Genomic DNA, 71,256 nt, shown 5'->3' with positions numbered 1-71,256 from the left:
TTGCAAGTATTATTATGGTACATATTGGTAGAGACTATAATATGAAACTTTTGTACTACTACCATATTTTAAAATCAAGAGTAAAGGTCAATTTTAGCCCTAAACATATAGCCGAAATACCAATTTGGTTCAAAACATTCACTTTTTAAAAAACGGGTCCATAACAAATGAAATTCGCATCGATCCGGTCCTTTTCTGACGGTGCCGTCAATTTCCCACGGTCAACCGTTAATTAGTGTCTTATTGACCGGATTAGCCATTTTATATTACTGTAGCTAATTTTTTATTTTTTATTTTTTTTTGAAATATTTGTAAAATAGAAAACCTCAAATAAAAACATGAAAAAAACATGAATCAAAAATTAAAAATTTTTATTCTCCCTCTCTTTCATTCCTTCTTCCCCACACCACCAAGAACCTAATTTTCTTTATCTGCAACTTGGTCCAAATTTTGAATCTTGAATATATGTAAGTCCCTGGAATTCCGACAATGTTGAAATACATATTAAGGTTCTGAAACTGAATTTGAAACTTCCACATAGCATTATGGACTGCTATTTCGTCGAAGATGAAGCAGGTTAATAGAATAAAATACCATCAAACTAGTCCAACATATCCATTATCAATATCAAATACGTCCTGAACATTGCAATTCTAAGCATGGCCAGTGCCGATTAAAGTAAAAAAACCTATGGCAAACAAGTATCCACGTACAAAAAACAGGTACCCACCATCAAAAATCCAGTACCCAACAACAAAAATAAGTATACATGAACTAGGGTTCGTCGTCCTCCTCCTTGCTTCATCTCCATCGTGCGGGATTTCACCGCCGGCAACTGTCATCGCTGCATCCGCTTCCGTGGCGTCGAAAGTAGGGTTCGACGACTTCTGGTGACGAGTCTTCTTCCATTTGCTTCAGAGGAAGAGAAACCAAGCCGTCAGAGTCAGGCTCCGACAAGTCCGCCGCTGGACCGGAAGTAAGGATTCAGTGAGTTCTAACTCATCTCCAACAACAGTTACTCGATTTTGGTCGGAATCGAACGGCAAATTTAGGGTTTTTTTGTCGAGAACGACGTGAGAGAAGAGAGAAATGGTTTAATTTGATGGAGACCAAAAGTCGCGATTTGTTCTTCTTTTTTCTTACAGATTTTAATGAAATTTGAAATAAGAAAAAATAATTTTTTTAACAAAATAATTAGGCCTAATCCAGTCAACAAATCACTAATTGGCGGTTGACCGTCTGAAATTGACGGCACTGTCAAAAAAGGACCGGGTCGACACGAATTAAATTTTTTATGGACCCGTTTTTTAAAAAGTGAATGTTTTGAACCAAATTGGTATTTCGGCCAAATGTTTAGGACCAAAATTGACCTTTACTCTAAAATCAACAAGAAAATATTGGTTGCATAATGGAGGCTGGATGGGCAACCCCCTTCGTCTCTCAACAGTGTGACACACGGGAGATAGGACACTTGCGTATTGCCCCTGCCTTGTCTCTAGGAACGGGGCACTCCTTCCATTACTTATGCCTGAGCCCAAATTGAACTCGTGTATGAAAAAATTACTACTCTCTTTAAATCAATGTTAATTATAAAGTCTTGAGTTCTTCATAAAATCAATTGAACTACTTAATATGAAATGAGATTAAATAATGTAATGGAATTAATGCTTTCATCATATTTCTGCCATTTTTTTCCTACATTTATCAATTCAATTTTTAGGTAAAAGATGAAAAACACACTCCATTAACAAAATTAACTAATAAAAGGATGGGATATATATTCTACTATCATTCATACTCACAATATACTAAAACAATTGATCAAGAATATGCATTTTTAGTGGGCATAAGTTTTAATGCAAAATTGTAAAATAAGGGATAAGTAGAAAGAATAAAGTAATTAGAGTATTGTTAATGGAAAATGAGTCCCACCTTATTAGAGAGAAAATAGTTTCTAAATTTAGAAAGTGCATATTCTTATGATCAGACTAAAAAGGAAAAAGTGCATATTCTTATGGGACGGAGGGAGTATATACCTAATGTAGTAATGTATTTTAGTTGATGGTGATGAATGTGTACCTCTCTCGTAGATAGCATTTTGCCAGCGATAACCCTCCGTATTTCTTTTGAGATAAGACTTTAGGTTGTCCCTGATGGTGCTGGCAGCGGAAGCGGGCGCATAATAAATCACATAATAATCAGATCTATTTAGCAGATTATTTAGACAAAAGCTATTCGCGTAATTATCACATGTATCATGCTCATAACTTGAATCAATCATGCTTTAAGAATATTGAAACCTAAAACATGCTTTTCTACGGAGCAGAAAAATACCTAATTAATTCTCCAAAGAATTGAAGATGGCTAGCGACTTCTCCACGTGATGCTTTGAGTACTAAACCACAAATCTTCTCTCTGGTTCCCGAACTGTATCCCAATATCAGTGTGGGCTGATCTTACTAGAATACTAGGACTTAAATAAAGAAGACAGAAGAAATCCTTTTTGGAATAGGAGAGGAATTCGAAAATTCCTATAGCTGGGGAGCTCTATGATTTTCGAAAATTTGAGCAAAATAAATTGTGTTATTTCTGTCTCCTTTATTCTCCTATTTATATTAAGTTCCTTTTGGGCCCAGACAGGGATCTATGGAAGGTTTTGGATATGGGCTCATCCAATTTACTTTTTACTAATTAAATTGAACCCACAATTTAATATAAGTTATAATTGGAATATTACGAGCAGCCACTACAGAAGTAATATTGAACTCTCCCCATCCAAATCCGAAATTACAAGTAATCCGGGTTTCCGTTTAACTTTCATTTCCCGTGCTTAAGATTAAAATGTGCATTAATTAATTAATGTCTGCTATTGACTTAATTAATTAACTTCTTATTAATTCCAAGAGTGGACTTAGCATGAAACGCTTATTTATTATTCATAGAGTAATCACACTCCAACTAGCTAGGTTCCGAATAATAAAACCTCGTTTCACGCTCCTCTTGAGGACATTATCAAACGAGACTCAGCTCGTGCACGATTCAATATAATAGCAATCCTAGCATCGCTAGGTATCGATCACCACTACCCAATATATCAGGATAATTGGGTTACGAAAAACCCGCACCATTTGATAAGTCAAAGTAGTGCATAATCAATACCGTATGCTCAATGCTAACCTACATTGATTAAGAAACAAATATTTATCAAGACCTCGCCTTTCAGTAGATAGCCTAAGGCAAGTCTTGCTGTTAGATCCGTTCAGTGCTATACCACACCAATGTCATCTTATTTCAGTAAGGCTTAGAAATATGCGGACTGACATTGCAACCTTTCTCGATGGATAGTCAAATTCCATCTAGGTTGTGAAATTCATCTTTTTCTTTGTTTAGAACTGACCGTGTTACCTTAAAGTGGACGACGCCCACAACCGGTCTACTAAAACAAAGACTTAGACTTTGTTAAGTTAACTTATACATTTAAACATGCATTAACATCCATTAAATGTAAAACATAACAACATTATGACAAAAATAATCTGTTTTATTTATTGGAAAATAAAATAAGAGTTTTACAGTATTCAATCACTCGAAACGTGATTTCTAGTATACAAACTCTAACAATCTCCCACTTATACTCAAAACACTTTCGAGTATACAAAAAAATGTGCTAACGTCTAAAATCTCCCACTTATACTGAAAGCGGATTGAGGTCTTGAATTAGTCGAACTCTCATTCCTTCAACATGGCTTTCATACGGCTTTACCGCTAATGCCTTCGTGAAAGGATCTGCCAGGTTGTTCTCTGACTCAATCTTGACCACTTGTATGTCTCCTCTCTGCACTATATCTCGAATGATATGATACTTCCTCTCTATGTGCTTGCTCGCTTTATGAGCACGTGGTTCCCTCGAATTTGCCACAGCACCAGAATTATCACAATAAATGGTGATGCTCTTGGGCATATTCATAACCACACCTAAGTCCAGAAGGAAGTTCTTAAGCCATACAGCCTCTTTTGCAGCCTCCGAAGCGGCCACATATTCGGCTTCCATGGTAGAGTCTGCAATGCATTTCTGCTTTACACTCTTCCAAATTACGGCTCCACCTCCTAAGGTAAACACATATCCGGAAGTTGATTTTCTCGAATCTACATCAGATTGAAAGTCTGAATCTGTATATCCTAAAGGACAGAGCTCGGCTGCATTGTAAACTAGAACATAGTCCTTAGTCCGATTAAGGTACTTGAGTATGTTCTTTACGGCAGTCCAATGTCCTTGGCCGGGATTTGATTGATATCTTGCTACCATGCCAACAGCAAAGCAGATATCGGGTCTAGTACAAAGCATAGCATACATGAGACTACCAACTGCCGAGGCATATGGTATCCTTCTCATCTCTGCTATCTCAGATGCTGTCTTAGGACACATCTCTTGAGATAAATGGATGCCATGTCTAAAAGGTAGGAAACCTTTCTTGGAATCTTGCATGCTAAATCGTCTAAGTACTGTTTCGATGTAAGATTCTTGGGATAAGCACAACATTCTCTTACCTCGGTTCCTAAGAACCTTGATGCCGAGAATGTGTCCCGCATCTCCCATATCTTTCATCTCGAACTGGCTGGACAACCAAGTTCGCACCGATGACAACATCTTTTTATTGTTTCCAATTAGAAGAATGTCATCTACATACAAAACTAAGAACACAACATTTCCTTTTTCAATCTTCTTATACACACAGCTTTCATTAGGGCATTTTTCGAATCCAAACTTTTGAACGGTTTGATCGAAACACTGGTTCCATGATCTAGACGCTTGCTTGAGGCCATAAATGGCCTTCTTAAGCTTCCAAACCATATGTTCCTTGCCCTTTATCACATAGCCTTCGGGTTGTTCCATGTAGATGGTCTCCTCAAGACTCCCGTTTAAAAACGCAGTCTTAACGTCCATCTGCCATACTTCCCAATCCATGTAAGCTGCTATAGACAAAAGTATACGGATCGATTTGAGCATGGCCACTGGGGAGAAGGTCTCATCGTAATCGATTCCTTCCTTTTGGGTATACCCCTTAGCCACTAGTCTTGCCTTGAAGACTTTAACTCGTCCATCGGGTCCACGTTTACGTTTATATATCCACTTGCTCCCAATGGCAGTACAGCCTTCGGGTAGGACAGACAAATCGTAGACGTCTTTGTCTACCATTGATTGTAGTTCCGAATCCATTGCTTTCACCCATTCGCAATGATCGACATCTGCCTGCGCCTCTGCAAAATTCCAGGGATCAAGTACATTGCTGTCCGAGGAGTGATCCATGCACTCACCCAAACCAATGTATCTATCGGGCTCATGAGAGACCCTCCCACTGCGGCGCGGCACTACAATATCTGGAGTATTAGTTGAAATTTCTGGAATTGTTGTTACACTAGGTGATTGTTCTTGGTTAATGGAAGTTGTGACTTGAGTTAGCTCTTCAAGAGCTATCTCACTGCTGGACTTATGATTCATTACATAGTCTTCCTCTAAGAATGTGGCATGAGTGCTCACAATCACTTTCTGATCTCTGAGACTATAGAATTCATAAGCTTTCGTTCCTCTAGGGTATCCTATAAACACACAAACCTCAGTCCTAGACTCCAGCTTAGTTGGATCCTTTTCCAATACATGAGCCGGACAACCCCATACTCTGAGATGTTCTAGATTGGGTTTTCGCCCATTCCACAACTCATATGGGGTAGTAGGAACTGATTTAGAAGGTAAGTGGTCTAAGAGATAAGTTGCAGAAAGCAACGCATGCCCCCAAAACGAAACAGGTAACCGTGCATAACTCATCATCGAGCGGACCATATTTAATAAGGTCCTATTCCTTCTTTCAGCTACGCCATTCTGCTGGGGTGTGCCCGGCGCAGTCGTTTGGGATTGAATTCCCGCCACTGATAAGTAGTCCAAAAACTCGGCACTTAGGTACTCGCCTCCGCGATCAGATCGCAGCCATTTGATAGTCTTGCCATGACGCGTCTCTACTTTAGCCTTAAACTCCTTGAACTTGTCAAAAGTTTCAGACTTGTAGCGCATCAAATAGACATATCCAACTTTCGAGAAGTCATCTATAAAGTGACAAAGTATCGAAAGCCGCCCCTTGCCTCGGTTGACATTGGTCCACACACATCAGTATGAATGAGCTCAAGTACTTCCTTGGCCCTATTCCCCTTTGACCTAAAAGGTCTCTTAGTCATCTTGCCTTCGAGACAGGATTCACACTTCGAAAATGGTTCCTTCTCAAGACCTTTGATGAGATCTTGATCAACCATCGCATGAATCCTTCTTTCGTTGGCATGACCAAGTCTAAGGTGCCATAAGTACGTGTCATTCATTGAACTTGAAGGTTCTTTTCTTTTCTTAGAAATTTTCGATGTATTATTGAGTTCAGATTTGCGTTGATTAAATTGTGTAGAAGTGATCGTGTACAGATTATTTTCCATGATACCACGACAGATATAAGAACCATCTTTCTTAATAACGCAATTGTCATTAAAAGAAATCGAATATCCATCAAAAGACAATTTAGAAACTGAAATTAAATTTCTTCTAAAAGAGGGTATCAACAAAACATTCTTCAAAATCAAAAATCTATCACTAGAAAAACGTAAATAAACGTCTCCCACTGCAACTGCCGCCACTTTCGTAGCGTCGCCCAGCTGGACTTCGATCTCACGATCATGTAACCGTCTTGTCACCTGCATTAAGTCAGGATCAAAACATATATGATCAGTTGCTCCAGTATCAATAACCCAAGTATGAGTAGATGTCGAAGCCAAACATGACTCGACTACTAGAGCATGGTGCATACCTGTAGCCTTGCCCTTTTTAGGACAGTCTGGCTTCCAATGACCTTTCTCTCCACATTTGAAGCACTTTCCAGTTTGCTTCTTGTCACCCCGATGTTTCTTCTTTCCCTTAGCATTCTTAGCTGCCACTGGGTTCGGTGCCTTTTTCTTTCCTTTTCTAGGCTTAGAGCCAGAGGAATTAGGCGCCAAACTCAACATGGCCACCTTAGCTTGAACCATAAGGTCCTCCGCCGACTGAAGTTCAGTCAGCAGCTCTGCCAAAGTGTAATTCTGCTTGTTCATCTCGAAGTTGAGCTTGAACTGTTGGAAGCTAGGGGGAAGACTCTGAAGGATGATAGTAACCTGGGACTCGGGATCGATCGTCCCTCCCAATACCTCAATTTGGTTGAGGTGACTCATCATCTCGAGGACGTGTTGCCTCACAGACGAGCCTTCCTTCATAGACTTCGTCATGATACTCCGAAAAGCTTGAGACTTAGCCGTTCGATTCTGAGTACCAAAAAGATTGCGAGATTTGTCATGATCTCGGCGGCAGTTTCCATGGCAGAATGTTGATGCTTGAGTACTGATGACATAGAAGCCAACATATAGCACTTAGCCATCTCATTCGCCTTATGCCACCGTCTATGCGCATCTCGCAATGCTTGCGCGGCATTAGCTGCCGGCACAGCTGGGCGTGGAGTAGTGAGCACGAACTTGTACTCTTCGGCTGTGAGAACGATATCCAAGTTTTGTTTCCATTCGATGTAATTTTGGCCTTCGAGTTTGTTTTCTTTGAGAATGGCAGAAAGAGGATTAAAAGACATCTTGACGGATTTTATTGCACTGCAAAACAGAAGATTTTACTATTTGTCATAAACTTATGTAAGGAAATTGAGTAGATTAACCATAGAACTTTTCAAAATCTTACAACAGCAAAATTAATAAATTGTATCCTCCTTTGGAGGTTAGTACGCATCAAAAACTTTACAATATTACTGGTCACAACACCGACGCATCAATATCTTCCTCCTTTGGAGGTCAACACGCCAAATGCTGCCTAAGCATGACCATCAGATTTAGCATTACAGAATTTTATTTCTACAACACACTCCCATAACAATGTTCGTGCGCTGATAACAAAACCAAGCTATCTCATAAATTCTGATTGAACCCTGAAAATTGCAGTTCCTTAGGATTATTGTCCCCACTTTGCAGGTGGCAATAATATTGGGAACCACTTTCTAGTTCATTCTATTTATTATGTGAGAAGTCCGCCCTTATGAACTTACCGTTTTCGTAGGATTATTGTCCCTACTTTGTAGGTGGCGATAATATTAGAAAATCAGCTTCACAAAATTTGGCAGTCCAACCGATGGAGACCATATATAAACCTTAAGTTCATAATTATCGCTTAGACATTTTAGTTATGGTTTTTCATTAATTATCCTTTAGCCTTAAGGCAGATTAAGACTAATTAAATTCTGTTGGTATTTAATTGACTGGATAATTAAATCTTTTAATATCTTTAGTATCTTAGTTTAGGAATCATTAAACTAGAATTTAATTCTTATTCATGTCTTACTATAAGATATACCTAAAATAAAGTACATTATTTATAATCTTAATTAGACATGAAAAATTAAATTCATATAATTTCCAAGTTCAAGATTAGGAAGATAATTAATTATATTATTTAATGTAATCTTATATATATATCTTATTGATTCTAGATATATATTATAATTAGAAAACCATTTAATTATTCTTATCTATATCATCTAGGATATAAAATATTCATAGATATAGAAAATAATCAAAATATTCCTAAAATCTAGGGAAATCTTCCCAAAATATTTTATTTTATTAAATAATATTATTTTTAATGATATCTATTAATTAATGAATTAAATAATCATTAAAATAATCTTTCGTCAATATCTAGTGATTCGAGGTTCGCACGAATCATCAATGACGAAGATTTGAAGACGCCGCCCGGAGACTCTCGCCGGAGCGGCGTGTTCGCCGCCCGACAGCCGCCGGCGGTTCGCGCCGAACGGCGCGTCGCTTCCTCCCTCCTTCGCGGCTTCGCCGCGACTCCCTTCTTCCCGGCGGTAAAACCGCCAAGTCACCATCCATCGTCGATCACCAACCGCGCGGCTAAAGCCGCGAAGCTGCGGCGTTCTCCCACTGCTCCGGCGGTCTCACGCGAGCCAGCAACCGCCGCGCTAGGTGCGGCTGCTCTCGGTCGCGTACCACCGGCGCGGTCGACTAGGGTTCTGGTCTTTAGGGTTAGGGTTAGGGTTAGGGTTCCGGCGATGTAGGACAGCGCCTCGGCGGCTCTCGGACGAGCCACCGTGCTGTCTGCTCCGCCCGACGCAGCAGATTGCCGGCCAGAGCATGCGGTCTCGACCGGCGGCGCGCGCGAGCCCTTGCTCGCATGCGCGTCGCTGCGCGATCGCAATTCCTCGGCACATGTTGCGTCACTTCGCGTCGAACATGGATCGGTGCCGGCTAGGGTTTGGCGGGCACGGCTGGTGGCGCGCGCGAGCCCTCGCTCGCCGGCGCGTCGCCCCTTGCCCGTCGCCCTCGGCTCCCACTCAGTTCGACAACCCTATCTCCGATCGCACGTAGCGCGATTCGTCCCGGCGCTAGCGCCGACGAATCGCACATCTTGTTCGTTCGAATAATTCAAGTTCTATGATTCGAATGTTCTAATGTTCAACATGCATAAACATAAACAATAAAACAAGAACATGCTTCGTAATCAAATAAGACATGCATACATGAAATTCGCGAAATTTAAATCCAAATAATCAGAGGAAACCTAAAACATGCTGGCAGCGGAAGCGGGCGCATAATAAATCACATAATAATCAGATCTATTTAGCAGATTATTTAGACAAAAGCTATTCGCGTAATTATCACATGTATCATGCTCATAACTTGAATCAATCATGCTTTAAGAATATTGAAACCTAAAACATGCTTTTCTACGGAGCAGAAAAATACCTAATTAATTCTCCAAAGAATTGAAGATGGCTAGCGACTTCTCCACGTGATGCTTTGAGTACTAAACCACAAATCTTCTCTCTGGTTCCCGAACTATATCCCAATATCAGTGTGGGCTGATCTTACTAGAATACTAGCACTTAAATAAAGAAGACAGAAGAAATCCTTTTTGGAATAGGAGAGGAATTCGAAAATTCCTACAGCTGGGGAGCTCTATGATTTTCGAAAATTTGAGCAAAATAAATTGTGTTATTTCTGTCTCCTTTATTCTCCTATTTATATTAAGTTCCTTTTGGGCCCAGACAGGGATCTATGGAAGGTTTTGGATATGGGCTCATCCAATTTACTTTTTACTAATTAAATTGAACCCACAATTTAATATAAGTTATAATTGGAATATTACGAGCAGCCACTACAGAAGTAATATTGAACTCTCCCCATCCAAATCCGAAATTACAAGTAATCCGGGTTTCCGTTTAACTTTCATTTCCCGTGCTTAAGATTAAAATGTCCATTAATTAATTAATGTCTGCTATTGACTTAATTAATTAACTTCTTATTAATTCCAAGAGTGGACTTAGCATGAAACGCTTATTTATTATTCATAGAGTAATCACACTCCAACTAGCTAGGTTTCGAATAATAAAACCTCGTTTCACGCTCCTCTTGAGGACATTATCAAACGAGACTCAGCTCGTGCACGATTCAATATAATAGCAATCCTAGCATCGCTAGGTATCGATCACCACTACCCAATATATCAGGATAATTGGGTTACGAAAAACCCGCACCATTTGATAAGTCAAAGTAGTGCATAATCAATACCGTATGCTCAATGCTAACCTACATTGATTAAGAAACAAATATTTATCAAGACCTCGCCTTTCAGTAGATAGCCTAAGGCAAGTCTTGCTGTTAGATCCGTTCAGTGCTATACCACACCAATGTCATCTTATTTCAGTAAGGCTTAGAAATATGCGGACTGACATTGCAACCTTTCTCGATGGATAGTCAAATTCCATCTAGGTTGTGAAATTCATCTTTTTCTTTGTTTAGAACTGACCGTGTTACCTTAAAGTGGACGACGCCCACAACCGGTCTACTAAAACAAAGACTTAGACTTTGTTAAGTTAACTTATACATTTAAACATGCATTAACATCCATTAAATGTAAAACATAACAACATTATGACAAAAATAATCTGTTTTATTTATTGGAAAATAAAATAAGAGTTTTACAGTATTCAATCACTCGAAACGTGATTTCTAGTATACAAACTCTAACAGTCCCATCCCGGGGGACGAGATGAGGACATTACATGTTGCTATTGTCCCGTCCCCTGCAGGTCACGAAGGCAAGGGACGGTGGGGGGCTGTCCCTTGACACCCTCGGCTGGCCAATTAGAAGTCGCATATCAAAACACACAAAACACAACCAGGTATGCTAATATTCAACTAATAGCGATGACTAATCCTTTCATGCGAGTGGAGGGGTGATGAGACGAGATCCGCGTCGCCACCCAATTGGAGTGAAGGCAACAAAGGATAAATGCTAACGACGAGGCATCAGTTTAACTTGTGTGGCCCGTCCCCTCAAGAAATTGGTGAAATGAATAGAACATTTTTGTTCAAGATATTGGAAAGCATATTAGATAGAAGCCCTAACTTAACCCAATACCATAGTCAAAGGTAGATAGAAGCCCTAATTTTCTGGAACCGACTTATTACTCTCTCCGTTCTGCAAGAATATGCATTTTTATTGGGCACGAGTTTTAATGCACAGTTGGTAAAATAAGAGATAAGTAGAAAGAAAAAAGTAATTAAAGTATTATTAGTGGAAAATGGGTCCCACCTCATTAGAGAGAAAATAGTTTCAAAATTTAGAAAGTGTATATTCTTGTGGACATACTAAAAATGAAAGAGTGCATATTCTTATGGGACGGATGGAATATGTACCTAACGCAGGTAGATGTAATGTAATTTAGTTGATGATGATGAATGTGTATCTCTCTCATAGATAGCATATTGTCAGCGATAACCCTTCGTATTCCTTTTGAGATAGGACTTTAGGTTGTCCCATTCTAGGGGGCGAGATGGGGACATTACACGTTGTTGTTGTCCCGTCCTCGCGGTGGGGGTTGTCCCTCCACACCTTCGGCTGGCCAATTAGAAGTCGCATTTCAAAACTCACAAAGTACAACCAGGTATGCTAATATTCAACAGCGATGACTAATCCTTTTTCTGCGAGTGGAAGGGTGATGAGACGAGATCCGCGTCGCCACCCAATTGAAGTGAAGGCAATAAAGGATATACGCCAGCAACGAGGCATTAGTTTAACTAGTGTGGTCCCGTTCCCTCAAGAAATTGGTCAAATGAATAGAACATTTTTGTTCAACATACTAGTGTATGATAAGCATATTAGATAGAAGCCCTAACTTAACCCTAAACCCTAAAACCATAGTCAAAGGTAAATGATTGGTTTCCTCTTATATGTTATTCCACACTTTCGTGTGAAAGTGATGTGGGATTGTTTCAATCCATCCTTTCAAGCCATGGGCCCACTATCCCTTTTGTTTTCCTTTTCCTTTCAGGCCCAATTTGATAAGCATATAAGATAGGAAACGCTAACTTAATCCAAAACCATGGTCCAAGGTAAAGGATTGACTCCCTCTTATATGTTATTCCATACTTTCGTGTGAAACCGATGTGGGATCGTATCAGAGTACTTACTTTTCCTTAGCTAGCTTGTCAGCATACTGTTGGACGGTCACATGACTCACTTTAATGTTGATGCCGCCAAAAGCCTCGGCAACTCTATCTAGAGACGGGTTGTGTAGGAGCGGCACATCACTCACTGTCACAGTAGCTTTTTCATTCACTTTTCTCTTTTCTGTTTTACCCCCCATCAGACGACTTTGAGTGTTGAGTATTGGGAGATGACATGAAGTTGTCGGGATCCTACTCCACAATGTGACATAGCTCCGATCCAAGACTTTGTTCTCTTGAGAGCAACACTTAAAAAGCCTTGGAGAAGTTCTCAGAATTCGAAGAATTTAAAGCGCTTCTTCTCATCCATGAAGAAGACTTTAATTGTCTTATTGAGCAATGTTGTAACCGCTCAGCCACATCTTCTGGGTGTTGGCAAAGATGTTGCTCCACTTCACGACATCGTTCTAGACTCATGCCAAATGTCGAGTCCTTCGGCCATTGCATGTTGTACTTCTAGGTAGCCCGGTCCCAGAACAACTAGAACTTCTTGTTATTGGTGATTACAACGTCCTCAAAAATATCGATGTAGATATTTTCCAAAGTCAATGCCTCCCGGGGGTTTACTTCCTCAGTCCTAACTCAGTCACCAACTTTTTGCCCTTGCCCCTTCCCTGATTTGTAGCCGTTTTCATTTCACTGATTTCATAGTCATCAATGTTCACGCCTCTATTTTAAAAAGACTATGGATGTGGTACAATCAAATCGCATATTAATAAAACCATCAAATTAATTTAATTGTCCTTCATATAATTTACATATTTTTTAAATCACATATTAGCCACGTATATAGTTCTATGAAGAATCAGGATTTGATTTATTGAAATTTGATGGCAATGTATGGTGATAGAATCGAATACACTGGTCACTGCTCACCAGATTCATCTACAACATTAAAGTTGCGTTTATGTCAACATTATGGACTATGGTATTAGTTTAGGTCATTTGATTGACCAATTATTATTATTATATTTCCTTTATAAGCGTTGTTTAATTATAATTTTATTTGAACTTCACTTGGTGTGTGATAAAATATGCAAAAATTTAGTTTGAAATTTAGACAAGTAAGCATTTTTATATTGCTCTCTGCTTGATCATCGTCCCTATATATTAACCTTGACTTTTTAGATGTGGCTCTTGTTATTCATTTTATGGAATTTGTGGAAGACACTATTCAAATATTGTATTTTATGTATGAAATGTATTCGATATGATTGTCACGACGACGTTTCTATTACGAATTAGTCTATGTATAATGTACATAAAATTATCATTGATTAATCTATTGTTTACAAAATTGATTAGAAATTTGGGATATATATGCAATCATATTATGCATGCCCAGCCGCTTGATGAATTCTATAATTTGAGCTAATAGTTTTGGTTTATATTCAATTGAAAGTAGTAGGACTAGAGAAATTCTAATAACGAAGATAAAAAATTATTCAATCATGGAAAATATTTTTTTATCATTAATACTAAGATTTCTCCAATATGTAGCGAGTTCACTGTGATATGAACCAAACAAGATAGTTCAATTAAAACTATCAATAGATTTTAGAGATCCTAAATTAATTTCAATTCATCTATACATTTTGATTTGTTTAAAATTTTATACTCCACTATATATATTGAGCGTTACATATTAATTTTTTTAATAAGCACAGTTAGAAAATATTGTTTTGGAGGTCAATTAGCAATGGGTTTCTAGAAACTTAATGAAGTTATATATATTTGTTGAAATAGAAACAATACATTAGAATGGAGTCAAAGTGAAGAATAAAAAGATAAGGTTTGAAAACGGAACAAAAGTAGTGTAAATATTTCTTAAAACGATTCATATAGTATTCTCCTTTCCATTTCTTTGAATCTTTGACTTCTTGGTTTTTTTTTCATTAATTGAGTATTTCTCGTTGGTGGTCCAATCCAACAACTATCTCTACTAAGAATATGATAACATTAACAATGATACCCCGAAGCTTAAAATAATAAAATCCTGCTTATTTAATTAAGAATACACTAATTAAAAAATTGTATGGTTTTAATGGTTATAGCTTAGTGTTGCTAATATTCTTTGCATGTTACTATATTGGCATTAATCATATTCGATTGGTCTTCTTAAAGATTTGGTGTACTAAATAAAGGTATGAGTTATTTGTCCGTCGATCTTCTTCTACTTCTCTATCAAAAAAATTCTTCTTCTACTTCTCCACTCTCTATGTAGATTTTGAGAAACCCACTCATAATAATTTTTTTAGAAAATTATTGTGAAACACACTCATAATAAAATTTTGAGAAAATTATTGCTAAACAGTAATATACGTTATAGACATCATACTTTTATGCGTGTAAATTTGGTTGTTTTGTCACCACAAAAGTGTCTGTTACCGCGAATTAAGAGTGTAGAGTGCAGTTATGGAAGCATGATAGTATTAGTTAAGGTTAATAGCTATTTATCGAAGTTTGGTGAAATATTAGATTGTCTTATAAACTTTTAAAATTAGAATATTAAATTATGAAGTTTCAACTTTTTTATATCCAGACACAAAATATCATTGTTTAACTATATTTAAAAAGACGTGATTCATTAATATAAGTTTTTTTTCTATTACAATTTTTTTTTCATTTTTCTCTTATTTTATTGAAATATTATCGTTTTTAACATTACAAAAAACATCGATTTATGCATAGAGAAGACAATTGAGAAAATATAAAATTTCATAATTTAATATTTTAATTTGAAATGTCATGATATAAACCAGAATTTAACTAAATATCATGATTTAAATAGATATTATCCCTAGTAATTGTTGATTTGAATCACGCCTATTCTTCTTACTCCTTTAATTCTAATAATTGCTATACCTTGCATTTAATTTTTAGAGTTGTGGACCAATCTCATAATTCAAAAATTATTTTATGGCTTCTTTTATGAGATTCGACATTGAGTGTATCTAGTAAAAGTGTCACAGTTGGTTTTGCTCAAATCAATAATAATTTAATTATCAAATTATGTAGTCCACTGATTAAGTCCTGTAGATATGACAAGATATTACCGTATCACCTAATGTATTCCGTGGAAAAAATCAAAATAAACAAATGCAATAAATTATTAGGTATTATTGTTAAACATCCAATCCAATATTCAAAATCTTCTAAGCACTTCTATTATTAATGTATTGAACGCTTCAAGTTTTATTTTTAGTTTTTGGGATATGCCCTGCAATCATTTATAATTACTCTAATCGTGATACAACACGATCATACATATTTCTTATTTGTGATTATCTTGACCATATCTATCGTTAATTTGATCATCCTTAAAATTAACTATTACTGAATCTCATGAAAAGAAAACTTCATTGCGTTAAAATCCACAAACCCAAACCAACTTTATAACTATAGTATAACAATAATAAGACTTTTAGATATATAATATATTCTTTGTTTATTTATTCACTATTCCTACTATATAACACAGCATTTGTAGGTGCATATGAATTATGATCATGATTTCATTGACTTTGATCAACTGTTTTATACCTCTAATAATTGACATAAATTATAATTTAGAGAGTAATAGAATACTTATAATACCTAAAATTAGGAAACATAATCTATTAATTCTTTTTATATCATTCAAAAGGTAATCGAATACTTATTATACCAAGGAAACATAATGTATTACTCCAATCGGTTTCCTTCCATGTCTACATAAAACATAAATAGAATATTCATAATAGTATTTATTATAGTAAAAATAATACCATATTACCAATATAAATCTCCAATAAATTTTCCAAAAATATTACAAATACTCATCATATTCGACCTCCAAATCGTAACCAAGAGCAGGTTTTAAATTTCCCAAAATACCCCTATACATTGATTTAATTACTGAACTGCCACCGGCTGATTTCCTATATAAACATTGCATCACATTTCATTAGGTTTGCCGAATTGGAGAGCAAATCGGCCCTTGTAAACTCACTTTCCCAATCTTTTCTACTTTTTCCAGAATTTAGAAAACACTCTCTCCACACCAAAGTACAACCAATGGAAGCGTCTTCGAGAAACAGATCCTCGCACGGTACAACCTTCCACAGCCACAGCCACTTCCCGCGCTCGCTCTCGCCGTCCGGCCGCTTCTGCGCCTCCTCCATCTCATCGTCGGCCGCGACACTCTCCGCCCGCTCTGATCCCCGGCTACGATCCAGCAGCCCTACGCGCGTCAGCCTCGGCAGATCCGTTTCGCCGTCGTCATCGGTCCGATTCTCCGCATCTCAGAGGCATCCGATCGCTTCTCATCGCCAGAAGCATAGCCAACGCTCGCTGCCGAAGAAGACGTGTATGTGCTCCCCTACGACGCACCCAGGCTCCTTCCGGTGCAGCCTGCACAAAAGCAGCATTGTCCCCGGCTACGGCGGGAACCAGGCGTCGCCGTCCTCGTCGTATCGGTCCAGCCATCAATTGAATATGCGCCGATCCGCGATGACGAATTCGCTGGTGCGAATTGGCACGGTGGAGGGGGATTTGGTGAGGAGAGCATTGGCGGCGCTGATTCGGCCGTCGTCGCACAGCTTGCGCCGCCGGCACGACTTCCAGCCGCGGCCGAGCCGGCTCTCCGTCATGTCGAAAGCCGATGGCTTATAATAGGGGAAAATTTGTATCTGGCGGGTTTTTTTTGGTGTACACAACAGACGCGCTAAGTGAACTCGGTCGGTTTAGCCGTTTTTTCGTGGCTCTGAAATTTTTGAATTTGAAAACAACTCGGAGCGGTCTTCGAATTTTTTTCTCTTAAAAAAAAACTTTATTGAAGTAGCAATCACGCAGTTGGACAAGATTTGCAGCGATTTTTGGAAAACTTATTAATATAGAAATATGTTACTTTTTCATATTCCGCTTAAAAAGGATTATTTTTATTATGGTAATGGTTTTGTGAATTTATGGTTTTTTATTTTTCGTAAATTAGGAAGTTTTGATTTCTCTTCAGTAGTCAAGTAGTCTAGGCTGAACTCTGAATAGGTGGAGGAATGAATTGAGATTTAGAATTGGCATAAATCTGTGATCCAGATTTACTAACGAAAAACTGAATAAAACCAAAGGAAAAACAACATTCAAACCAAAAGGTATAAATTACATTTATTTTAATGGCTTAAATTCTCATTAATGACAGTCGAATTTATGGTAATCTGATAATTTACGGGTTCTGAAAAATGAAAATGAATTTTGCGATCTAAGTTAAGGTCAAACTAATCTTTATTGTAATTATGCATTTAATTAGTTTACTTTCGAGCATTAATGATTAATGACTAATTCCTTATTATTTTGAAAAATTGGGATTTAGCTCCTTATTTAAAATAGGAAAGTAAACGCCCCCGAATCAATATTGCGTCGCGAATGGTTGTGACTGCGATAAATGACAAAAATAGTTTAATGGAATACTTGAAAAACAAATTGAATTGACATAAAAATTTTAAAATTGATTGCAGCTTCACTGTACTTATTTTGTTTGTTGAATTCTAAATTTGTTGAAAGGTTGGTTCCAACATTTTTTTTTCTTTATTGCTATTGTTGACAAAGTAGAGAAACACGAGATGTTGTTATTGTTGATTATATACTCCGTATGAATTAATCAACTATATACAGGTATGTGACTTTTCTTGGATGAATAATAGTAGTATCATTCATGTGTGAACGAGTGCGCACACCCTTTTCAAAATTTCAACTCAAATGTTAGATTTATTCTTGTGTCATGTACTTGAAATAGTAATTTTATATCTGGTGAATTAGAATACTCCTTAATCAAGATATTGAAATTTTAGTTGAGGTAATTAAGTGTTAGATTTATTCTTTTTTGATAAATTGATAAAATTTTAAAGGCCTGATAAATTTGAATTCGAGCCCTTTTGACTCCGGCATTATGTGGTACTCTACCATTAGGCCAATTCACAACGACAGACAAGTAAACAACTCTTTGCTCATTCACAGTTTTTTTTCTTCAATATTATTGTCTTTTACTTAAACTTCTTTTACACACATAAAAACTAAACAAGAATCATGCACATTTCTAAAGATAATCACTAACTTATTTCAAACATGGATTTCACAACTACATTTGGCATCACTAACTTAGAAGCATGAAAATTCATGTTTCTCAATTCGAGTAATAGAGCGAATCGCCTTCGAGACTAATATTCTGACAAATGCTGAATTTATTGCTATATTATATTTGCTCAAGAATACCAATTTGTTCATCTACAGGATTAGTAGTGGAATGGATAACGTAAAAGGCTGAAGGTCTCAGAATCGAATACACTATGATGCAACCTTTAAAACACTATTCATTTGACTATATAAAAAATATAATGCAAATTTTAAACTACTTTGTAATCTTTTTTGCACAGTTTTCATGTGCGATAAATTTTTTATCTTCAAGTATTTGTCGATCCTGCTATAACAAGCCTTTGATGCTTACTTTAGCCTGTATAAATCTTTCTTCAACTTCAAAAATTATTCTTCTTGCGCGTTCAACATGTACCGCCAGACTACTTGGTGGAAACCTAATTCTTTACCAAAAAATATATTCAAGAAGGTTAACTTCTCATCCATCCAATAAATCTTCCATCTATTCCGGGCTACAAGAGAGAGTATTAGTCTAATAGAGAATGGTTGTGCAAATACCGCAACATAGTTGATTTCGACTTTTTAACTATATCGTTTCACAACAAGTCATACTTTATATCTGTCAATTTCTTCGTTAAAATTCTTCTTAAGTGTATACACCACTTGATCCCTTCAGTAGTATCACGAACTTCCATATCATTATTCTCTAGGGCTTTGATCGATCTCTTACGCCTACGATTCTAGCTCAATGCATCATTCTTCTTAACTTTACACACCCACTTGACTCCAAATATCTTTGCTGGTGGTAAGCCCCATGACCACGATCATCGTGCCTTCTGAGCGGGACAATTGGGTCCACGTTGCTAAGAGCCGGTGTTGACAACGTCATGCCACAAAATTCGGATTCATTCTCATCTCTGTTGAATTTGGGAGGGGCACAATATGTGGATGGATCGCTTATGTGCCGGTGAGGATGGTTTCGAGAACACAACAAAATGCCATAACGCATATGTGAGTAAAAAAGGTGACACTTGTTTCCAAAGTTGATTACATCAACTGGGAGACATAATATCAAGAAAGATTATCTGTAATTACTATTAATTTAATATCCGAATTAATCATTATATTTTTAAGTTGTTGATTTGGAACATCACTGAATTATGTGGTGGACCAAATGTATCAGCTTACCTAATCGATAAATTCTTCTTAGGTTAAAAGAATCCTTCGAATTCAGTAGGAACAGATCTGGATTTCTCTCTAACTAATTTTTTAGTTTGTGTCCATGGATTGTTGTCTTTTTTCTTTTTCTTTTTTTATAATTTGCAAAATGGTTGATTCTTAATTTCCTCTTATGGTTCTTTTTCGAAATTTTGATTTGAAAAATGTGGGAAGTCTAAGACGTTTCAAACTTTTATACTTTCAAATTGTGGGCACAAAAGTAGAAGAGAAGGAATGACCAAAGAGTGATTGAAAATAGGTGGTGGAGAGAAACACAAAGGGAAAAAGTGGGCATACCCCCTTGTTTAGGTGATGTTCCTATAAAAATTGGCCAACATATTCGAACTTTTTCCATAGGAGTGAAACCAAAGGGATTGTGTTGATGAATTCTTTGCACACTCTTGGCTTGTAAAAAAGTTGTAGTGTGGGTCATTCATAATTTCCACCCACTCCCATTTCTACCTATCAACAACCTAAATGTGGATTCAATCATACTAGTGTTACCTTTGACTTTTTTGGGCATAAACATAGTTGGCCTAATTTCTAACGAATTTGATGTCAACATTCGGCAAAATATGCAGTGTTAAAGTTTGCAACTCTTTTGTTACTATAGTCTATAGTTAGTAACATAGGGCGGCACTCCATCCACAATGTACTAATTTTTATTACGAATAATTATCATTTTTTCAAATATGTACTTTGTTTTGCCTTTATAATAGAAAGTGAACATGCAATGTATTGTTTTTATCCATGTTCTAGGACCATCTATAAAATAGACGACGTGTCATGATATACTTTAGTCTAAAATTTGTTAAATTGAAGGAAATTCGGTAATAAAATTATACTATTACTTGCTCCACATTTTATCTATACATATAAAATCGAATGAAACTCGATAACAAAATAACTCCCAAATAAAGTAAAACAAACACATCATATGCAAAACATCTTTATGAGAACATGTCATGTTCGAGTAAATTAAAGACACAATTGAAATTAGTAAAGATACTAAGTAGACCCATAACCACTTTACCGAATTTCAGTTGGTGGATGGGACTGTTGATAGTCCATTCTACGCCTAGCAAAATACAATACATACTAAAATAACCAAGATGCCTAAACCAATTAAGCTCTAATGGTGGAAAGAGCCCCAAAAACCAATTTCTCACCACTCAATTGAACTCAAAATTAACAAAAGATTAAAATATATCACGAAATTGCCACCAACCGTTAATTTCAAGTAGGTTTCAAGTTCTGAAACATGGCATCCCACTTGATATCTTCAACTGCAGGGGACCAATACTCATCACAATCCTCTCCCTCCTCCTCCTTCCGATCTCCCTCCTCGGTCTCAGGGGGGAGATCGCTCGTCCACGGGCTCGAGAAGCTATCGATTCTCGAGCTGTGGAACAACATGGGGCTCCCATTGGTCAGCAGGAGCGGCGCCCTGCCACCAACCTGCAGGTTCCCGCTCCTGCTGGCCAGTGCCATCCTCTTGTTCCTCCTCAGCAGCGCACCGCCCTTCCATCGGGCGCTGTAGCTGCTGCGCAGGGGAACAAGCGCCAGGGCAGAGTCGTCGCGGGCCCGGGCCCACGGCGGGCGGAGGTACTTGGAGAAGCACCTCTTGGTCCTCTTGATGGCGATGAGGATCCGGGATACCGGCCTCCCGCTTTCCTTCCTCGCGAGCTTGAGGATCTCGAGGCGGTGTTTGGCTATCGAGATCCCCATGCTCTGGAGGAACTCGTGGTTGAGATAGGAGATGTCGCCTTCCTCGAGCTCGTTTCGAGCGAACGAGAGGCCGTACTCGTAGACGAGGGTGGGCTCGAGCCCTGTTTTTGAGAGCCATGAGAACCAATCCATTGGAGCAAGTGTGTGTGGAGAAAAATGAGTATGTTTCAAACTTTGGTTAAAGGCAGCCTATTTATGAAAAGACTATAATGAACTTTGCTTAAGTTGATTCTTGAAATAATGTTTGTTTTTTTGGGTTGGTAGTTGAATGTTAAAGAAAAGTGAAGTTGGGGTTGGGCGTGTTGAGTGAGTCGAATTGGAAATTTGTATACAATTATTTTTACTTTACCTATATAATACAGTACTAGTAATATAAATTGTGAATTTTAAAAATAAATATGTACTCCCTCCATCCCATAAAAGTTGAGACAAAACTTTTGGGCACGGAGATTAAGAATTTATATTAAATAAATAGGAGAGATGAAAAAAGTAGGAAAGATAAGAGAGAGTAAAGTAAATAATGGAATAAAGTAAGAGTGATTAGATGTTTTGTATTTTGTTAAAAAAGAAAATGACTCAACTTTATTGGGACGGATTAAAAAGGAATACGACTCAACTTTTATGGGACGGAGAGAGTACTGCATAAAAAAGAAAGATATATCTTGTGAGGCTTGCTTAAGGTAGGAGTATGGGACGAAAAGTGTGGGCTTCAATGCTATTTATTGTTCCCTCTCCCGAAAAATAAATTAATAAATATGTTTATTATTACTTTTATTCATATGGGATATTATTTCCAAAAAATACAGTTAATATATGAGAAATGTATTTGCCATCAATCACGGCCTGAGTAAAGGCGGTCCAAAGCGGCAGTGCTTGCTTTTTCAATTTCTATTTTAATTGAGTCTGATAAATTACAAGAGAATTAAACCCTTTGGATCTGATATATGAAAGGAACTATAGTTTAATTCATTGAATTCGTCGAATATGTCACAAATCTCAACAAATTAACGGCATTTACTTCAACTGACAGCAAACGAATTATTGTCATTAATGTCACGTAGTGAAGTAATTAGGTAAGTAAAGTAAGTAAATTAAATAACAAGACAAGAAGTAATGAATAAAAAAAGTAATTTGTTCATGTGACATGTCTGTGTGTACCAAAATGTATAATAAGTGGTTAATGTTGAATTATTGCTATTGTGAAAAAGGAAGAAGCACTAAATAAAAGCATTTATTTGTTGTCAACTTTCAAAGTAAATATTTCTGGTTTATATAGTCGCTTTATATAACCCAGGGATTTGGCTGGAAAAGCAAATCCTAACTATTGACCAAGAATCAGCTTTTCTATGAGCAATACAAAGTAGGGAAGCAATACAAATTTTTATTATTTTCATATTATTTATAAATCATGCCTTGACTTTCTATTTTAATTTGAAGTAGGTTTTTTCCTGATATCATCCGTAACTAATACCCTATTAATTAGTTCATTATTTGTAACAATCATGCATGTATCACGATAAGAAAGCAACTACACATTTCAATTTCAGTAAAAATAAAATTATGTAAAATTATGCAATGGTGTTTATGTGTTTAAAGATTAGTTCATACTTCATACTTATTAGTAGCTTACATATGTTGTTGGTACTTGGTTGGATCATAGATAATGTTATTATAGGATGTCTCTAATATTCTCTCCAAACATCATTCTTGATTTATTTCCAAAAATCATGATTTCAAATCCTCAACTAACCAATTTTATGAGGCATGCGAAACTAGAAAAAGCCATCATTGAAATAAGGAGATTGAGTTCACGAGCTCCAAAACGACATCGAATAGAGTCGTATTGTCAACCATGTGAAAAGCTATGGTTATGATTCTTATGAATAGTCGTATAATTTGGAGTTTATCCAACAAATAAAATGATGTGCTTTCTAATCCAAGGGTCTAGTTGAGTGGTAGAGACTCACACATTCTTAATCAAAGATTAGGGGATCGATTTTTCACTTTTGAGTATAGGGCAATATTAAATCTATGGGTTAATTGTCCCACTTCTACAAGCCTAAAAACTAGCAAAGAAACTAGTCATTGGTGACCGTTGATAGATATCTTGTTCATAAACAAAAAATGGTTTGTTTTCTAGCTTGACTTGTCATACAAATTCTTCACAAATATGCATGTGTGCCCATTCCCTTCTGCAATTTGTTCAAAACTATACGCATTAATTCGATGTATGTGTATATGATTGAGACAGTAAATATCATTTTTAGATCTATTTTTATGAGAATTTTTTATATATATATTCGACATTGCTTTTTATATATATAATGCAATGATATAAATTTTTAATGGCAATATATAGTAAATCATACAAAGATTGAATTGAACCATGGTTCAGATTAATTTGCAATCTCAATTATATACGGAATTGTAGAGAATTAAGATAGACAACCCACTCAAAACTCAGAAGATATGAGATATCCTCAATTAATTTGGTTTTGACGTTCATATATGTCTAAATCTCAATTTCAAACTCATGCAAATAAAATGATGATCGAATTTGTAAGAAATCGAAAGATTGAGACATTGTAACAACCTTTAAAATGATAACCATGTCTTTTTTTCCTGAATGTCTGTTATTCCGATCCGAATGGTAATATATGTAAATTTATTAATCGTTATAGTATAAAAGTATAAATTTTAATAAGTAAAAAAGCTTAAAATATTAATTTATAATATGGGAGTGTTATATTGCTAACTCATTACTTAATTGCTAACTATAATTAAATAATACTAGTTATTAGATATTCAAATTAAGGGCTTAGATCATTAATCCCTAAATGTCAATACGATCAACGAAAAACGTCAATAAGGCCATAGGATTAATTTCAAAAAATATCAATATGGGTATTAATGTCAATTAACTACATGTTTAGTTATAACTAATTTTTAAAATAAATCCCAAAACTTTAAATTCATATAACATATATCAAATTAAAGATAATTTCATAAGGATTCCAACGATATCCTACATGCATATGTTCCGACGTCAAAATTTAAAATAAAAATTTGAAATTTTTTAATTTTTTCGTACAAGCAGAAATGTCAACATACTATATATTATAATACATGTCATTTGTCAATATAAGCAATGGGTTAACATTCTTAAAGCATTGTGTTGACATTCTCAAAGCATTGTGTTGATATTTTCGAAACACTATATTGACATTTTCATCCAAAATCCTAATTTGGAGTTTTTTTTTTTATCTTTTTTTATTTTATTAATAAAAACGAAAATTACACGTGGAAAATTGTAGACCACACGTTTTCTAAAATCCTATGGCCTTATATTAGTTGAAGTTAGCAATTAGTAAATGATGAGTTAGCAATTGATCACTCCCCTATTTCAATATATTTAAATATGGGTAATTAATTAATTATATGTTCTATTGACAAATTGGAAAAAAATACTAAAGAATATAATGGTAAAAGGAACTTCTGCAATCCAATGTATTAGCTGATAATTATATTAGTTTATTGCATGCTTATGCGCATGCAGATGCATATATATAAGTTGTGTGTAAACTTGTACAACTAACCTGAATTTAGTTTAATGAAGATGTCCGTGACAAATGATACTACCAAATAAAAAATTAATTCTGATTTTGAATCACAAGATGAGATAGAGACTTCATCAATATTAGTTTATCATTTAACATTTCACGGTATTACAACTACTCATATAGTGCTGTCTTTATAAATAAAACATAACTACAAACGGGTCACAACGTAGTTAGCAGCGCGGAGCAGTGGTAACCTTAAGGTCACGGATTTAAACTCTGTCACCCGTTCCAAAGACGTGTTCGGTATACATGTGATTTAAAAAATATATAAAAAGAAAATACATTACTATAGTACTTTTTAAGCGGTTTTGGTAGTTATGTTTAATCCAAAATTAGCTTTTTCCACTTTTAACATAGTACTAGTATGCACATAGTGGATGGTAGGTGCCCGCGCTTATATCTCATCAACCGTCTAACAACCTGCGGAACTACTACTATTTCTCTACAATCTTCAATATGATGATAATTGATGAATATAAAGAGCAAAAAAATTAAAGAAGCGATCCTTTGATGCTCAATGGGAAACGATAAACACATAAATAAAGATGAGTTGATTTGTGTGAATTACAAAAGGATAATACAATAAAGAAAGAATCACATTTATTATGGTAATCAGGGACGGATCCAGAAATTCTCTATAGGTGGGGCAAAATTCTATATAAAGAGATTTTAAGGTTTTGAGAAGGGGCATTTATAAAGGTATTTAAAAAAAAAAATTAAAAATAGTAATCAAAATAGCACAAATAAATTTTTTTGAAGTGGGGCATTTGCCCCTTGTTGAGAGCATATAGATCTGTCCCTGATGTAATCATATAAAGTAAAAGGTGTAAGAAATTTTAGATTACATCTGAAAAACATGGAATATTACATTGTTATCATCTTGCTTTTAAAGTGTCTATATATTACTCCTATTAGATCTTCAAATCCAATAATCAATCTAATAAGTATTTAGTTTGAATCTGACTTATTGAACCATGACCCAATATCATTGTCGATTTTACTTATCTGTCTGGTTTTTAAAATATTATTAAAAATTCAACAAAACATTTATTTGTGACACTAGCAAAATTAAAATTTACATGTCCAAATCAAATTTACTGGTCGAGATTTAGTGAACGTGTATACAGAAAATGTAAACTTTAAAGTTTGAGTTAATATGGGATATTCTCACTTAACTATATTCGAATTTAATTCCTTTCTTGATTTTGTCCATGTCTTACCATTTCCACGTACGTTGTTGTATTGGGCTTTTGGGCCCTAAAATATCAAATCAGCAATATGCTTCGTTTCCTCAAAAATAAATAGTAATGTCTTATTAACTTCACCGTGGCCAAGAATGTTCATGCATTAAAAAAATACTACTAACAATGAGTAGCTGATCCGAAATTCATTGGTCTGATTAACACATAAAATAACATAAAATATATACTCCCTTCGTCCCATAATAATTTGCATTATTTCCTTTTTATTCCATCCCACAAAAATATACACTTTCAATTTTGAAAACTCTTTCATCTCTAATAAGATAAGACCCATTCTTCACTAACAATACTTTAATTACTTTTTCTCTCTACATCTCTCTTACTCTATCAATTTTGTATTAAAATCTGAGTAATCTCAAAGTATATATTCTTTAGGGACGGAGAGAGTATTATCTTACCACTTAATCCTAAACACACAAAACAACAACTCTTAAAACCCGTACCATTATCCAAATGTAACATTCACCTAGGAACGAAGGGAATACTTATTAAGCTGGTATGTTTATGCAATATTTAAGAAGGAATCTATTAGTTGGCAATTTGATTAATTAGTTTAATTAAAGAATATTTCGTCCGTATCCGTCCATTTTTTAAAGACTCATTTTGACTCGTTAGGAGTTTTACAAAATTGTTTAACTTTATAAAAAAAATGATAGAAAATATTAAATGGAATACAACTCTCATTTTTAATATTAATTTAATAGTTGAATATGAATGTAATTAGTCAATGGTGTGATTGGAGTATGTGACGTCCACTTATTAAATAAAATAAATACTCCCTCCGTCCCATTAAATATGCAATATTTGTTTTTTGGCACCGGATTTTATATAGTGTTGTTTTGTGAGTTAATAAAGAGAGGGTAAAGTAAGAGAGAAGAAAAAATAAAGAAAGTATTGTTTCCATTTTTAAAAATGTTTTATTTTTAATGGGACAGATAAAAAGGAAAACGTTTCATTTCTAATGGAACATAGTATATTTTTAGTAGTGAATAACCAAAATTAAAAAAAAATGCGTCTAATTTTAATGGACAATAGAGTATAAAAAAAAAGAGAAAATTAAAAAGAATAGCACGTGACGCAGAAGCGGGTGTTGATTGTTGGGTGAATGGGAATTGTGGGGACCACTCGATGCATTAATGGCGTAATCGAAATGCCACTTTCCCCAAATCCCTCGCTTTTCATTTCTTTAGTTTCAATAATCGAAAGCGCTAACTCTGACACTGACAACTTTTTTATTTGGCTCCTCATTAAATCATCGCGCGCAATCTCTCTTTCTCTCTCAACGATAACTCGCCCCACGATCTCATCTCTTAAACGATAACTCGCCCCACGATCTCATCTTTCTCTCTCACATCCATATGTGCGGACGCAACTGCATCTATTAAGCAGGCAAAATTGACCAAAATTCTATTATCCTCTCATATCATTTGATTTCGACTTATTATGTCCACTAAATAATTAATATAATATGTTATGACTGCCATTTATAACTCCTGGTATTATTTTCTCTTTTAGTTTATTGTCTTTTTTATCATGATCATATTATGGTTATGGTAACATAATAATATGATAACTACTCTCTCTATCTGTTATTAGAAGTCCCAATTTTTTGCTGACATGAGGTTTTTAAAAATGTTAAAAAAAGGTGGATGAAAAAATATTAGTTAAATAGGAGTCTCATTTCTATATATTAGTTTTAAATGAAATATGAGTGAAATGAGTTAATAGAAGATGGGATCATATTACCATTTATGGTAAAAGTGAACCGGGATTCTTATTCGCGGACAGACTAAAATGGAAAAAGAGACTCCTATTCGCGGACGGATGGAGTATAATATAAGAAAAATATACTAATAGCAGCTAAGGCTCTAAGCCTTTGAAATTACTAATACAAACATTTTCCAATAATATTATTCATACGATGATTGAGATTTACTCCATCTCTTTAAGCTTGAAATCTCGAAGATATCTTAATGATTAGAAGGATATATATGTGTTTTTCTCGTTTGATATTGTTCATGAACTCTAGCATTACTATTTTTCAAATAGAAACATGAATAAGAGTGAGCACAAATATGCATTAAGCAAGTTAAACTTTACTTTTTTCGTAACCGAACTCTACACAAAAAATCAGACGGTTGAACAATAAAATGCATATATTAGACAATAAACTTTAAAGTATTAGTAGAAATTTTTAAATACAAGATCAATGAATTAGATACTAATGTAAATATTCTATATACCTAGAAAACATGGATACAATTGATCGAACCAATGACGTGGTACTTATAATCTCAATTATCTAATTAAAAAATGGGACAATTGACCGAACCAATGACCCAATAAGTAATAGGAGTAAGTAGGAGTAAATCATAAGGAGACTGATGTGATACTTTTACTAGTTTTTCAAGAGAGAAAAATGGATTGAAAATTTTGATGGACGATATACTTTTACTAGAGTGGCTATTTTTCCATTAAACTTCATCATATATGGTCGCTGGTGAAATTTTGGCAGTTTGTAAAAGTCAATGTGATTTAACATAATTAGTTTGTCCAGACCCTCTTTATGGGCTGGAAAGATATAAACATCATCGTCAATTGCGTTACGAATATATTAGTAGTATATAGAGCTTCATGTTGAAAAAGGTTTCACCTCTTTCACTTTATAAAAGTTGAATGTATCAAATACAAATTATTTTTTGATGATATGTGTATTAAATATATTATGTTTGTGTCTATATGTAGCTTGTAACATTTAGGAATCAGATACCCACCTACATGGAAAAGCTTGGCCTCCATGTGTCACACTATAAGCTTATATTGAATTCATAAAACCATTGTTCAAGTTTAGTATATGTACACATATTTTAAAAGTTTGAATTAAAGTGGAAGCAAATTCTCTTGCTTTTTATCAACTGCTTTATAAGCCAGACTTTAATATAGGATAGTTAGTGTTCCCCTAAAGAAAGAAGAAAGAGAATTGTCTAGTCAATTTGTTATTCAAGAGTATTTTGTTAGGATTCATAGAATTAGAGGATGAGAGGCATAATTAGGGTTTGAAATTAATAACTCCATCTTCACCAACTTGTGTACTTTATTAAATTAACAAATTTAATTAAGCTACCAAATAGGAGTAACTATGTAACCTAGATAATTCTTTTATATCAAACTCCTCTCTTTTCTATAAAACAGATCTTTAGTATAGATAACAGTACCATACGCTTATATACCACATAATCATATTCCTTGCCTTATCGGATCCTAATTGGGAGGAATGGAATAAAATTTATCAGAAGCTAACGGAGGGGGGAGGGGGGAGGGGAGACACTGGAAGCTATCGGAGAGGGTGGCAATGAAAAGTTCACGTCTGGGTCCATGATAGCGAATCTCGCCCTCCCGTCCCTTGGATCCGCCACAGCCTCATACATCTCCTAACTTGCACAATAATACAAATCAAATTATTAAAAGAGGGACTAAGAATGTAATTTTTTTAAGACAGGATCCAAAAACAATATAAATAAATAGTTTATAGTTGGAGACATAAATTATTAAATAACCCAAAACACCAACCACCTCTCCCACTTAGTTAGAATAATCAAATCAATTGATAATAGCCTTTGAATCAGGTTTGGCAAAAGTGTATCCAACTCAACACCAATTAATCTCTATTTAACTCAATTTCTCATTTATCGCTTACCAATAAATTGGCAGTGGCAGTGCATGGTAATTTTTGCGAAAATCTGGCCTAATCTTGAGTTGAGATGCAAGTTCAGGAAATGGTTTTAATATCGCATGAGATATTAAGAGATCTCATTTCCTCAAATCGAAACGTTTAAACTCTCTTTCAAAGGATAATTAAGCCGTCAGATTAGCTCAATCCCATGCGACCCCACTGCCAAACCCTAATAAATCCGACGGCTGATGTTAAAATTCTAAGGCCATCCGCAACGCTATCTCTTATCCGTCTCTTAACCGTCTCATCTCTTCACTATTTATGGGCCCCACTATACTTTTCAGCTCATCTCTTAACTAAGAGACAGCACCTGCAACCCTCCATCTCTTAACCATCTCTTAACCATCTCTTAACTATTCATTCAATTTCATTTTTTATTTTTAATTCCAACAAATTCAATTAATAAAAAACACACTTCATTATAAATAAAATAAAATTACAATTTAAAATACATAAAAAAATAAAAAAGACATAATTAAAAAACTAGAAATTACAAATTGCACACTTAAACTCAAATAAAAAAAATGGAGGCAAAGAAGCAGAAGAAGGAGTTCTCTAGTGACGATCATCTAATGGTTGCCAAATTTTGCCCAAATGTGCTCCATTAGATCCTCCTGGAGTTGGGCGTGGGCGGTAGAATCACGTGTCCTTGCCCGAATAGACAACCGCTCTTGCAAAGACGGATGCACTCCCGTTCGAGGCGGACTACTTGCGGTTGAGCTTCCCGGGGTTTCAGGGTCGAACCAATTTCCCGCCTCAGGTCCTTCGTCGGCGACAATCATGTTGTGCAAGATTATGCACGTATACATGATGTCGACCATATTCTCTATAAACCACTGTCGAGCCGGGGCTTTGATAATGTTCCATCGAGCTTGGAGAACCCCGAACGCTCTCTCCACATCCGAGCAGACTCTTGCTTCTGCGCAAAAAGAGACTGCTTTTCGTCCGTAGGCCTGTTGAACGTCTTCACGAAGGTTGGCCACTTCGGATAGATGCCGTCGGCAAGATAGTACCCCATTTTATACTGGCGATTGTTAGCGACGAAGTTGATGGCCGGCGCTTTACCATTCAGAACTTCAGCGAAGAGGTCGGAGTTGTTGAGCACGTTGATGTCGTTGTTCGAGCCGGGGACCCCGAAATACGCATGCCAAATCCATAGCCGGTAGTCGGCGACGGTCTCGAGTATAACGGTGGGGTGGGTGCCTTTGTGGCCGCTCGTGTATGACCCCTTCAACGCCACAGGGCAATTCTTCCTTTGCCAATGCATGCAATCGACACTCCCGAGCATCCCGGGGAATCCATGCACGTGTTCGTGAAGACGGAGCAGAAACTGACAATCTGCGGTGGTTGGCTTCTTCAGAAATTCGGCGGTGAAGGCTGCCCGGACGCCTTTGCAGAAGTTCAACAAACAAAGTCGCCCAGTGGATTCTCCGACGTGCAGGTATTCGTCGAACGCATCCGCCGTTTGTCCAGTAGCAAGCTGACGGATCGCCGCAGTACATTTCTGGAGCGTCTTGTGGCTAGGACGGCCAACAGCGTCGAACCCTTCTCTGAAGAACTCTTCCCGTGCCGTCAATGTATTCGCGATATGCAAAAAGAGCGGGCGTGACATACGGAAACGGCGACGGAAGTAGATATCTCCCCACACCGGGTTCGGACTGAAGTAATCACGTTCCAACCTTGCGGCGGCTTCCTCCCGGTTACGGTGGATGTATGTCCGGCGTTGCCTAGGAGGCGCGGCGGCTTCCTCCTCCCTACGTCGATCTGCTTCTAGCGATTCTTCCATTATTCGACGCATTTGCTCAAATGGATCCATAATTGATTAAATTTGGGAGAAGAAAAAAATAAAGGAATGATTTTATAGAAGTGATTGGAGAGGAAAGAAAGAGAGATGAGAGGATAAATGTGTGTTTGTGTGTAATATGGAGAATGGAGAAGAGTATATATAGAATATATAAAAAAAAAAAAATTAAAAATTAAAATATTACCGTTCAACGGTAATATTACCGTTTTTTATTTTAATTTTTTTTTTTTTTGAAAAATCTGATTTTTTTTAAAAAAAATTGAATTATGACGTCATAAATCCGACGCCCACTCGCGGGTCGGCGAGTGGGCGTCACGCCACCAGCCCGCGCGCGCCACGTGGCGCCGGGCGCGTGTCTCGCGACCTCGAGACTTGCCTCGCCGGGACGCGTTGGGCGTCGAGACATCTCGTCTCGTCGAGACGAGACGGGAGCCGCAACGCTGTCTCGATGCCGTCTCGTCTCGTCTCGTCGAGACGAGATCGAGTCCGCAACGAGGCAGCGTTGCGGATGCTCTAATATCTTGTCCCACATCGGCTTGGTGATGATCCTAGCTTCTCTATATAAGTGTGGATAACCCTCTCCCTTATGAGGCCTTTTAAGGGGTGAGTGACTCATTTCTAATATGGTATCAGAGCAGGGCCCAAGTCGATGATGGTTTATCTCTTTATCTCTTCTCTTGCCTACCCACGTGATGGAAGTCCGATGTGTCATTCCGGCCCACACATGAGGGGGCGTGTTAAAATTCTAATATCTTATCCCACATCGGCCTGGTGATGATCCTAGCTTCTCATATTAGAATTTTAACAGCTGACAACCTCTAATGTTAGAATTAGATGACGTGATTGCTAATAGAGAGCGAATCACCAACTCATTTAGTCATTACTATCTGTATTATGAAATTGGGGAGCCTCTGCTGCTCCATATAAACTATTAAAATAATATATTTTTATTTAATATATTTTATTTAATTTCTTTATTTATTTTATTTCTTTGTGTAGAGCAGCAGAGGTGGTTGTGCTGAAATGCACGATAGAGGATCCCCATCCTATGAAATTGTGCTTGCTAACTAAGTTGAGACATGAATTACTTCCTCTTTTCCAATTAAGTTAAGTAATACTCCTCCCGTCCTATAATAATTGTCACTTTTATTATGGGTACGAGTTTTAAAAAATGTAAATAAAAGTTGGTTGGAAAAGTTAGTGGAATGTAAAACCCACTTTTCTATATTGGTTTTATAATAAAATGTGAGTGAAGTGATTAGTGGAATGTGAGACCTGTTTACCATTTATGGTAAAAATGAGGTATAACAATTATTGTGGACGAACCAAAATGAAAAAGAGTGACGATTATCGTGGGACGAGGCCAGTATTATTCTTTTTTTAAATGTTCTAATTAAGTTAAGACATTTTATTTTTTATCAAAAAAAACATTCAATCACTCTTATTTTATTCTATCAATTACTTTACTACCTCTTTATCTTTCATACTTTTCGTAAATATTAGCTACATTTATCTTTCATACTCTTATTTTTTTGATTTAGCTCCTTATATTTTGATTTAAGTCATCCATAAATATTAGCTACATTCTAATTTTGGTAATTTATAGAAAATAATCCAATTTTTTTTTATTAACAATGCTGTTTTTTCTCAACATTTATCTCATTTTACCAATTTCGTATTATACTTTATACTCCCTCCGTCCCGCTTTAGCAGTCCAATTGACTTTTCTGCCCTCTTTTTGTAAAAATGATAAAAAATAGTTAAAATCCAGAAATAGTAAAGTAAAAGAGACAATAATGTAGATAAGACTATTCTCTATATTATTGTCTCTCTTACTTTACCATTTCTCGACTTAAACTATTTTTTATCATTTTTACAAAAAGATGGCAGAAAAGTTAATGGGACTGCTAAAGCGGGACGAAGGGAGTAGTATAATTCGCGGATGTTCAGTTTGCAGAATTATATCTCATTATTAAATTTGTATCTATGTTTGGTTCATAAGATTGAAATCCATGACTTGGATTAAGTCATAACCAACCCCCCTCCTACTAAAAATAGTCATAGCCAAACCCCCTCAAAGTAGTTAATAGTTCATGAGATAATTAGTCATAGCCAACCATCATACTAATAATCTCACGACTTAATATTACTCCTTCCGTCCCCAATTAAGAGTCACACTTTTCCATTTCAGTCTGTCTCCAATTAAGACTCACACTTCATTTTTACCATAAATAGTAAGTAGGTCTCACATTCCACTAACACAATACGCTCATATTTTATTATAAAACTAATATAAAAAATTATGTCCCACATTCCACTAATTTTTTCAACAAATTTTTCTTTATATTTTTTAAAACTCGTGTCCGGTTAAAATGTGATTCTTAATCGGAGACGGGGGAATAATATATTTATATTAATGTGAGAAAAAAAAATTCTTAAGTAACGTGGCATCTTTAATAATACAAAGTAAAAGTGATAATTACACTTAGATTGATAATTTTATTACAAAATGGGAAAACTTTAAATCGATGCAAGTATTGAAATTAGGGTGTACGTATTTTGTCTTTTAATAATGCAGCTGTATGAATAATTTTATAGGGGTAGCTAAAGCAGAAGAGGAGCCGAGGACTAGCGGTCGGCTAAAAGATTCGAAGCCGTTTAACACGGACAAGAACGTAGCCGGCTCACTGGGGCCCTTGTTGGCTGTACACATATGATAATCAATATATTCCCGTGCTGATAATCTATTGAACTTATCGCTGTTTCCGAAATGATAATCTGAATAGCTTATCATCTCCACTGAGTCTCCCCATTCCTCCTATAAAATGACTTATTTTCTTCAAATCTTTTTTGCTCTAGAGAGAGAATGGAAACCCCCCATGTGTGTATGTAGCTTTATACACAATCTCTCATCTCCATATCTAAAATCAAGCCCCATTTTGTCGTCAAGCTCCTCGGCTGTCTCTCCATCGATCGATTTCAGAAGTAAACCCTTCCTCTCTCTCTGAGCATATAATTACTAAAATTCACGCACACGCGGGCATTGTATGCATATTTATTCTGGAATATCGCTTTCAATACAACTCTTATTTTGATGTTTTTTCTCTAAGCTCTGCTTTTGCTCACCAACGCATAATTTCTCTTGACTTTTCTCTTCTGCTTCCCCTTTTCTTCCATTTCAAGCTGCTTTCATTTCTCTGATTTCTTAAATTAGCTTCGAATTCCTAAATTTTTCGCCTCAGGTTTTATTCAATTGTCGGTGCTCGCTTTGCCCCCCCTTCTCATAAAATTCTCCATCTCTGTTTTGTTGAGATCAGTTTAAGGATCTAGGTTTGTGTTGAATTTCATTTCTCCACGTTTTTTTCCTTGTGTTTAAGCACTTTACTTTAACACTAGTCTTATCTTAGTGGAGTATTAAATGGAAACAATTAAACATGGCTAGTGGTAGTCCCTTCAATTTATTGTTTTTCTCTTGCTTTTTTTTTAAAGATTAATCATTTATTGTGGGTTTTACAGATCTGCTACTATAGTTTACTCTCGAATTATCCCCCCGGATTTGAAGGGGAGTTGGTTGAATGTCTTCTCTCAGTAGAGAACTGGTGTTCTTGATCTTACAGTTCCTAGATGAAGAAAAGTTCAAAGAGACCGTTCACAAGTAGGTTAATTCATTACTATTGCAAGTGCTCTCTGTGTGTGTGAATTGATATTTTTGTGTTTTCTCGTGATTGGGTTATAATTAGTATCTGTTTTTGTTAATGTGGCCTTTCTAATTGTAGGCTTGAGCAAGAATCTGGGTTCTTCTTTAACATGAAATATTTTGAAGATGAAGTTCACAATGGGAACTGGGCGGACGTTGAAAAATACCTCTCTGGTTTCACTAAAGTAGACGACAATCGCTATTCAATGAAGATCTTTTTTGAGATTAGGAAGCAGAAGTACCTTGAAGCATTGGATACGTGAGACTGTATTTTTGCTTGTTGAGAGTCTGAATTTCAAGAATAGTTTGATTTGCTAATTTAAATTGGGTTTTATTGTGTTATATATAGGCACGATCGGTCCAAGGCTGTTGAGATCCTCGTAAAAGATCTAAAAGTATTTGCATCATTTAATGAAGAGCTTTTCAAAGAGATAACTCAGCTGTTGACATTAGAAAATTTCAGGTATTCAAGCAATTGCTATTTATTGATCACCTTCTTAGGTTAGATAATGATACCTTATCACACTGAGCTTTTTGTTTCTTAGGGAGAATGAACAGCTATCAAAGTATGGAGATACAAAATCTGCACGAGCCATTATGCTTGTTGAGCTGAAGAAGCTTATTGAGGCAAATCCATTGTTTCGTGATAAATTACAGTTTCCGAACCTTAAGAACTCAAGACTGCGAACACTAATCAATCAAAGGTAAGCTCCACTTTGAGGCATAGTATTGGCTTTGGCTCTACCTGTACTGTTGGAGTTCAAGAGAACTATTGTGTTTAAAATGATTACAGCAAGACTTCTATAGTGATCAACTCTCAGGGGTTTATTCGGTATTAATATTCCTTGTGAAATACGGACTACTAGTTATTAGGTATACCCTGTTGCTTAGGAAAAAAGACACCAATGCTTTTCCCCCCATTCAATTCTATTCTCGTACCAGCTCATTACAGCAATTGCATAGACAAAAATTGATGGCATATTTTTCTGCAGCTTAAATTGGCAGCACCAACTTTGTAAAACTCCAAGGCCGAATCCAGATATTAAAACACTTTTTGTTGATCACTCATGTGGACAACCAAATGGTGCACGCGCACCCTCTCCAGTAAACAATCCACTGCTCGGAGGAGCAGTTCCAAAACCGGGTGGCTTTCCTCCGTTGGGTTCACATTTGGTTGGTTTATAAATGTTGATATCTAGTTTTGGCATTTTCCTGGCATCATCTTTTTTCGCTTACTGTCCTGTTATTGGTCTGGCCAGCCCTTCCAAACTACTCCAGCCCAAGTTCCAACACCCCTCGCAGGTTGGATGTCTAATCCACCTACTGCAGCTCATCCGCCTGTCTCTGGTGGACCTATAGGTCTTGGTGGCCCGCCTATTCCAGGTTTGAATTTCTTTATATATGAGCATTTTCAAAATCACATTGTAGCATCATGTAAGTTCTAAAACTGAATGAGAGATTGTTTACTCTCCTCTCATTGGATTTTCATTTGGTACTCCATTTTTTCCTTGATATGTATGACATTGGACCATTATTCTGCAGTAGTTAGCTCATTCCTTATGGAAAAGAACTGTTATGAGCAATTTGATTTCTTCTACAATAATGAAACAAGCTTGTGATGAAATTGGATTGTTTTTCGTTGAGTTACATCCACAAATGCTGTATAGTTTATGTTGCGCAGTATGAATGTTGATACTTTTCCCTTAAATGTGAATACCATAGTATGTTCACCACTTCAGTGTTACTTGATGCATATGCACGTTGGAATGTCCTAGTTCTGAAAGCATTAATTCTTACTTGAGTTGTGTTCTAAACATAACTGCTTCGCTTTAATACTCAACCAGGTTGAGTTTATTTCTAAAGTGGTTCTGTTTTTTTGTTGCCTTGTGCAGCTTCCCTTAAACATCCTAGGACTCCGCCAACAAATTCCTCTGTTGATTTTCTTGGTGATTCTGAACATCCTAGTAAAAGAATCAGACCTTTGGGAAATGATGAGGTGGTTGGATATGTTAAAGATAACAGTCTTGATATCCCTACTTTAAGGTTATTGTGTTCATCATCTAATCTGCGTTTTATGGTATGCAGGTGAATCTTCCTGTGTCATTCCCTGGGCATGCACATACCCAGGCTTTCAATGCACAAGATGACCTGCCCAAGACAGTTGCACGTACTTTGAACCAAGGATCATCTCCTATGAGCATGGATTTTCATCCTATCCAAAAGACTCTACTTCTAGGTTGGTTTTGCAACTAGATATTTTCTTTGTTTTCTCAATGCAATCTTCATGTAAAGATTTTGCCAATTTGATGTGCTACATTGTTTTTCTATTTGAAAACTCAGTTGGAACTAATGTGGGAGATATTGGGCTGTGGGAGGTTGGTTCGAGAGAGAGGCTAGTTCAAAGAAACTTCAAAGTGTGGGATCTGACTGCTTGTACAATGCCTTTACAGGTACCACATTTTTCTTTAGTGAAGTTAGTTAACTATCAATCATCTTGAGTATCATTATCCCGGAACATAAGTTTCTACTAAATCCAGGCTGGTCTGGTGAAAGATCCTGCCGTCTCAGTGAATCGCGTGATTTGGAGCCCAGATGGGTCTTTGTTTGGTAATGTTGCTTTTAAGCCTCAAATAGTTTAATGCGATATCACTGATTGTGTGATTTGATATTTATCTCTCTTCATCTTTCTTCCAACAGGAGTTGCATATTCAAGACACTTGGTACAGATTTATTCATATCATGGGAATGATGATGTGCGCCAGCAGTTGGAGGTGAGTTAGCCACCAAACCTCATTGATCAGTGCTAAGATTATTTTATATTACTCTGACTACTGGTGTTTTAGATTGATGCTCATGTTGGCGGAGTAAATGATATTGCATTCTCACATCCCAATAAGCAGCTTTCTGTGATAACCTGTGGAGATGACAAGCTAATCAAGGTAGTTTAACATGGTAACCTTTAGTTTTGCTGCTAAGCTTTTATATTCATGTAGTGAATTGTTTTGTGGTAATTCGTGATTATTAGGTTTGGGATGCCAAAACTGGTGCCAAACAATACACTTTTGAAGGTCACGAGGCCCCTGTATATTCAGTGTGTCCTCACCACAAGGAGAATATTCAGGTGAATAAGCTATCATAGCAATTACATCATTTGTTAATAATCTGAGTTCATGATTAATAATATTCAAATCAGAATATTTTTTCTCTCTTTTGTAATCTAATCATGTAATCAACAGCTATGGACAATAAGATGTTAAAATAGTTCAATGTATATGTTTCTTTTTATGAAGTTGCTTACAATATATCTGCCATTATTTTGCAGTTTATCTTTTCTACAGCATTAGATGGAAAGATTAAGGCGTGGTTATATGACAATTTGGGATCTCGAGTAGACTATGATGCTCCTGGTCGTTGGTGTACAACCATGGCCTACAGTGCTGATGGTTCAAGGTAAAGTATTCTGGTTCAAAGTGCAATATCGATTTATACCAGTTATATTAAGTTGGAAATTTTCTTGTTCAGGCTTTTCTCTTGTGGGACCAGTAAAGATGGAGAGTCGCACATTGTTGAATGGAATGAAAGTGAAGGAGCTGTGAAAATAACATATCAAGGTTTCCGAAAACGATCATTGGGGGTCGTGCAGTTTGATACTACTAAAAATAGATTTTTGGCAGCTGGTGACGACTTTTCTGTCAAATTCTGGGATATGGACAATACTCAACTTTTGACTAGTAGTGATGCTGATGGAGGTCTTCTTGTGAGTATCTTATTAACATTATGGATAGCTTATAAGTTATTTTGTTTTTTGAGTCGACAGCTTAGAAGTGTGACTGTTCACTGAGATATTATTTTGCTTTCAACAAATTAAAAGGCAAGTCCACGCATCCGGTTCAATACAGATGGGACCTTGTTGGCTGTTTCTGCTAACGAAAATGGAATCAAAATTTTAGCAAATCCAGAGGGTCTTCGATTACTACGTAATTATGAAAGCCTTGCTTTTGATGCCTCAAGGGCTTCTGAAGCTGCAAAGGTAATTACATTTACTTGCAATATCTTTCTGAATCCATATTATATTAATGGTTTCATGTTGTTAACAGCCCACTGTCAATCCAATATCTTCTGCGGCGGCTACTAGTGCTGGACTAACGGACAGGGTGGGCTCAGTTGCTGGCCTCTCCACTATGGTTGGTATCCTTTTCTAAATTTCTGCTGCTACTTACCCTCTACTGCTTTGAACGATAAATCTTTGTTACCTGTTTCCTATTATGTACTAAATTTAGTACATTCTTTAGTCTTTCTATGCTTACAACACTATTTGATATTGTAGAATGGGGATACAAGAAATCTTGGAGATGTGAAACCTAGAATAACAGAAGAAACGAATGACAAATCAAAGATTTGGAAGCTCAGTGAAATTAATGAACCATCTCAGTGCCGAGCCCTGAAGCTCCCAGAGAACTTAAGAGTAACAAAGGTGTATCCTCTTTTTGTTTTACATCTTACCGGGCATATACTTGTTAGATATCATTTTTTATGATCAGCAGTTGCCAGGAGATTTTATGTTTCTTTCGAATTGTAAAACAGTGTTTTGCATCAAGCATAAGAATATGTTCATATAGAAGTTCCTGGCGCTATAAAAAGCTTGGTATAAGTGTATAACACAATCATTTATTTTCCACCATAATTCTTTCCCACAGCGCACTTGCAATCCATAAACTTTCTTTTCTGATATAGTCCTTACCATTTTATTTTATTTTCCTTGTATCTTGGTATACTTGGTCAACCAGTAGTCGTTATCACTGATTATTAGTTATATTGATGTATGAAGATATAACGATTGTTCTTGCATTCTCAAGTTGTTTGAGTATTGTTTAGCTTTAGCCTGTCTGATTTATTCTACCAGAGCCAAACTGTTAACCAGAACGATCGACAGCGTGCGTTATCGTTGAGAACACGGTTCTTAACAGATCTCCTCTTGTTTAGAACTTATCCCGTCTAATTATGCCTACTAAAATCATGTCATTTTCATGTTGATTGTGCAGACATGTTGGCACTTGGTCACTAACAAGGTTCTTCTTTGTATTGCTCTAACAGATATCTAGGTTAATATATACAAATTCTGGTGGTGCCATACTGGCATTGGCTTCAAATGCAATCCATTTACTCTGGAAATGGCAGCGGAGTGACCGTAATTCGAGTGGAAAAGTAAGAAAGGATTATTATCTTCTTAACCCTAAAATTTCAAGTATCTGTCACCTGAGATTAAAATGTTAATGATGTAGGCAACTGCCACTATTTCACCACAATTATGGCAACCATCAAGTGGCATTTTGATGACCAATGATGCGGCCGACACAAACCCTGATGAAGCCGTTTCTTGCTTTGCTTTATCAAAGAATGATTCTTATGTAATGTCAGCATCTGGAGGAAAGATATCTTTGTTCAATATGATGACTTTCAAGGTAATGATGTAATGAAATAATGAATTTTGTATCCTTGTGTTTATTATGAGCTTATATTCATTTCTCTAAATCATGAATATTGCAGACAATGACAACCTTCATGCCTCCACCACCTGCAGCAACATTTTTAGCATTTCATCCTCAGGATAACAATATAATTGCGATCGGGATGGATGATTCTACGATTCAGATATATAATGTCCGAGTAGATGAGGTATTTAAGAAGTTGGGGTTTCTTTATTGAAAACAATTATTGCGTCAGAGGCTAGGAATTAAGTATTTTATTGATTTGATTTCTTGTGCAGGTCAAAAGCAAGCTTAAAGGTCACTCTAAAAGAATTACAGGACTTGCCTTCTCAAATGTTTTAAATGTCCTAGTTTCATCAGGAGCCGATGCTCAGGTAAAGAACTTTTCTGTTTATTTGCTGCTGAGTGTCCAAGAATATTGCTGCATACGATGATAAAAAGTTTCTCCAACTGCTGAAACAGCACTCTTATCCTATTAAGTATTTTTTGTAACAGTTTGAAAATTGAAGTTGATAAGACTCTTTCTCATATATCTCATTTTCTCTTTTCTTCTATTGAGACAAAGTGAATTGAAGAATCTTTTGGTAGCTTAGTATTGTGAAGTTCTTAAACCTGAGAATGTGTGTCGTACTAATGTTGATTTGCTTACTTTATGATGAGCCATTCCTGATTGTCATATATATTTGGCTGTTCTTGTCTAGATTTGTGTGTGGAGTTCTGATGGATGGGAAAAGCAGAAATCGAGATTTTTGCAACTACCTCCTGAGAGGTCACTGACAGCACAGTCAGAAACACGTGTACAGTTTCATCAGGACCAGATTCATTTTCTGGTTGTACATGAGACTCAGCTCGCCATATTTGAAACAACGAAATTAACATGCATGAAACAGGTAGTTAGCTGCACAGTTTGTTTTTTATAAAAACCAAGAGTTTCTTAGTGCAGATCTCTAACACTTTGCGTCTTTTCCGTGGTCAGTGGACACCACGAGAATCTGCTGCCTCGATATCACATGCGACGTTTTCCTGTGATAGCCAGCTGGTATATGCAAGTTTTCTTGATGGAACGGTGTGCATATTCACTGCTGGGCACCTTCGTTTGAGATGCCGCATTAATCCTTCCTCTTATCTTCCCTCAAGTGTCAGGCAAGTGTTTCTCATAACCGATTGCCTTTGGGCTTTGTTTTCCTCATGTTTCCCAAGGAGCCATAGTTGCATCGCAAACTAGTCTCTCATCTGAATATTGATATTGTGAAGTTCATAACTGGTCCTGTCCCATTTTATAACGAGTCAGACTCATGTGCATCCACCCTAATTAGATCCTAATTTGGGATTAAATAGACCCCAGTTGCGACTGTGAACCTAATTGTAGTGGATCTACCGTATATTCAGATGTACATATGTGCAAAAGAGGTTATAAAAGTTCTATTTATTTCTTAGTTACCTAAACCTTGTCTTATATTCTCCAGCAGTTCAAATGTGCACCCTCTTGTGATTGCTGCACATCCACACGAGCCAAATCAGTTTGCGTTGGGTCTCTCAGACGGTTCAGTTCATGTTTTTGAACCACTTGAATCCGAAGGTAAATGGGGTGTGCCACCACCGGCTGAAAATGGGTCTACAAGCAGCGTACCAACCACTCCTTTAGTCGGGGGATCGTCCCAAGATCAAGCACAAAGGTGATATCCAGAAATTAGACATGTTACAAATCGCAGTAGGCAACGTTGCATTTTCAACTCTCACCGTATAACTTTGTCTTGGGGTTTGGTGGAGAATGACATTGAGGTTAACATAACTGTACATTAGTATTCTGGCACTCCATAACGCATTCATCTTCTTCTTCTTAGGAGCTGGTTATGTAAGTAACTCACACCTTTGGCTCATACATGCCAATCTAATTTGCCACATTTTGGGTAAAACATAAGTATGATGTAAGATGAAAGGCTTTTTGATGTACTATTGGTATTCTAGACTAGTAGACAAATTCATTTTGTTGTTAGCCATCTCTCTTGTTCAAGATAAATTTCTGCTTGGTTTAGCTGCTTCACCCAGTGATGAAATACATTTGTCTGTTTATTCATATGTTGATATGTGTGTGATTTTTAATGTAAGCATATGTGAACAGTAATTTTTTAAACTAATTTGTGCAGTGAATCGAAGAAACACTTATGTTTTCTTTTCTGTTTCATAAAAACATGATTTTGTTTCCCTTTTTGGACATTATTCTACGCCAAATTGTTACAATAGTATGCACAATCATTTTATAACAATATATTTAAAGTGAAAATTTTTCTCTCTTCACAATTAAAATAGCATTAGATTTTTAAAATTTAGGTTAATTTCACAAAACTTGGGAATAACATCTAAGGAATAATGAGAGACTTCTCTTCTATAGGAAATAATTAAGGGAAGGGTAAGACAATAAATTTATATAGGAAATAATTAAAGAGAAGAATTAGAGTATAAATTTTAGAAGGGATATGATTTTTTTACTATAATTTGGTTACTAATTATACCTATTTAAGAACATAAACTATATTTATGCATATATTAATTTCTTTGTCCCATAAAAATATGGACTTTTTTCATTTTGGACTGTACCATGAAAATAACACATTCTATTTTTGGTAACTTCACTAGCTTAGGGAGATCAATCGACTGAAGCTTGTTAATGTCATTTGTTGTTACCATGCATGAGTCCAACATAAGGGACTTCAAGTATTTGAGTGACTTAAACCAGCACTTTTCACTCGAGAGCATGTTCAGGGAACCCAATTGAGTAACGGAGTAAGTCTTGTCACAAAAGCCTTTGTTCCTCAGTACAAAGAAAAATTACACGAGCGAAAAAATATTTACTGTAACAAGTGATCAATTTTTCTCTGCATAAAACCATTGTAGCTAAGAATGTCTGTCTCTGATAACTATTCCTCCAAAGAGATGAAAAAAGGAGCACACACACAAAAATGGATTTTCCATAAAATAAAATCACAAATTAATCATACATCTCCACCTCAATAATCATTTCCCTTCTACTTATATATGCTTGCTCCGTCCATGTATTAGAGCATCTACAAAGTTGGGTTGCTAACATGTTCCATCGAGGCGGGACGTTTGCGGGCTTCGTCTACAAACATGAAGATGATTGCTCGTTTATGCTGCAAACGATCAAGAAAATAACCACAAGTTCAGTTTCCATACTTGCCATTTGCAATTTATCATATTATTGGAAGATCGGTTATAGATTAGGACTTGGAAAATATTTTTCACATAGATTAATTAGGGTAATACTAAGGCAACATAAGATATATGCTGAGATACGCACACACTGGCTATCAAAGCAAGAAATATCATGGAAAATTATGACATACTACAACGATTTCGACTTGTTACATTGGATGTTCATGTCATATTTGTAGTTTTTATTAAGAGAGTAAAACTGGATGATGGTGTATGAAATAGAGACGACTCATATTGGCGAGTTCAAGTATGATTTCTTGCTCTTATGTTTAATAGATTAATGAAACTTTATGATGTTGTATGATATCGAGACGACTCATATTGGCGAGAAGTATGACTTTCTTGCTCTGGCACGGAGTATATTTTTAAGTACTTTTTGTGACATGTAATCGTGGTCGATTGTATCCATGTTAAATGAATGGGTGAATGCATTGTTATAGTTGTTTCTACGTCTATACAGAGATGCTATTGAAACTAGAGAAGATTAGCATGACACAAATAAATCAAGAAATAGTCTACACTCTACATGGAATCAAAAAATGAAAACGTAAATATAAATAATATATTTAGCCAATCTCAATAAAAATCTGCAAACCCTCTTGCACGATTTAAAACCTTCCCATTCTCCACAAAGTGCAACCATTATGGCATCCGTAGCATCAGTTTCCATGGAAATCGCCTCGACTTTTGTGGGATTAGCCAAAAGCCGCTCGTATCCAATTTCATATGTGAAAACCACACATTTTTTCAGCAGAAACAAGCAGTGTTTCATTGGTCAGAACCGCAAGTTCTTGGCTTGCACCAGTTCCGACAAATCAAGAATCGTACGTTCATCGAAGCAGCTGAATAGGCGCTTTTGCCGCAGACTCTCCGCCGCAGAAACTGATGATTCTGGTGTTGTCACCAAAATCCCTCCTGATAATAGAATCCCTGCTACCATTATTACTGGCTTCTTGGGTTCTGGGAAGGTGTTTTTTTAGTTATCGGGTTTTGATTTTCACAGTTTTGGATGTTATTTGTCTAGTTTTGTATGTTAAGTGTTCGACTTTATCTTTCTCTTTCTTATGTGAATTGAGTTTTGATAAGGGCTTGTGTATGCAAGTATACGTGTGATTAAAGAGTTTCAAATAGTCAAAGATTTCATCTTTTGATTGTTTTTTCTCCTATCTTCTTGGTGAAGTTGAATTATGCCATGTCAATCACAGTTGGACTTCTCCTTATCTGAATGATATATTGCATAATTAAGCTACTTTGGTGATAAAGTTTTAATCTTGTTACATAGTATTTTGAATTTTTTTTTTTATATGGAGTCAGTCGGCAACACCTAGAATGTTTGATTGGCCACTAAACCATTGGACTGGGAAGATGCTATTCTCAGTATTTCTTCCCAGCTAATTGAACCATGGATGCAGTTATGTACATGCTTAGAATTTAGATTAAGTCTACCCTATCTTTGCATTCTTGACACAGGGCTTGTAGATTCTTATATGTACATCAGTACATTGCTAAGTGAATGATTTTTACCTTGATGTTAGCGGATTTATCCTTCTAATTGATTCTCAATTGTTTGGCAGACAACCTTGTTAAACCACATATTGACTGCTGAGCATGGAAAACGCATTGCAGTCATCGAAAATGAGGTATGCAGTGCTGTTAGTATTAGTGATGAAGTGGATAATACTAATGGGATCCGAGATTATCTGCATGATCAGTTCTGTATTAGAGAACTTCATTTTGAATTGGAACTGTGGTGCATTCTTTTCCCTCAAGAGCATGATAAAATGCTCTAGAGGAGATTTGAATGTTCAGTTTTATAACTAGGTGGATCGAGTCTAATTCTGGTTGACTTATTGGTATATCAGTTTGGCGAAGTTGATATTGATGGCTCCCTAGTTGCTGCCAAAGCTGCTGGAGCAGAGGACATTATGATGCTCAATAATGGATGTCTATGTTGTACCGTGAGGGGGGATCTTGTAAGGATGATTTCAGAACTTGTTAGTAAGAAGAAAGGGAAATTTGATCACATTGTTATTGAGACAACAGGTAGGCTGATTGTATAAATGATTTAGTTTGCTTTGAGGATTAAACATTCTTTATTTTTGTCTTCCCATTTTCATGGCATGGAAATTGATGTATGGATCAATGTTCTGCACCGCATCACATCTTTTCAGGATTAGCAAATCCAGCACCAATTATTCAGACGTTTTATGCTGAGGATCAACTATTTAATGATGTTAAACTTGATGGAGTGGTCACACTTGTTGATGCTAAGCATGCTGGTATTCATCTTGATGAAGTTAAGGCAGAAGGTGTTGTCAATGAGGCAATAGAGCAAATCGCATATGCTGATCGCATCATAGTAAACAAGGTTCAGTGAGGTGGTAGTTATTACATGTTCTATTCTTGAAAAACTCATGTAAAGTTTTTTTGTAAGTATTAGCGAATCTATGCCTTCTTTTCAGATTCTTATTCGCCTAACTCAACCTGCGGTTCTTAGAATGTCTACTCTAGAGTTTGACATTTTGCTATAAGACTGATTCATGGTGTTCTGATTACAGACTGACCTTGTTGGCGAACCTGCAGTTGCTTCTCTGTTTGAAAGGATAAGGGTGGGTTTCTCGCAAATTCTGTTTGACTACTTTCTTCTAATTTTTATTTGTCCTGGATCCTCTCTGACTAGTTTTTTCGTGTAATCCAGGGCATAAATCGTATGGCTCAACTCAAGAAAACACAATATGGACAAGTTGATTTGGATTATGTTCTTGGAATTGGAGGTTTCGATTTGGAAAGGTCTATGTCAATTTAAACCTTGACCATTCTTATAGTTCGTTTTATACGCTGACATTTGGAAAGGTCTACTTCAATTTCCACATTGAGAGTGCTTCCAGAACTTAATTTGCTTGCTGATTATGAGGCTAATTTTTCTTAAGTTATAATGGTTATGGAAACTCTTGAACTTTAAACATGCAGAACAAAGAGTGATGAATCAACTCTTGGAACACTTATGGGCTTTAACTGAAAAATGATTGATGAATCAGCTTATAGGAAAGTTACCTGAGAAAAAAGTGCTTATGCTTCTTTTTTGGTAGGAGGGTCTATATTTGTGGCAATCGTCTTGGGTAGCTGCATCATGTATTCATCACAGTATTTTATTTGTCTGATTTCCTATATGAATATGTGGAACTTAATTCCTTCTTTAGCTGCAATGTGCCCTTTCTTTTTTCCTTTAGTCTCTTTCTATGATTGTATACTCTGGTTTTCAATACAATAAGTTTGGTTTTCCATTTTTTTGTGCTGTATGGAAATTACATGATACTTTGGCTCGAAAATAAATTTATTCTTTTTTGCATGAAGTATGATTCAATGTATAGCTTGCTCAACCCAAGTAATACTTGCAGAATTGATAGTGCTGTTGATGTGGACCACTCAAAGGAAGCTCATGATGGTCATAGCCATGAGGATGGGCACGAGCATGATCACAATCACGATCACCATCATCATGGTCACGAACATGGCCATAATCATGACCATGGTAACTTTTTGTTTCATTATCGTCTTGAGAAGTACCTTGAATATTGGCACGAGTTGTGCTATACGAATTAGAACTGCTAACTGGAAATATGGTTATCAGATGCGTGTTTTTTTCTCTTTGACTCCAGCTTTCCCTTTTCCTTGGAATAATCAAGTTATGCAGTTCATTTACTCCCTACCCAAAAACAAAGTGACATTTTTTGCATCATATGCTCTGCATAAATGATGATGCTGATGATAAAACAATCACATCAGTTGAGTTTGCCATGTTAATTTATTGAATACCATTGCAGAACACCATGACCATCACCACGATCATACCCACGACCCTGGTGTTTCTTCTGTTAGCATAGTTTGTGAAGGGACGTTGGATCTTGAAAAGGTTGGTGGCAAAAAAAGTCTTTCTTCCTTTCTTCTAAGGTCTATATGCAATGCTGATTTGGTCTGTTGACCATATTACAGGCCAACATGTGGCTAGGTAACCTGTTGTTAGACAGAAGCGAGGACATATATCGAATGAAGGGTCTTCTGTCTGTGGATGGCATGGACGAGCGATTTGTGTTTCAGGTACACTATATAAACACCTTTCCTTTGCCTCAGTTCGTAACTATTTGAACATCCATATGCTTGTTCAATCTTTGAAATACTTTTCTGCTGCTTTATGAGATTTATCATGTTTTGCTTGAAAGTTACTACTACTATTGTTTAATTTAAGTAATTGTGTGTCGTTGTAGGGTGTCCACGACATATTCCAAGGCTCACCGGATAGGTTATGGGGCGCAGATGAAGCGAGGGTAAATAAGCTCGTATTTATAGGGAAGAACCTGGACAGGGAGGAACTGGAGCAAGGCTTTAAGGCCTGTCTATTGCAGTAAGGAACTAGTAACTACTATGATTTTGAGGAATCTATTTCAATATTAAGCAGCTGTTTTTGTCATCGACTATTAACATAGTAGTAACGTTAACATACCTCAACTTATCATGATTAATTATTTGTGTTGCTATATACTTACATCCTTGTGTTCAATATTTTTAGATTTTCTCAGGAAGAATTATTGTTAAAGTTTTTTTCTTGTGGAGACATTTTTTCTTCTTTTCAACTTTGATTCAACTTGTACAACCATCCGTCCACACATCACCCTGGCTCGGCCACCTTAATTATCCTAATTAATTTATTCATCAATAAAGTTTTAATCAATTTACAATTAATTTAATTATAGCTTAGTAATGGGGTTGTATACTTGTTTGTTTGTTAAGTTTTTTAAAGATGAGTCGTCATTTTCAAAAGAGTTTATTTACAAATATTAAATTCAAATATGAGCAATTAAATATCCCCAAAAAAAGATTAATTACATTACTAATATAAGCAGTTAAATATCCCCCACAAGATTAATTACATTACTATATTGAATGCAATGTTAATAGTGACTAATACTATTCCTATAAAGGAGTGTGCGGTTTGTAAGATTGTATTTCGGAATAAAATTTGTAGTGTGTTTGATTTATGATATTCAATTTCACAACTTAATTCTTGATAAATAATCAAAGATAATTAATTATATAAAATAATTTAACAACTCAATTCCAGATTTTATATTGATATTATTTTATCCAGGAAAGTAAATTAAAAACTCAACAAAAATATCAAACCTCTCAAGAATAAAGAAAACCATAACAAAAAAAAAGAAGCTTGTTTTCCTCACGGAAACAGTGTCAGCTATTTAAGCAAGAACCTCCCCCTTACTTGCCGTCTTCTACTCCGTTCCACCTCTCTCAAGATTCTTAAACATGGTATGTACTTTTGATTTTAATGTTTCTTCCATTTGGGTTCTTAAAAGTTCGAATTTTTTCGTGATTTCCGGTTTTTTTTTTCAAATTTCTCTGGCAAGAATGGTTCAGTTCGCTTATGCTCATTAACATAGTTACACAAATCTATAATTTTACATGAATTAGCTGTTATCTTCGTGATGTAGCCCTAATTTATGCGATTTAATTGGGATTAGTGTTTTGATTTTGGGATTATCCGAGAGATATAGGCTAGGCTAGGGTTTGTGAGCTACTTGATTTGAAATATCGATTTATGCATTTATCTGAACAATTTCAGGGCTCACATGGGGAGGATATGATGGAAGAGGAAGATGATTACGTTGAGTATGTTCCTGTGGCGAAGAGGCGCGCGCTTGAGGCGCAGAAGATTTTGCAGCGCAGGGGGGCGTCTTCTGCAGTCGACGAAGAGATGGAGAAACAGAATCTCGTTGAGGCCAAACCAAGTCTACTGGTGAAAGCTTCTCAACTGAAGAAAGATCAGCCGGAGATCACCCAAACCGAGCAGATGATACTACAGGAGAAGGAGATGATCGAGCACCTTTCGGATAAGAAAACTTTGATGTCCGTTCGGGAGCTGGCTAAGGGCATCACTTACACTGATCCTTTACCCACTGGGTGGAAGCCGCCCTTGCCAATAAGAAGGATGTCGAACAAGGCTTGTGATGCCATAAGAAGGCAGTGGCATATCATCGTTGATGGAGATGATGTCCCGCCACCAATCAAGAACTTTAAGGACATGAGGTTTCCACAGCCCATTTTGAAGAGTTTAAAAGCTAAAGGGATTGTGCAGCCAACACCCATCCAAGTGCAGGGCCTCCCGGTTATTTTGTCTGGGAGAGATATGATTGGGATTGCTTTCACAGGGTCTGGAAAGACCCTTGTTTTTGTGTTGCCACTCGTTATGATTGCATTGCAAGAGGAGATGATGATGCCGATTAATCCAGGGGAAGGACCTTTTGGATTGGTTGTTTGTCCTTCTAGGGAGCTGGCTAGGCAAACTTTTGAAGTTGTAGAGCTATTTCTTGCATCTTTGAAAGAGGCTGGCTATCCAGAGCTCCGGCCTTTGCTTTGCATTGGAGGAATTGATATGAAGTTGCAACTTGATATAGTGAAAAAAGGAGTTCACATCGTGGTTGCTACTCCGGGGCGACTGAAGGATATGCTAGCAAAGAAGAAAATGAATTTAAACAACTGCAGGTAATGCTTCTTCCCCCTTTGCAACTTCTATTTACTTGGGCTGTTAGTTGTTGATTGCTGCATTCGATAGCCGATAGTTATGTGATACTTCCATGTAAAATTAGAATTATGGATCTTGTTAGTTAAGGTGTGTTATTTCATTCGTGGAGTATGAAGTGAGCGTTTATGCAGATATCTGACATTAGATGAGGCGGATCGTTTGGTGGATCTAGGATTCGAAGATGATATTAGGGAAGTTTTTGATCACTTCAAGGGCCAAAGACAGACTCTTCTGTTTTCTGCCACCATGCCCACGAAGATTCAGAATTTTGCAAGAAGTGCCCTTGTAAAGCCTGTCACGGTAAATGTGGGAAGGGCTGGAGCAGCAAATTTGGATGTGATTCAAGAAGTCGAATATGTGAAACAGGAGGCGAAGATCGTTTACCTTCTCGAATGTTTGCAGAAGACGTCACCCCCTGTTCTGGTATTTTGTGAGAACAAAGCAGACGTGGACGACATTCATGAGTATCTTCTGTTAAAGGGAGTCGAAGCTGTTGCAATACATGGAGGAAAAGACCAAGAAGACAGAGAATACGCCATATCTTCGTTCAAGGCCGGGAAGAAGGATGTTTTAGTGGCTACTGACGTGGCTTCAAAAGGTCTTGACTTTCCTGATATCCAACATGTCATCAACTATGATATGCCTGCAGAAATAGAAAACTATGTACATCGGATCGGAAGGACAGGGCGGTGCGGGAAAACAGGAATTGCAACAACCTTTATCAACAAGAACCAGAGCGAGACGACTCTGCTTGATCTGAAACACCTGCTGCAAGAGGCGAAGCAGAGGATACCTCCGGTTCTGGCAGAGCTGGATGACCCGATGGAAGATGCGGAGGCAATAGCTAATGCGAGTGGAGTGAAAGGTTGCGCCTATTGTGGTGGGCTTGGTCATCGGATTCGAGATTGCCCCAAGTTAGAACATCAAAAGAGCCAGCAAATTGCAAGTTCAAGAAGAGATTATTTTGGTTCTGGGGGCTATCGTGGGGAAATGTGATTACAGAGTTATACTCTTCTCTTCACTCCAAGTAGATATAGTGTCGAAACGTTTTATGTTGTATTTTGATGATGAATCGAAGAATTGAATGTCCAGTTTTGTAGACAAACTTTCGTCTACAGAGTGGTCGAGCAAATGTGGAAGATAACATACTTAACATTTCTCTTATCTATAGTTGTTAATCATATGCAGAACAAGATTCTACTATAATCATCATCATATCATTAAACTCTCATGAAATAGTATAGAATGCAAATGAAAATTTTGCTTTTACAGTCTCCTATTTATTATTTACTCTATTTACTATACAAGAGGAGCATGGCTAAGAAAAAAAGAGAAAACACAAGAAAAATATAAAGCTAAAACACAAAATGGTCTCTAGCAACTGCTTCATCTGTTCCATTAGAAATGAAGGAGCCGTAATTGTTTACCGTCATAAGATTTTATGTAATATTGTCTTGTGGGTTAATAAGGACAGAATAAAATACTAAGAGAGATGAAAAAGTAGACATGATGATATTTACATTTTAGAAAATATTTCAATTTTAATGGAACAACCTAAAAAGAAAAACGTTTGTTTTAATATGATAGAGGAAGTAGATAATTTAACAAAATATATTTAGCACGAAAAATAACTCATCTATATTTGAAATTCTATGACCAAATATAAATGAATTATCTCCCTACTAAATAGGCTCAAATAAAAAAAATAGAAAAATAGTAAAATGCATTGTATTAGTATAAGTATTTTATTGGGAAGGGCGCCCCTTGCGGCTGCAATATATCAGTTCTGAAGTCTGAGAAGTTGTCATCCATATATGACACACGTTTAGATAAATATGGCTTCTACTTTTAGTTTATTGTCAAATCATATCGTACTACTACAATCTATCCACCTCTTAATAACGTCATAATATTAAATTATTTTATTTTATTTTATCTTCAACTTGTAACTTTTAACTAAATTAAATTATTAGTACTTGATTCGTCATTCAACTATCTTCTCAACATAAATTAATAATATCAATTTACTCAATTTAAATTGATGCAGTACATTTTTTTGGATGTTACTACTAATATTCAAAGTAACCATTTCTAAATCTAGAAATATTATATGTTATGTTTTTTCATTTCATTTAATAAATCTATCAATATATAAAGAGACAGTTTTTTGGAGGCCCATGTGGCACACTTTTGGGCGGGAAAACTATCTATTGGGCAATCTAAAAGACAAATATTATTGGATAAAAATTGGTCCAATGAAATGCAGAAAAATTGGCTTCTACAAGAAGTTTAAGACATTTATATAGACAATATTAATTGAATCTATATTTTTGTGGACTGATTTTCTGAATTTTGATTGCAGCATAGCGTGGTGCTTGGAATCCGGCGACAGCTCCGACGAGAGGGTGGCAGGCTGAGGGAGACGGGGCGGTGGCAGAAAGGCGGCGGCTGGCCGAGAGGATAGGAGGGATCCGGAACGAGAGAGATGGAAGGAAAGTTGAGAAGATGAGAAAGAAGAGGAAGGAGAGAGAGAAGTACGGCGGCGGCAGCAGCAGATTCATTCAAAAATCTGATCTTTCTCGCTGGAGAATAAGAAAAAGGAGAGGAAAAGAGAAGAGTGCCGGAGTTGGGAGATGAGGGAGCTGGCGGGTGAGGTGAGTCCGGCGGTGGCTGAGGTTCGGCTGTGTGTTGAAGGGGCACAAACTGGAGGTACTACTGCGGCGACATGGAGATTGTTGTTCAGTGGGCCGACGGACAAGAGGAGTTGCCCGGCGGCGGCGGCAAGTTGGTGTTTTGCGGGTTCCACCGATTAGAGGGAGAGATAGAGAAGGAAATGAGGGAATGAAGGAAGCAGTTGGCGCTGCTCACCGGCGAGGTGTGTGAGGCGGCGGCGGTTAATGGAGAGAGACGGTGAGAGAGAGTGAGAGTGGCGCATCATTAGTTTAGGGTTTCATAAAATGTGGCTGTTGTATACTAATTGGGCTCTAATTTGGGCTTTTAGTGTATGATATAATTTCAGCTGTAATAGTGTAGTAGTAGTATAGATTTTATAATTAATGTTTTTATTTATTTAAATAGCATTTTAATTTGGATGTTGAACTCTATTATTATTATTATACTTTAAATGGTTCTAATTTAGACTTCTAAATTATTGTATTTTGTATAATATATATTTTATTAAGTTAAATTATTTTTTAATTGAATAATTTGAGTTTTAAATTTGGGTGTCATGACTATAATATTATTATGTCTTAAAAGTTTGGTTTTATTTGACTACTAAGTATTACTATTATTTATTCGTTCAAATAGTTTGGTTTTATTTGACTACACTCATATCAAATATTAAAGGGATATTGGCATCTAATATCACGAAACTTTCAAAAAGTTGGGTTTTTCCTACGAACTTTAAAATTGACAAATAATATCACGAACTTTACACCGTGTTTGTTTTTTCCCACGAATGAAAAAATTCCCACAAATAATATTATGATATAGATTTTTTTTCGTAATTTCTCGACAACAATTTTGAAAGCTTCAAGTTTTTCAATCTTTGAAGATAGTTTTTCTTGAAGCACACCCTCCAAAATTATTCTTCAATCTATTAAAATAACATGAATTTTTTCATTCGTGGGAAAAAACAAACTCGGAGTAAAGTTCATGATATTATTTGCCAATTTTAAAGTTCGTGGGAAAAACCCAACTTTTTGAAAGTTTCGTGATATTAGATGTCAATATCCCAATATTAAAATAGTATATAATCATCTGCTAAAATATGAAATGTTTCTATTCTTTTTACTTCTCAAAAATTTGGAATATGTTTATACTGAATTCAAATATGGCTAAACCAAAGAATTATGAAACACCAATAAATAATGATATAAAGTGAAACTAAATTAATATCATTATCAAACAAATAACAATATTGGTATGTCTTATTCTATTTCATCCACACATCTCCTCTTTTGTTATTTCTTTTATTTTATACTACACTCATATCAAATATTAAAATAATATATAATCATCTACTAAAATATAAAATGTTTCATTCAGAGTGGATCGAGAGAAGTATGATTGTACAAATAATTTTTTGTCGTTGTTTATAATATTACAAATACTTATGTTAATTACTCCCTCCGTCCCCTATTAAGAGTCACACTTTTCCATTTCGTTCCGTCCCCAATTAAGAGTTACACTTCATTTTTACCATAAATAATAAGTTGGTCCCACATTCCACTAACTCAATTCACTCACATTTTATTATAAAACCAATATAAAAAAAATGGGTCCCACATTCCACCAACTTTTTCAATAACTTTTCTTTACATTTCTTAAAACTCGTATCCCGTCAAAGTGTGACTCTTAATCAGGGACGGATGGAGTAGTTCTTATCTATAAATATATTTTTATACTTATTTACTCTATACTATTTATTATAAATTAATATATCTTCATTATTTAAAAATCTTTTGTCCTGTGCATAGCACAGGTGTAAACACTAGTTTATTTAAAATGACACATTTCTAAATTTAGAAATATTATAATATCTTATGTTTTTTCATTTAATTTAATAAACTAGATAACATTATATCTAGATTATAATAACAAGTGAAAGTAATACTCACTTGAGTTCAATTATTTCAATGGATAATATGGAAAAAGGTGCGGCATAAATTATTGCTGAAGAGATCAGAGAAATTTGCAGGAAAGTAAAAATGAAAGGTCCCGTGAATTTCAGAAATACAAAAGCAAAACTGGAAAAGGATAGATTTTGTAACTCCCAAAGATATATATCTCTGCCATTTTTCTTTTCCTACTCCAATCCAACATCTCAAAATCAATCTACTTATGGATATATTATGTATTCAATAAAGTAAATTTTTAAATAATATGGTCATTATTTTAGTTCATACTGTATTCTATAAATTGATCCATTTAACTCTGGAAAATAATGATGGCGTTATTTATACAATCAGTCAACTCAATTTTTACACAACTAGTATATTAAATTGGTCCTCGACATTCTAACATTTGTATTAAATTAGTTTTCAATATCATAATTTTACTATTATTTTATTTATTAACATATTTAATTAAACTTTATGTTCTTATTTTCCTTAATAATTGCATCTTCGTATTTGCCATATTTATTCTCCTGAATTTTGTCATCAACTAACTTTCAGGCCATCCGCAGTTCTATCTCTTATTCATCCATTAATTATTTATGAATCTCACTGTACTTTTCAGCTCATCTCTTAACTAAGAGACATCACCTGCATCCCTCCATCTCTTAATCATCTCATCCCTTAACTATTTATTCAATTACATTTTTTATTTTTATTTCCAACAAATTCAATTAATATTTCATTGAAATATTAAATTAATACTAATAATTCATTAAATCATTAAAAATCACAAAAATTACAACATCCGAAAATACGAAAAATACATAATTGAAATCCTATGGAGTATTTTTAATTTTAATTTTAATTTTTTAATTTTTGATTTTTATTAGTACAATATTGAAAAATACAAAAAATTAAAAATTACAATATTTTTATTTATTTAATTTTTGAATTTTTCTGAATTTTTTTTAAAAAACAAAAAAAAATATTTTAAACGGATATAAACGACGCCCACTCGCGGGCATCACGTCGCCAAGGCGCGTGGCGAGCTGTCTTGTGCCCAGCCCCTTTCGCGCGGGACACGGGACGGGATGGCTCGTCCCTTCGGGACGAGATAGAGGTTGCAACACGGTCTCGTTGTCGTCTCGTCTCGGCGGGATGAGATAGGGACGGCGACGAGCCGCGCTACTGATGCCCTCATAGTACCATTTCTAGAACATCCTTTATGTACAATATACAAAAGGTGCTGCATTAAATATTTATGAGCTAAATTATTTTCTAGTATATATTTTTAAAAAAATTGATTTTAAGAAAATTCGTATTATGTTAAACAAGATATTGAAAGAAGAAAATGTAGTGAAATTTGGTGTTCCCAAAAGCAAAAATGAGTGCATAAAAGCAACTCATTTTATGAGCTCTTCCCGCTTCAGTTTCTCTCTCGAAAAATATCCGGCATGGCATCTTCGTCCGACCTGAACCCGAGCCCATCATTCTTCACCAGATTCGACCCGAACTCCATCTTCGTCCAAGCCGACCCATCCACGTTCCGGGCCGTGGTCCAGCGCCTCACCGGAAAAACCATCTCCGGCGACATAGGTCCCCGGAGGCCAGCCTTCAAGCTCCAAGAGCGGCGCCCAACCGCCATCAAACTCGTCAAGCTGCATAATTCTCCGGCGATAAGTCACCGGAGACTCGCCGGAGAAGGCATGTTGATGGCGTCTCCGGTTTCGCCGCTGGAGTGCATGGCGGCGCCGGAGGAAAGAGGCAGTGGAGAAAAGGGATTTTATTTGCAGCCGAGCCCGTTGAGCACGCCGAGAGGTTCCCACCCGCCGGAGCTGCTGCCGCTCTTCCCTCTGCGTTCACCCACAGATAATTAGTTATAGTAATTAATTTCCTAATCACTTAATTACTAGTGCTATTATTTTTTAATTATTGGTTTAGTGTATTATAATTATAAATGTGTGTATGTGTTACATTACTGGTTGATTTGTGGATGTCCTTGATGAAATGTTAATTTCACCCCAATGATGAGCTCTTAATTTATCTTATATAGTGATTATTCAGGCTTTTAGTGTTCCATCAAAAATTATTGTTTCTTAATGGCATTAAACTTTATGAAGGTCACATAATGTTTCATCAGTTTATACGACTCTTTAAGCGCATGTTTTATAGGGTAGTTAACTCTTCTAAAAATGAAATTACATAAATAAAAAAAAAATTATGAAATTCCATCCGTATATGAATTATCCATCGTTACCAAGCATGAATTTTTGTTTGCATGGCATCTCATCATCCAACCTCTTTATCCTTTTGTGTTTCCCGGAGTGATAAAGTTTTGTTACTCCTTATACTAGTAGTATTATTTACAAAATTGAATTTTGGAGAATTTAGGTGGGCTTAAAATCTGTTTTCTTTCCCTTGGATAAGTTCGCAACCCTGTTTGATGTTCAGGTATAAATCTAATAAACTCACCGGCGCTTTTAATTACTATCCATAAGCTTAACTGCAGTTTGATTATTATTTTTATGAAAATAAATGCATCTACAATCATTACAATGCCTACTGCTAGTAACGATTGAAACTAAATCTATAATACTAGTGTCTAAGCAAATTAATCAGATCAACATAAACCGAAAGAGTCAATTAATAATTCGAGTATTAACATAAAATGTATGTTCATTCACGAGCATTGAACTCGCCAATTTAAATTATGAATGTTTTCTATTTTCATGCAACGTTATCGTAAGAAAATGAAGAATAAGAAAAAGATAGAAAAAACTAGACTAAAATTCATTTTTTAGTTCTAAATGTTTAAATTTTCAATTAAAAGTTTGCAAGTTACTAATTGTGTCCAAATTGTGTCGACCGTTAAATTTAACAACAACGTCACTTTTAGGACAAAAATGGACCAATTTACAACAATTAGTGCCTTCACAATGCTTAGTACATCACGCTATCAAACACAATGTTCAAGATCTAAATCATAAAATAACCATATGTTTAACACTATATAGATTTTAGTAAAATAAAATTATCATCACCATCATGCTTTCTAATATGGAGAATACGTGAAAAGATAAAAAATGAGTGAAAACGGATGAAAGAAGAGTGTAATATGCATTCAATGTAATCGAGTTTTGGCCTTTATTCTTAATTCACAAAATCGGACATAAATGAGAAACTTTATTTCACAGTGGAAGAATGAATATGTTCAGGTCAGGGTAACACTGGTAGCTCCTCCAAAGAGAACTAAAGTTAAACTGAAAAGGCATGATTTATGAAGCAAATAAAAGAAATAACTTTTACATAATTCAACCAAAACTTCGAGATGAGAGACCTCAATTCTCTCTCACCTATCTCTGCCTCTCTCTCTCTCTCTCCCCATTAAACACACTGGAGTGCTATCTGAAATCATCTAAGTACGAGGTACCTTTTTGAGGTGGTAATTTTTGGGCATATCTTCAACTTATCACCCCTTCCAGCAGAATATACTCATGACTGAGAAGAACAAATACCCGAAATGACTTATTATCCGTCTTCTCTCTTCAACGAACTGAAGCACAGATTGATTGTTGACTGTACAGGCCATTCACACCATTTGTGAAGTGTTGCCGGTTCCTCCTACGCTTCGTGACAAGCACAAAGTCCTCCCCATCTCTCGTCTTATTTTTATTTACACCTGCCATCTTCTGGCTCTCACTGGTTGTCTTTTCATCACTTCCATGAATTATCTTTATGATTGCATTGTCATTTTCAATTGCTTCAGCAGAATTACTCAAGTATTCATGCTTCTTGTCAGTAACTACAGCTGTAGCTGGAGGATCTGAAGTATTCTGCACAGATTTCACAATGAAACTCAATAGTATCTGCCTTGCCAGCTCTGCTTTTTCTGTGTCAGAACTGTTTCTCCTTGGTCTCTCCCCTCTAGCACTGGTTGTAACATTTTCATCATGCTTCTCACTCCCAGAACCAGCACCAACCACAGGATTTTCAGAATCAATTGTAGAATTTGAATCTTCTGTAGCAGCATTAGTTTGCCATGCTCTTCTGGGAACATATTCAGGTGCATGTGGGTTCATTGTATTTGGAGAGACAACACCATTTCTTTCAATAACAGGGATTTGGTAATTCAAAATCCCAGGTCTAAGATTCCGGAAACTCTGGCTCGCTCTATAATACATCAGTGATCTAGGACCACAAGGAACTGGCGCAGCAACTGAAGGGAAACCCACTGGTTCGCTAAGAGTGCCTTGGCTGGCTAGGATGTCATAAACACTAGTGGCAGCAGTTGAATTTAGTGTATGAGGCAAAGCAAAGGCACTTGGACTGAATGGCTGAGCAGCAGCTGAGAGCTTGCTGCCATTTGTTTCTACAGTTTTCTCCTGATCTTGGATACCTGCAGGGGAATGCGTCACCTCGGATCCAGTTTCTTGAGTATCACCTTCATTGTCTCCTTTTGCATCTTCACAATCTGGTAAGGAGTCATCTAGAGGAACTCCTTCTCTTCCGTCATGCTGGGTTGTCTCTTTTGGACTAATGCATATCTGGTGGTCAGTTTTTTCCTCACTTAATTCTTCAACTTTCTCCAGTAAGGGCTTTAGAACCGTACCTGGCGCAGACACTGCTACTTCTTTGTACGACAACGACTTTGAAGTTAAAGGTGTGAGAGTGGCAGCAAGCGGAGATAGTTTGGATGCTGAACTGGGAGAACTTTTGGTTCCCAAAATCTTTGAAGTCACTTTACTTGAACCATCAATATTATTTACGCTTACAGTGCCAGGTTGTTTTGTTAGAGAACCTTCAGCCAAAACAGTCTTAAGTGTGACCTTATGCCCCTGAGAAACAGCCTCTTTTCTGTAACCGGTGTCTTTATAGTGGGAGTGTGCCGAATTAATCTTTAACTTGGCAAGATCTGGATTCTTTCTGTTGAACTTTCTTGTAGCACCATTTCCTAGCCGTCCTTTCGAAGTAGCTTCCTGCCACCCTTCTTCCGACGTTCCTTCTAGGATGAGTTGGTCTGAAGGTGGATGACCATATCTCGTTTCAACAACCTTGACAGGTTCTTCAGAGGATTTTTTATCTACCTTGTTCGGTTTAACGCTACTTTCCTCTTCTACAGCACTTATTTTGACATTTCCACTGATAATTGGGTCTTCATTCTTTTCCTCTCGCTGCTCTCTAGGAGATTTATCACCGACTTGAGTAACCTACGAAATTAAATCATGAGAAGGAAGTAATAAGAAACAGATGCATAAGTTAATCTCTCCTATCTAACTAGGAAAGAACAATTGAATCTAAAGTTTTGAAGTGGTACAGAGTGATTCTAAACAAACAAATCCGAAACAAGGACAAACTAGAGGAACCAAGATACAACTAATATATAGTCTCTGTAGAAGATCTCAAAATGAAATAAAAACCAGAAAATTCCTGTTTCAAAATATTGCAGCACTATGATACCTTTGAGCGTCGTTTCCTCTGAGCATCCATGGCTTTCGACTCCTGATCAGGACTTATATAATCAAGGAGATCTGACACACTGTAGAACAATGTTTAAAGGATTTGGTTCTCCAGTCTGTCGAAAGAAGGTGCAGCCAAGTTTATGGAAATATCGGATCAATACCTCAAATGACCTTTGCTGGCAATAGATGCATCTGGTTTTGGGGTTCCATTGCGTGCTGCTTCTTGCTGTTCCAATGCTTTTGACTCAAAATACTCGAGCCATGCAGAAGCATCCTGCAGGGTACCCAGAAATTCAATACATATTTTGCAAAAAAATATGATAAATTGTCACATCATAGGCATCTATAAATAATCTGCAGTAAACGTCATCATAGTTCTACATGTTTTTAACATAAAAGTGACTAGTACGAATTTGTTATGATAATAAACATCACTGGAAGAGTCTTTAACCGTACATGTAATTTGGAATACCTAATTATTGTAATGAAGATTATGATGGAAAAGTTTTTTGAACTGCTTATTCAACTGACAGACAGCAGGGAGTACTACAATAGTGTGAATACACCCAAAAGAACTTAAAAAATGTCCCTGTCTTTCAGTTATTAAGCAACATACATCCACTAAATGTGTATTCTTACTTACAGCAGTAGCAATCTTCGGAATAAGAAAACATGAAGAGATTTTTAGAAACCTGAGTACGAAGATCCTCTGCTCCCAGTTTGGCCTGAAGAATTTGTAAAGTTGTTTGCTCGTGCTGCACACTGAGTGTATATGCTTCCATCAATGAAAGTGCTATGGCTATGGCATGATAACTAGCAGCAGTCTGCAAGATTTAGCAAGTAAGTTTTTAATTTGAAGGTCCGTGAGTTTTCATGAACATGGTTGTAATATCACATGCATGTAAAGAAACCTGTCTATTAATGTTGTGCAAGTGTAGTAATATGCATATTGTGACCAAGAATAAAAAGGGTGTAATAGACCTGTATGTGGTCCGCTCCTAATAGTCTTTGGTTGCACTTAAGGGCTTCATGTAGATATCTGAGAGCAACATGAACGTTTCCCATGCCTTCTTCCATCATAGCTACATTTATGTAAGTAGCTGCTGTATTTGGGTGAGAAAGCCCACTTGTAAAATGGAGAAGATACAATGCACGATTGACATATCTGCCCAAGTCACAAACAATTATCAATAAATAATTTAGGTGAAAAAGTACTAAGACAAGCACAGAATTAAAAATGAGATACAGTTTCCAAACAGAATTTGCTATATTTCATATTTGAAAGAAAGGCCACCGTGGTAATAACCAAGACAAGAAAGAACAATCTTAGAACTGCATCAACTCACTTCAGAGCCAATTCAATATGCTGAAGGCGATAATAAAATACTGATAGATCCCCATAGCTCTTCATCGTATCTGGATGGTCAAGCCCCAGCTCTCTTTCATTGATATCCAGTGCCTTCTGCTGATATATAGTTGCCTATACAAGAGAATTTCCGATAACAGTGAACTTGAGTAGTTATATTAAACACCATCCAAGTATACACACAATCAAGATGTCACCATATCAAGGCACCTGCTTTCTTATGAAACAATATCATAGTATGATATTAATAGTAGCCATAACTCTTATCATGCCTCCTTTATGGCATTTGAAAAGGCCTTCAATTTCATAGGATTTTGAAATATGGAGCAACTATATGCAAATAAACACAGGAGGATCATTACGAAAAACAGACGAAAAGCGGTACCCTCTTCTACTGGCCGAAACTCAACAGTGTAATAACATATTACTATTTTTTAGCATATCAATAATTTCTTGAGAGCATCACAATACTGAGCTTTGTAATCCCAAGAATGATGGTCTTCTTTAGCAAAACATATTGAATGTTGAAATTCAATTTTCTGCTTACAGACATAAAAATATGTCTACTTATAATAGCTATATAAGCAACAGAAACAACAAAAAAGTCATGTTTACCTGGTTAAAGTCTCCAGTGTGATACAGGACAACAGCAAGAAGGCTGTAAGCGCTAGCAGTTGTACGATGATAAGGACCGCAGACAGCTATCATCTTTGCCAAAGCCTTCAGTATCACATAATGCATTTCAGTGTTGAGTCATGAAAACATGCATTAAATGACATTGTAGAGAACAAAATTATATTATATACTCCCTCCGTCCCATCATAAGCGAGTCACTTTCCTCTTTGGGATGTCCCATCATAAGAGAGCCATTTCTCTTTTAAGCAAAAAATCCTCTCTTACTTTATTTTCTCACCTACTTTATTCTTTTCACTCGTTTACATTTCCCTATCTCATACTTTACTCTCTCCACTTTGACTCTTTAAATATCAACTCCTTAAATCCAGTGCCCAAAAGAAATGGCTCGCTTATGGCAGGAGGGAGTACTAAGTACTAAATTAATTAATACCTTTGTTCCGTAATTAACAGCATCTTCCAGCTTCCCTTTATCGAGAGCAATCTTGGATGACTCAAGTAGAGTTCGCCCATCAGCAGAAGAGCACCCAACATGCTGTAAACATGAAGTGAAAAAAGTCACTAAGAAACGTTCATTTAGAAACTACATAAACCCGTAACATTCGTTTTCTACATGATCTTGCTCCTACCTTGCAAATGGGCACTATACTGATAATATCAGTATTTGTGAATGGGGTGGAGTTTTCGAAATCATAGTCCTTAGGCACCAGCTCTATCCCGACCTACAAAAGAGGAACTCAATAAACCCTTCCAAATTACAAAGATAAACCAGAAATAGTATAGTACCTTATGACAAAGACCCCTCAGAATTGATAACTTTCTCAAGTATTGCAATTCATTTTTTAATTTACAACCAAATCTTTTCTCCAAAATTGCCCGCAACCATTGCAATTTAAGAGTTTGATCACTACTTTCAGCATTGCAGGACCCAAGCAAGAAATTTAATGTCGTGGCTATAGCAGTAGACATGTTATCCATGCTCTCAACAGAAGCAATAACAGCTCGGACTACATGCTTATAAGCTCGCGTAACCATTTCATGGATACAAAGAGACTGTATATGCGGAAGCTTATCTGCAAGTTCGACCTGTATCAAGCAAAATCAAATTAATCTCTACCTAACAAAAAAATTGAGAAATTTACTGAAGAGCTGTGTTTCCATACACACAACAAAATCAGAAATTGTTTACCCACCACACGACCTAAGGAACGCATCTGTAATCCTCTAAGATGCATGAAATCAGTTAGTGTACGACCATCAACTGGAGAAAGTTCGAGTGATGCAAAGTCTGTAACCTGAAAAAGATGGTAGATTAAAAAGGTAGAATCGGAAGAAGCTATAAACTAGGAACATTCTAGTAGTCCACTCTAATTTAAGCTCTTAATGAAATAATACCAGCTTGGGTAAAGCAACATCATTGTAATACTCAAATGCCATCTTGGCCAGTTCGTCCATTGACTGCATGTGAAGCAGTGTATCAGTTTAGTATAAATGCTAAAAGTGAAGAAATGAAAACATCAAAAGGTTTTGGAATTAGGTTAATAATTCAACTGTAGGTACTCTATGGTTTTTACTATACCTTTGTATGAAGGCCAGTCCCAGTATCTTTCAATCGCAAGAAAGCATCTTCAGGAACATATTTTAGCAACTCAAAATCAGACGCGTGTAATTTCCCTTCTTCTGTATTATCGTCCATGTTTACACTGCTGGATCCAGCATTCTGTTCTTCATCATTGCCTAAAGCACGGGAAGATTTCTTTTCTCTTGCCTTTAACAGTTTAAATTGTTTCCCGAGTCCCTTTACCTCAGGTTCAACTGTATTACCATCTTTATGGCTTGCAGAATTATTATCTGCTGGGGTTTCCTGCTTTTGTAGATGCTGCACCCAACAAGAACCAAGTTCCCATCTGATACAATTTTCTTCTGTTAAAGGATTCTGGTCGAGCTTTGTTAGACAATCTCTTATTACTTTCCGGACCAGACCTCTCGAAGTCTCAACATCTATGCAATCAGAATGAAGAGCTTGTCCTCTGACTGGTGATTCCACACCAGGCATGTTAAGCATTAATCGTAAACTGTAAAAACATCATCAGTCAGTTAATATTGCATTGGGCTAGTTTTACTGGAAAATGCCAGCAATTATCTAGAAGAAGATCCAAGCATATAATGCACAAACACAAACTTGATCTGCCAGAGAGATTATATACTCCAGCAATGCCAGATTACAACATGGTAAAAACATGTGATACACGTAATTACTATGCTCGATCATCAGCCACTAATCCATCATAACAGAAAACCATAACGGTTCTACTAAGAACTTACTTCTGTTACAGGAACAGATGGAAACAACTTCCGACTTAAAGGAGCTAACGTATTAATACATATGGTCTCATTGATAAGACAACATATGCTATTAAAAGTAGGCACATTCTCAATGTATGCTAAAAAGACAAGGAAACATGTCAGAACCTGTTAACATTAAGAGCATTGGCCCCCCCATCAGGTTGGTCCTCAATCTCAATATCTTTTATATGGTTCCTTCCACTTTTTACATCACCAACAACCTTTACTGTGGCAGTGTAGCCACGATGCCGGACAACTACAATACCCAAAGAAGAAGTGTCCTGAAAGCAGAGACAGATTGCTTCATGCTCAAAGATTACAAAAGTCATGAAAAGGAAAGAGTTCACTTCCTGCAGATCTAGTATGCGTCATCAATTATAGGCTTAGGAGAGACAGTGGCTGCATATTTTAGTAAAAATGAATATCCCACTGAATTAGTTTCTGCTTCATAATTATTGCAGAAAAAAAAAGCTTTTATGCACTTATATTTGCAGGATGTAGTATTATGGGGCTCAATCAATTTGCTATGCATCAGAAAGAGAACTAGGTCACTGAAAGGTGGACTTAATAAGTAATAAACATATTCCGAAAATCAGGGTAAATATAGGGCATCGAAAAATTAAAATTTAAAAGGGAAGGTAAATATCTAGGTGAGGAAAGGAAATGGATGCATGCTTACACTTTAAAGTAATAGAATAAGATGGCCAACTGACACATGCAAGCTCTTCATAAATGTTTATCAGTTAAGTCAATACTGATCTCCTACGTGACACTAAAGAATCAAATTTATAGTTCCAAAAATGACTTTCTGGATTAAGAACCATGACAAAACATTAATTATTTAATTCACTGGTGGAAAATGTAAATCCAAGATAGAGGTTCAAGGATTTCATAATAGATATAGTAGTTTACAAAGACAAAGTTTCATATCAGGGTAGAGGTTACTCACATGTATAACAACACTTTCATCGGCAGTCACTCCTTTTAGTATGTTTCTCTGGGAAACTTCCTTCACAGATTCATTCATTGTTTTGGTGCCGATAATCTTGAGTTCCCTTTTCAAGCTAGCATCAGCCTCATCTCGTTTGACTGCAATAACTAGGTCTCCGACACGAGTCTCATGCACAACTGAACCCGAAGAAAACTTGGATGCATCCTTAGCAGCAGAGTCTATGACTTTCTGTATGGATGAAACAGCTTTAAAAATGGAGACATCCAGAAATAGATTATGAACCAAAAATGCCTTCCTATCACGAACAACTCTCTCTTCCTCTGTTTTGCAAGGTAGGCTTGCCAAAATTGCAAAATCTGTTGCCCATGGCCTATGATCATACTCTCCCTGTCTTCCCTGGCCTCCACCATTTCCTCCCCAGTTTTCATCCTCAACTGGGAGGGGCACATAGTGAGATGCAGAATCTGCAATTGATGGAGGAGCAACCCAAGTATTGGCACGGAAGCCATATGGAAGGTTACCAAACTGTAAAAAGCATCACAGTGATTCATTTATCCCTTCAATAACTTCTACATTAAACAGCCACTTCAGCTAAAGAGATGGTTACCTTGTTGTGTTCAACAAAAGCTTTCATCAAGGATGCATATGCCTGCAAATAAACATCACAATTTTAGTATTGTCAGCAGACAAAGTTTAGCAACAATCATGCACGTTATAGTTTATAACTTATAACAACTGTCAGCTAATGTTGAATTATTCGTGATTCAGAACCGGTGTCTGGATCTGGATTTCAGAATATTTGTAGTCAAAATAAATATTTAAGCATATTGTGGATCAGAGCCATTTGATAGATTAAGACAGATTCAAAAAATAAGGTCGGTACAATGTGATTAAGCAAAAAGAGTTCAGTTGTAGAAAAGAGCAATTATAGAAAACAAAAACAACCACAAGAATCCAACGTAGATGTGGATTCTTCGGAACAACAAAATCATATGGAATCACTCACATTTGCAAAAGCTTGACTTTGCTGTTGCAATAGATCCACCAGAGAATGATTCTGCAAGGATTGTTTCCCCAAAGTATAGAAACCTTTGGAGGATGCCATCACTTGTATGAGCTTCCCATTGCATATCTTTATCTGCAAACACATTGCAAGTATACTATTGAATATACCATGGCCACTACAAGTATAAGTATTTGCAATAAGCAATCGTTCCACGCAAACCTAAGCAATTCATTAAGAAGAAATAGTTTGCTATTGAGAACAACTTCATAAATGTGGCAAATTCATAATCTCCAAAAAAGCAGACATTTCCGGATATAACAGAAGTTTCGACGAGATTACCTGCATTTCGAAATAATCGCCATCTCGCCTCGTTTCTCCATCTTTACTCTCCACTCTTTTCAAATCTGAAAATGGCCAAAACAAATAACAAATAAATAAAATGAACAGGAAGAAGAAGATAACGACCAACAAATGAAAGCATATAACAGAACAGAAAAGAAATAAGAAAATAATCTCACGTAGTATGGGCGGAGAGAGGTGTGAGAGAGAGAAGAAGTTGTAGAAATCCGACAGCTTCGGAATAGGTTGAATCGCCACCATTTCGTAATTTCCCCTAACCACCGACTGCGTAGTCTCCGGCAACCGAGATTCGCCTCCATCTTGCGGCGCTGGCACCGCCGTGCTCTGCTGCAATTTACTTTTCTTCGGACGAGATTCCGCTCCGCCGCCCTTCGGCTTGGCGAAGCGCGTAGTGCAGGCGACGATATCGAGGAGCCTCCGCACGTGGGACAAGGCACGTGACTCATCAGTGTAGTCCTCTGTATTCACAGTGGCATTTCTGTTAATAATGTGGACTTCTTTGGGCAATCATTTCACGTGGATGTCAAAATTTGATCACGTTTTTGACATTTCATATGTGACGCTATATTTTATGTGGGGAGAGACTCAGAGAGAGGACCACATACTTGATTTGTTTAAACTAAACAATAGATTTGCAAAATCAGGATCAATTAAGTATACTAATTACTCTTTTCGTCCACATTACCATTTGATCTTTGATCGAGCACAAATTTTAAGAAATATAATAGAAAGTGGGTTGAAAAAAATTGGTGGTATGTGGATCCTACTTTCATATATTAATTTTAAAATAAAATAAAAGTGAGAATGAATTAATGAAACGTGGGGTCCATTACCAAAAGTAGTAAAAATGAAAGATGACAAATTTTTAGTAATGAATGAAAAAGAAAATATGTTACTAAAATTTCAGAGACAAAGAGAATAACAAAGTAGACTTTTTTACTCTTTGTACATAGAAGTATTGTGAACGTACAATTACTGAATTACCCATAGTCATAAGTATAATACTAATAAAATTGATAAGGTAGAAAAAATTGAGTAGTGTTGATGGTCGGTGAATAAATAAAAAGTTGAAATTAATAAAAAATCAGAATATATTAGTAGTTTTTATCAACAGATTAAAATGAAAAAAAAAATGAATTTGATTATAGTCTGATAGAGTATATAATATCAATATATCTGCCGGACTACCCCTAGCTCTCTTAGTTTGACCATAGGAATTTTCACCTACATTGTTTGAATATTACTCTTATCAAATTATGTTATTCCGACGTTCATTAATATCCATGCATAATTAACGTATCTAATCAATGCATCCATTATAAGTCTGACACAACTTGGTAATTAACAATACTTAATATTATTAATCAAATATCTAAAGCTATCAAACATGGTGTGTAATAATGCTATACATAGCAGGACCACTAGCAAATAGGTACTGGTACTCAGTTAAAACTTAAAACAATCTACACCATGTTTGTAACGATTATAAAAAAAACCTTCTGGCCAAATAATTTTCGTGGTTGAATTAATTGTCAATAATTAATTTATCCAATACTTCAGTTCATGATATGCAAAAACGTTTGGTATTACTCAAAAATATTAATATATGATTCAGCATTTTAGGTAAGTATTAGTTGTAACTTGTAATTTAATATCGACATGTATTTTCATAGCTTAAAACGAAACGAGCAAGAAACAAATAAATAAATAAAAGTGTTGGGAAATCCGTCTAGTTGCACGATTAATAATTTTAATCGAAAAATGGAAGCTGTGGTTGAATAAACATATACTCCATATAACTCAAAAAAGTGGGATAAATAGAACTCTGTATTCGAGTTATCCGTCACGAACTGACATCTTTTCATTTTTTATCACATAGTAGTACTAATTAATTAATGTCAAAGTGAGATGAAATTATTTTATTTATAGAAGTTTCACTACATGTATAATCATCACGCTCGCAGAGAGAAGAAAACAATAATATAAAAAAATCATTGGAAACAAAAATAAATAATTATTGATATGTCTCTTTCTTGTTATCCCTTCCTAATTTCAAAATGAAATGCGGCACTAAATTCCATAAGAGTCTTTGGTCCAAAATATTATTGCAGCCCAAAAAATGGGTTAATAATTAAATTAGGAAATTTTGAGAGTATGCCCACAGAGTTGTAACAAAAATTGATACCTACGTACCTTCAAGCATTGTGAGCAAACATGGCTTGAGAGCAACAACCTCCAACTTATCATTCAATTTATGTCCTTTAACCTGTTACATACAATTCAATGCACCGCCATAACCTTAATGCTGTGACATATAATTGAATCCCAATAATAGAAATAGAAATAGAAATACAAATCAAACTAAGCTCTAATTGATTACCTCGTGAGAGAGAGAGTATTGTGTCAGGTGGCATGTTTCAACATTAACTGCCAACAGCTTCTTCACATCCAGAATCTTATCAGTCGATATGCCCTTCAAATTACCAGAATTGATGACATAGAATTAGTTGTGATTAATTTTTAGTGTGAAAGGGGGGGAAAAGGAGAGTTGATTTGAGCATTCAAGTGTTGTACCTTGAGCACAACTTGTGTTTCATATGGGGTGATGACAGCTATGTCGACTACACTTGGTACAACTGCAAAAGGAAATATAATTAAGGAAGAAGATAGGAATAAGAAGTAGTAGTATTGATTTTGAGATTAATTTATTTCTCACCTTTCTCTTCTTTTTTCTTCTTGTCATTCTTGGCTTTGTTTCCCTTGCCCCTGCTTGACCTTGGCGCCATTATCTCTTTTTTTTGGAGTCTAATAAATAAATTGGTTAGATTTTCAAGGAACTTTTAAGGAAGAATGGTAGTAGCCATGCAAAAAGGGAGAGGTGAGTTAGGGAGATATAGAAAAGTGGTGAAGGTTTGGGAGAAGATAGATTGAGATAAGGGGGTTTTGGTTATTACCTTTGGATGAGGATTTTGTTAACTAAATTGTGGCCTCTCCTTCTTCCTTTCTCCTGATTATGTATCCCCACACTTGTCTCTCTCTCTCTCTCTCTCTCTATCTCTTTCTATCTCTATCTGAATAAACAGAGTCAATTCTCTTCTCTATCTACAAGTGATACATGTGAGTCCATATTAATATAGTGAACAATGTGTAGCCCATTCGGTTTGGAGCGGACCCAAATAGGATTGGGTGGGGTTTAGACTTTAGCGGGTGCACCACGTGGCGTGGCGGATTCATATTTCAATTTCGGCCTCTCAATTGCATTTATATTAATTAATATTATTGATCATATTGAAACCCAAAATTGATTCTAAACATATGTTTATTTTATCTTTTTAGTTATAAATTTAATTTTTTGGATATTTTATCCTTCTGCACATATGGAAATTTGATAATTTTAGTCATCTATCAA

At 36.1% G+C, this 71,256-nt stretch overlaps 7 protein-coding genes across 9 annotated transcripts; 5 read left to right on the top strand and 2 right to left on the bottom strand.

Annotated features, from left to right (window-relative positions):
- The first annotated feature begins 16,544 nt into the window (after positions 1 to 16,544).
- Positions 16,545 to 17,366, top strand: LOC125216729 (uncharacterized). Its single transcript, XM_048118494.2, has one exon. The coding sequence runs from the start codon at positions 16,654 to 16,656 to the stop codon at positions 17,248 to 17,250; it is 597 nt and encodes a 198-aa protein (XP_047974451.1). The 5' UTR covers positions 16,545 to 16,653; the 3' UTR covers positions 17,251 to 17,366.
- Positions 17,367 to 20,877: 3,511 nt separating this feature from the next.
- On the bottom strand, positions 20,878 to 21,963 carry LOC125212844 (uncharacterized). The gene has a single exon (XM_048113119.2). It carries the CDS (start codon positions 21,799 to 21,801, stop codon positions 21,178 to 21,180), a length of 624 nt encoding a protein of 207 aa, XP_047969076.1. The 5' UTR covers positions 21,802 to 21,963; the 3' UTR covers positions 20,878 to 21,177.
- A 12,984-nt stretch (positions 21,964 to 34,947) lies between these two features.
- Positions 34,948 to 43,318, top strand: LOC125214019 (protein TOPLESS-like). 2 transcript variants are annotated; one of them, XM_089067986.1, is made up of 26 exons: positions 34,948 to 35,073; positions 35,605 to 35,743; positions 35,865 to 36,044; positions 36,135 to 36,248; positions 36,331 to 36,489; positions 36,778 to 36,958; positions 37,045 to 37,168; positions 37,678 to 37,781; positions 37,871 to 38,021; positions 38,126 to 38,235; positions 38,323 to 38,392; positions 38,483 to 38,556; positions 38,629 to 38,724; positions 38,811 to 38,906; positions 39,108 to 39,235; positions 39,308 to 39,542; positions 39,657 to 39,815; positions 39,883 to 39,969; positions 40,113 to 40,259; positions 40,880 to 40,990; positions 41,068 to 41,247; positions 41,333 to 41,461; positions 41,553 to 41,648; positions 41,976 to 42,164; positions 42,251 to 42,417; positions 42,744 to 43,318. In XM_089067986.1, exons 2-26 carry the CDS (start codon positions 35,664 to 35,666, stop codon positions 42,952 to 42,954), a joined length of 3,378 nt encoding a protein of 1,125 aa, XP_088924112.1. In that variant the 5' UTR covers positions 34,948 to 35,073; positions 35,605 to 35,663; the 3' UTR covers positions 42,955 to 43,318. The 2 variants fall into 2 exon arrangements, with proteins under 2 accessions (XP_088924112.1, XP_088924111.1); XM_089067985.1 differs by having other exon boundaries at positions 42,741 to 43,318.
- A 1,781-nt stretch (positions 43,319 to 45,099) lies between these two features.
- Positions 45,100 to 49,066, top strand: LOC125211602 (uncharacterized). Its single transcript, XM_048111471.2, has 10 exons — positions 45,100 to 45,476; positions 46,083 to 46,148; positions 46,371 to 46,551; positions 46,680 to 46,876; positions 47,067 to 47,117; positions 47,207 to 47,298; positions 47,907 to 48,040; positions 48,333 to 48,421; positions 48,502 to 48,606; positions 48,774 to 49,066. The coding sequence occupies exons 1-10, from the start codon at positions 45,153 to 45,155 to the stop codon at positions 48,912 to 48,914; spliced, it is 1,380 nt and encodes a 459-aa protein (XP_047967428.1). The 5' UTR covers positions 45,100 to 45,152; the 3' UTR covers positions 48,915 to 49,066.
- A 621-nt stretch (positions 49,067 to 49,687) lies between these two features.
- LOC125214512 (DEAD-box ATP-dependent RNA helicase 35-like) lies at positions 49,688 to 52,267 on the top strand. Its single transcript, XM_048115571.2, has 3 exons — positions 49,688 to 49,830; positions 50,144 to 51,063; positions 51,235 to 52,267. The coding sequence occupies exons 1-3, from the start codon at positions 49,828 to 49,830 to the stop codon at positions 52,097 to 52,099; spliced, it is 1,788 nt and encodes a 595-aa protein (XP_047971528.1). The 5' UTR covers positions 49,688 to 49,827; the 3' UTR covers positions 52,100 to 52,267.
- A 4,801-nt stretch (positions 52,268 to 57,068) lies between these two features.
- On the top strand, positions 57,069 to 57,773 carry LOC125217008 (VQ motif-containing protein 11-like). The gene has a single exon (XM_048118826.2). The coding sequence runs from the start codon at positions 57,180 to 57,182 to the stop codon at positions 57,600 to 57,602; it is 423 nt and encodes a 140-aa protein (XP_047974783.1). The 5' UTR covers positions 57,069 to 57,179; the 3' UTR covers positions 57,603 to 57,773.
- Positions 57,774 to 58,890: 1,117 nt separating this feature from the next.
- Positions 58,891 to 70,955, bottom strand: LOC125210771 (protein REDUCED CHLOROPLAST COVERAGE 3-like). 2 transcript variants are annotated; one of them, XM_048110357.2, is made up of 24 exons: positions 70,802 to 70,955; positions 70,564 to 70,652; positions 70,422 to 70,483; positions 70,228 to 70,320; positions 70,041 to 70,113; positions 68,006 to 68,305; positions 67,827 to 67,891; positions 67,488 to 67,619; positions 67,089 to 67,130; positions 66,479 to 67,006; positions 65,656 to 65,810; positions 64,763 to 65,258; positions 64,579 to 64,641; positions 64,377 to 64,478; positions 63,970 to 64,269; positions 63,813 to 63,905; positions 63,617 to 63,718; positions 63,166 to 63,270; positions 62,531 to 62,664; positions 62,166 to 62,349; positions 61,877 to 62,008; positions 61,346 to 61,458; positions 61,183 to 61,261; positions 58,891 to 60,932 (listed from the first exon to the last, which is right to left on the bottom strand). In XM_048110357.2, exons 2-24 carry the CDS (start codon positions 70,631 to 70,633, stop codon positions 59,271 to 59,273), a joined length of 5,085 nt encoding a protein of 1,694 aa, XP_047966314.1. In that variant the 5' UTR covers positions 70,634 to 70,652; positions 70,802 to 70,955; the 3' UTR covers positions 58,891 to 59,270. The 2 variants fall into 2 exon arrangements, with proteins under 2 accessions (XP_047966314.1, XP_047966315.1); XM_048110358.2 differs by lacking the exon at positions 70,802 to 70,955 and having other exon boundaries at positions 70,564 to 70,794.
- Positions 70,956 to 71,256: the final 301 nt, after the last annotated feature.

This window comes from Salvia hispanica, chromosome 3, assembly GCF_029641045.1.
Source record: "Salvia hispanica isolate PSC_SH4W2 chromosome 3, Shi_PSC_v1, whole genome shotgun sequence".
In the NCBI taxonomy this organism is placed as follows: Eukaryota; Viridiplantae; Streptophyta; class Magnoliopsida; order Lamiales; family Lamiaceae; genus Salvia; species Salvia hispanica.
Note: the sequence above shows the minus strand (reverse complement) of the source record. Positions and strands in the feature narration are given on the sequence as shown.

Coding starts and splice junctions, on each gene's coding strand:
- LOC125217008 (XM_048118826.2), top strand. CDS start 57,180: ATGGCATCTTCGTCCGACCTGAACCCGAGCCCATCATTCTTCACCAGA.
- LOC125212844 (XM_048113119.2), bottom strand. CDS start 21,801: ATGGATTGGTTCTCATGGCTCTCAAAAACAGGGCTCGAGCCCACCCTC.
- LOC125216729 (XM_048118494.2), top strand. CDS start 16,654: ATGGAAGCGTCTTCGAGAAACAGATCCTCGCACGGTACAACCTTCCAC.
- LOC125214512 (XM_048115571.2), top strand. Junction 51,064..51,234: donor ATGAATTTAAACAACTGCAG/GTAATGCTTCTT, acceptor GCGTTTATGCAG/ATATCTGACATTAGATGAGG.
- LOC125211602 (XM_048111471.2), top strand. CDS start 45,153: ATGGCATCCGTAGCATCAGTTTCCATGGAAATCGCCTCGACTTTTGTG. Junction 45,477..46,082: donor GCTTCTTGGGTTCTGGGAAG/GTGTTTTTTTAG, acceptor ATTGTTTGGCAG/ACAACCTTGTTAAACCACAT. Junction 47,299..47,906: donor GGAGGTTTCGATTTGGAAAG/GTCTATGTCAAT, acceptor TAATACTTGCAG/AATTGATAGTGCTGTTGATG.
- LOC125214019 (XM_089067985.1), top strand. CDS start 35,664: ATGTCTTCTCTCAGTAGAGAACTGGTGTTCTTGATCTTACAGTTCCTA. Junction 35,744..35,864: donor TTCAAAGAGACCGTTCACAA/GTAGGTTAATTC, acceptor TTCTAATTGTAG/GCTTGAGCAAGAATCTGGGT. Junction 42,418..42,740: donor TATCTTCCCTCAAGTGTCAG/GCAAGTGTTTCT, acceptor TATATTCTCCAG/CAGTTCAAATGTGCACCCTC.
- LOC125210771 (XM_048110357.2), bottom strand. CDS start 70,633: ATGGCGCCAAGGTCAAGCAGGGGCAAGGGAAACAAAGCCAAGAATGAC. Junction 65,811..66,478: donor ATGAAAGTGTTGTTATACAT/GTGAGTAACCTC, acceptor CTCTGCTTTCAG/GACACTTCTTCTTTGGGTAT. Junction 63,719..63,812: donor GTATAGTGCCCATTTGCAAG/GTAGGAGCAAGA, acceptor TCATGTTTACAG/CATGTTGGGTGCTCTTCTGC.